The sequence below is a fragment of the Protopterus annectens genome, chromosome 6.part0 (genome assembly GCF_019279795.1).
Source record: "Protopterus annectens isolate FY-2018-M chromosome 6.part0, PAN1.0, whole genome shotgun sequence".
In the NCBI taxonomy this organism is placed as follows: domain Eukaryota; kingdom Metazoa; phylum Chordata; order Ceratodontiformes; family Protopteridae; genus Protopterus; species Protopterus annectens.
The window spans coordinates 722,101,045-722,173,133 of NC_056737.1; positions in this window are offsets into that span (position 1 = coordinate 722,101,045).

Here is a 72,089-nt window from a genome sequence, read left to right on the forward strand (position 1 = left end):
ATTTTCCCACAGAATCTGCATTGGAAGATGATTTATGTATAATATGAAAGCATCCATCTTCTTATCCTTCTGAATCAGACATAGAGGATGACCTATGTAAATCCCAAGTGATTGAAATAGTGTTCTGTCGAGGCATTCAAATGCAGATTTCTGTGGGAGATCTCTGTGATCCAGTATAGGTTTCAGAGACCAGAGTAGCTTTGCATTTTAATATCTGATAAGGAGTCTGAGACTGGTCAAGGTAGGCAAGATGTTTTTCGTCTGTCATTTTGGGACTGAGGCCCATTAAATATCTGTCACATTTTTCCTGTTCCCTCTTCCTTCTAAGTCTTGTTGTAGAGAAGCTATCAGATTAAATTTGTATCAAGCAGGCTGCAGAACACACTATTACCATAACGTTTATAGTGAGCTTTCATCGAGCCTGCCATAAATTTGACACTACTGGTGCTATGACTTGTGTTTCTTGTCTTAAGAGATCTGTAGTGACCAGTGCCCCTCATGTTTCAGTCAGATAACCATATCATGATATGTTAAATAGACAGGATGAAATGCACTCATACCTCATCTATAAAGAGATAATTCGGGTATGGGAATGGGTCATAATCTGAGGCTTCACTCTTACAGAAAGTCACATCACGGAGCATATGAATGCAATGATGGACTATTCATAGACTAACTTTCAACTAAAGTTGAAAAAAGGGAATCCTACCTGGTGAATATTTTCCAGAAATGGGGCACCCTGGATAACTATCATTTTGCTACTCAAGACGCCACTGTGCTGTCCATGTCGGGCTCAGTTCAGTAGGACAAGAATGAAATGTTGGAAGGCAATTTCTTTCACTCTCTCTTCCATGGGGGGTATTCTTGTACACCTTTCCACCATTCTCTCTGATTCTTGGCCCCAGCAGAATATTCAGAAGAGAAAGACCAAGGCTCATTCATTTTCCCATGGTGGAAGAGAATAATGTGGATTCAGGTCAGGCACCAGGCCACAGGTAGTACAGTAAACATTCCCATGGCAGAGAATAATGTGGATTTAGGTCAGGCACCAGGCCACATGTAGTACAGTAAACTATCCGAAATTAAGCCTTGGATATTTCTATCTGTTGAGGTGACAGCTACTGCATCTTAGGACTTGAAATCTCATTTAGACCACCATCTGTTGAGGTGACAGCTACTGCATCTTAGGACTTGAAATCTCATTTAGACCACCTGTTCTCACCAGACTCTTCTTTGAGAGTCTCGGAAAATTGATGCCCCTTTTGACGTTGTCCCTTCTCTGGGCCAGCAGTCAAGGAGACTCAGTCCTCACCGCTGACTCAGGTGAGGGGCAGTCACTAAGAGAAAAGATGGATTCATACAGTATTTTCAGATGCAGCACCCTGCACCAAGCACAGTTTCCATTAAGAGCACACAGGGAGCACGCTCCACATTTGGGGCTGGACTTTCTTACTCTCTCCAGGCCCACAAAAACTCCACACTAACCACCTTGGAGCTCTGTGTCTGTGTTCCCAGTAGCTGACACACACACTTGAATATTTGAGCTTTACACACACGCACACACACACACACACACACACACACACACACACACACACACACACACACACACACATATACACCTGACAAAAGCTAGCATAGATTTACTAGCTGTGCCTCTTTCTGCCTATACTCAGAGGTAATAAGGCTACCACCAGTCAGCTATTTTCAGGCTCTTACTAAGGGTACCCATTTATACTTTGTACAATTAATAATAATGGAGTGTGGCCAGAGCAGCAAGGCTTTCAGGAGTGGCCACAGTGTCACCAAAGTAAGTATTAAGTACTCTCAAGATCTAAAAATATTCTCTATAGGACCAGCCACAATAGAAGGTATTAAAATATTTAATAATAAAACAGAAAACAAGAAAATATTGACTACAATAAACAATAGAATTCAACTACAGAGATTTCAAAACTAATACAGTTGGATAGTTTCACACAGTTACAAAAAACAATACTAAACTATTTTCACTAGATGTCCCTGTCTAAGTAAAAGAATTACTGTTCCCTGACTACTCACTAAAGCAAGGCAGGCTGATATGTGGTGAGTGTCTTACCACAGCAAAAGCCAGATGATGTCTCTCTGTCAAACTCTCTCAGACTGACTGAATCTCACTCACTGACTGTGTGGATATGTGAGATATAAATCCTGTCAGAAATGTTTCCTGTCATATTCTAAAGTGCTGCTGTGAGGGTTCTGAAGAGTTTAGATGGTTAGAGGATGACATCACCTCTGGTCACTTTACTATGGTACAATACACACACAGAGCTTTACTAAGATTTATGGCAGCATCTGAAAGCTATAATACAATTTCAGACTTTCCACCCTTCTAGGGTTCTCTGATAAAACATTCACATTAGATCAGTTACAGCAATACAACCTAATATACATTTATACAGTTTTAACACAGGTAACTTTACAAAAATATTTTTTTAACACCAGCATCTGTACAAATCAAAGAGATAATCAAATGGCATAAACTGGGTTTTTTTCCACAAAACTCCAGCTGGCTGTGCTGGCATAGGTACACATGTACTACCCTACTCTCCCTGGCACAGATGGCACTGCCACATGTCATCACTCCCCTAAGAAGCAGTCTTCTTCCCATTTGGAAGACATTTTCATTATAGGCAGAAAGGCAGCCTGTGCCCCTTAGCTGGTCAGCTTTTCTTGATCCTGACATCTTCCCTTGCAGTTGTATGACTTTATTGATGTCAATTATTACATGATCAAATTGCATTTCTCTGGTATCACTGCATAGGATGACATTTTATATAGTAGAATTGTGGCCCAGCACTGGCTTATTAATCAGGTTCTTAAAAGTTTTTTTTTTTTCATTTTTATCCATCGTTAAAGAACCTTGTGAGACTTGAACTTCATGACACGTCAGGGTTTTCCATCCTCCATTCAAACCAGCTGATTTGGCAGTTTTAAAATTTGTCCCTTAGAAGATCATGTTGCTAATGACCATAATGTTTGCTTATAAGATCACTGAACTACAGGCCTTATATGCAGACAGCAATATTTGATGTTAAGTTGTCTATCTCGCCTTCATTCTTGCTGGTTGGGTTCGGAGCCAATCCTCGGCTCCGACTCAGCCATCTTCAATAGCTCAAGAGCTGTTTACTGGCTCGAGGCTACCCCTTATCCCATGATGCCTAGCGATAGCTACCCAGATCTCGTTTGCCGCTTCAGCTGCGAGGTGTCGTTTTTCTGGCTCAGGCTTGTATAGAATTTTTTGTGTAAATTCTCTCTAGAATTTAACTCTTCTAGTATATTATTATTAGCGATAGTGTTGTTAACTGTGGTAAAAAATTGTTTATTCTATAGTATCCCTTTTTTGTAGAACTCGTTTAAATTAGAGAGTTCTCCCCCACCGCTCCTCCCTTCCCTTGGTTAGCCATTTAAATTAGAGGCTTTCCTACTGTTTTTTCTTATAGGTTAGCAGTTTAAATTAGAGGTTATCCTATTACCTTCTTAAAAAAAAAAAAAACTTTATCTATATCCTTTCTAGACAGTGTTTTTGTTCTCGTAGAGCTGAATATTGTTCTTTTCCTTGTTGGTTAAATTGGTTGGTTTCCTTTTTCCAGTACAGTATGTCCAAGGAATCTAAGGTTTCTAGGTTTAAGAAGTGTGACTCATGCTGTCTTAAAATGTCTCCGACAGATGGGCACACTTCTTGCTTCTATTGTTTGGCGCTGTGCACCTGCAGGACTCTTGTTTTGTTTGTCATGCCTTTAGTCCAAGAGTCCTGCAGGAGCGTAAGAATAAGTTGATTCTTAGGGGTCTGTTAAAACCCCAGGATTCACCGGCCAAGAGTTCACAGCCAGTGAAATCCCCTATATCCACTAAGCCGTCGACTCCAATTTCGGAGTCGACTTCGGTACAGGATTTTCTTTCTGCGTCAGTTCCGGCTGGCACCAACAAGACAATCTCCCCGTCGGCTCCATCAGAGGCTTCAGAGCCATCGCGTAGCCAGAAGAGGCTGAAGTCACCTTCCTTCGAGTCGGTGCATTTGGCTCCTCGGTCTCCTTTACTTCAAAGCGAGCATAGTCACCGATCCTCTCACTCCTCTCAATCCTCTAGGCTGTCAGATTATGATGTGGAGAGAGTAGTCAGTAGGTTGCTAAAGTCACAGGCACTAGCTAAATTGTTGTCCAGCCCTCCTCAACAGGTATTGGCTCTGTCCACTTCTCTTCATGTTCCTTCTCCGACTCCAATGAGTTCGGAGCCGGAGTTCATTGGAGTTCGAGTAGTGGAACCGTCGGCTCCGATAACTCTGTTTCCTTCGGTTCCGACATCAGCTCCGATTCCCTCGGTGGTACCTTCCATCGAGGTATCTGGGTGCCGTGGCTCCCTCGTCGGCTCCGAGGGGGCGAGTGGCATCGGACCCTTGTCCGACCCCGTTCTCCCTCTCGGAGCTTTGGCGCAGGTGAGCTCGGCTCCAACATCGGCCTCGGAGCCATCCCCCTCGGTGCAGAGAAAGATTCCTATTTCTTCTGAACCAAAGCTTTCTCGGCATCATGACAGGGACGCCTTTGATGTAATGCGGAGTGTGCTGTCCTCTGAGTCAGCTCCACTTTCAGCCCCACCGGCTCCGTCCCCTGTAGTGCCTGTGCCAACCTCTGCTCCTCTTCCAGACCCTAAGCGTAGGAAACCGATGCTCCAGGACACCCCATTGGGTGTTTCCTTCTCTTCCGAGGCCTCTCCTGATTACTCAGAGGAGCCCCCTCAGAAGAAAAAGTGTAAAAGGAAGCACATTGACTCCCCCGAGTCTGTCACTTCTGATACAGACTTAGATGATTTGGAAGGGTCCCCAAGATCCCCCTCTGAAGATGTTTCCTTCTCGGACATCCTAGAAATGCTTAAGCAGAGGGGGAACTGGAATCCCCTAGCCCCCACCGAGGATGAGTCTGTATTTCTGGTTGCTTTCGGTTCCCGACCTTCCACCTCCTGGGTTTCTCCGCCTTTCAATCCACTTATGGCAGTGGTGGCTCGAAAGGCTTGGTCAGCTCCGGATACGGTAGAACCAATTCCGAGGAGACCTGGTAAATTCATTGCAGCATCCCAGGATAAGCAATTCCTTTCTAAAGGTGTTCCTGTTGATGCCATGGTGGTAGCAGCAGCCACCAAAAAAGAGTTAGCGGAGACCTCTTCATCTGTCCATCCCCCTAACAAGAAGTGTAGGACGATGGACAGATACGGGAAGCGAATGTTCGCTTCAGCAACCTTCTCTATGAGGTCACTGAACTACTTACGTCATTTTACCTGACTTCAAAGGGATCTCCTTAAAGAGCTCGGAGATACCCTTCAAGATCCAACAGCTGAGGGAGCACAAGCCAAAGCAGCTTCCCAGCTGGCGACGCTTAATTCTGTAGTTAACTCCTCCATGAGGCTCATTTCCTATGCAGCCAATGGGGCGAGTAGAGCCGCAGGTACAAGTGTGGCCCTTAGGAGGCATGCATGGATGCGGCTGTGTAACTTTGCGGAACCCTTTTGAGCGTTCTTCACCAACACCCCCTTTGATGGTTCCTTTCTTTTTGGACCACAGGTGAAAGACAATTTGACTAGGTGTGAGCAAGAAGGCAAGACTCTCTCTGCCGTGGGAGTCTGTTTTTCCACTCCCTCTAGACCTTACCCCAAAGGTCAGAAGAGTGGTAAGATGTGGTTCCGAAAATCTCAGGGAGCCTTGCCTGACACACGTAGCGATTTTTCCTCCAGAGGCAGAGAGGGAAACAATAACAATAGACGCCGCCCTCATGGCAGAGGGGGTCCGCAGAACAAGGGCAACAGAGAATCTTTCTCTGATAAGCCCTTTCAGCATCCCTGAAGGGTTGCCCGGCTGCTCACCTCTGGAGGCAGTCGGGCGAAGCCTGGCAAAATTTAATGCAAGACAGATGGGTACGGTCCATTATATCCAGAGGTTACAAAATTCTCTTCCATCAACCCCCCCTTTCGGTCAAAGAAAACCCTTCCAGATGTTCCACCCAATCTGAAGGAGCAAGCAGTAATAGAAGTTTCAAAACTGCTAGAAAAAAGAGCCATCCAGGAAGTCCCGGCAGACCAGCATGGATCCGGAACTTACTGAAGGTTCTTTTTAGTACCAAAAAAGACAGGGGACTGGAGACCGATTCTGGATCTCAGCAAACTAAACAGGTCTGTACAAAGAACAAAGTTTTGAATGGTCACGCTACAATCCATTCTACCCTTTCTGGGTCAGGACAATTGGATGTACTCAATAGATCTTCAGGAGGTGTACTACCATATCAAGATGGACAGGCACTCCAGGAGATATCTTCGCTTCCGGCTGGGGGCCAGTCATTATTAGTTCCTCTGCCCTTTGGTCTCACCACAGCCCCCAGGATGATCACCAAATGTATGGCAGTGGTCACAGCTCACCCGAGACGTCAAGGATTCCAGGTGTTTCCATATCTAGACGACTGGCTCCTCACTGCTACCACCAGGCATCAACTCCTACAAGCGCGGGACTACACAATCACAATCTGCTCCCAGCTAGGCATTACAATAAATTTCGAAAAATCTGCCTTGTTGCCCTGTCAATCTATCACTTACATAGGAGCAGACTTAGACACAAGGAATATGTTTGCAAGGCTGCCACTAGAAAGGGTGTCCGCAATTCATCAGCAAGTACAGATTCTGATGCCGAACAAAAAGATCCAAGTCAGGTACGTCCTTCAAACTCTGAGTTCCATTGCAGCAGCCATTCTTCTAATCCCACTAGCGCGCTTTCATATGAGAATTATTCAGTGGCTTCTGTTCACACAGTGGTCTTTCCAAGAACTACCCATGACTCACATGATCCTGATCATGGATGCATGCAAAAGACATCTTTCTTGGTGGATGGTCTCCCCACTAATTACTCAGGGCAGACCTTTCATACAACCCCCTCCAGTAACAACAGTGATGACAGACGCCTCCCTGATGGGGGGGGGGGGGGGCATTATCTGGGCAGGACAGTCAAAGGCACTTGGCAACCTCACGAGTACCATCTGCACATAAATGTACTGGAAATGAGAGCCGTGCTCCTGGCGTTGCGAGCCCTTCAAGACACTCTTCCTTCTGGGACAGTTGCTATTCAAACAGACAACAGGTCAGTGGTGTGGTACATCAACAAGCAGGGCGGAACCAGATCCTACCCCCTGTGTCGAGAAGCACTCAGACTTTGGCAGTGGGCGATTTCCTCCCAACGTTTTCTGATTGCGACACACATCCTTGGGAGATCCAAAGTCATAGCGGACAGGCTCAGCGGAGCTATCCTCATGCCTCACAAGTGGTCTCTGAATCAGGAAGTTGCAGATCTTATTTTCCACAAATGGGCACAGCCTTGTTGCGATCTTTTTGCCACCCCCTTCAACAGCAAATGCAGCAACTACTTCTCCCTTCTTCCGCTTCCAGGTCACATACCCAGAGACGCTCTAGTCCATGATTGGCCTCAGGGACTTCTTTATGCTTTTCCTCCATTTCCCCTGATACCGAAACTAATACAGAAAGCAAAATCGTTGGGTAGCAGAATGATCCTCATTACCCCCCTACTGGCCTCGGCAGATATGGTTCCCGTTCTTGCACCATTATCTTCTCGATCAACCCTGGACACTGGACCCAATTCCAGATCGCCTGATTCATCAATCAGGCGGGTTGCATCAATCCCTCCAAACTCTCCAGCTCACAGCTTGGTTGCTTCACTTCCAACCTTAGCCAGGCTTCCCAGCATTTCCCCAGCAGTACTTGAGATTATCGTCTCCTGTCACAAGTCTACAACCAGGAAAACTTATGCTAGCAAATGGAAACATTTTTCTTGTTGGGCAGAGGCTAGGAATGTGGATCCCTTTTTAGCCCCAGTCCACGAAATTCTGTAATTCCTAGGACAACTGGTTCACTCCGGGTCCGCTTCCGCTACGATCAGGGTACAATTAGCGGCCATTTCTAACTTTCATGTTGGTTTGTCAAATTCTAACATTATGTCTCATAAGCTCTGTAAAGCTTTTTTGAGTGGGACAACTCTTCTTAGGCCTCCAGTGAGAGATCGCCCTCCTCCTTAAGGCCTTAATTTAGTCCTAACTTCCTTAATTTTGCCCCCTTTTGAACCAGCAGCATCTTGCTCCATTAAGTTTCTGTCTTGGAAGACACTCTTTGTGGTAGCTATTACTTCAGCCAGACGCATCTCCAAACTATAGGCACTATGTGTTCGTCCTCCATACTGGGTTTTTCATAAGGATAGGGTTGCGCTGAGGACTAATTCTTCATTTCTTCCAAAAGTCTGCTCAGAAAATAATTTAAACCAATCTATAGATCTTCCTGTGTTTTTCCCTAATCACACCAACAAGGCAGAGTACAAACTACACCAATTGGACGTTCATAGACAATTGTGTTTTTACCTGCACAGAACTAAAGAAATAAGGAAGTCGGACCAATTATTCCTTTCTTATGCCTTAGGCAAACAAGGTCTACCAGTTTCCAAGGTAACCTTGTCTAGATGGTTGTCCCACACTGTTACTTTCATTTATCAGTTAAGGAACAAAGAGTTACCTATTAAACCGAAAGGTCATTCTACTAGGACCTTGGCCACCTCTATAGAAATCTCGACAAGTGGATGGATAAGAGAAAGTTCACCTCACGGATCACTCCATTTGCCCTACTGGGTAGAGGCTCTGTGAACTAACATCGGGTGGTACTGTGTCAGGGAATTTTTTTTTGGGCTAGGCTTGTAAAGGCTCCAGGGCCATTAGCCTAGTACACACCTATGAACCAGTCTAGGTTGCCCATGGATTCTATCTGTGCAGCTGCCACGTGGGCAAACCCTAATACCTTTATTTCTCATTACAAGCTGGATATGGTCTCCAGGAGCAGAGCTGACTTTGGTTCCACTGTTCTGAAGAGTCTATTCCACTGAGCCACCCAGGATATTAGGTGCTGGGGATGCTGTCCTAACCAGCAAGAACTAAGGCGAGATAGACAACATAAAGAAGTTGTGTACCTACCATAACATTCCATGTTAGTTGTCTTCATCTCGCCTTCTTTCTTGCGTCCCACCCTCCGTCCCCCTGTCCTAGTGGACTGAGAGGAGTTTCTGTTTCACTGGCTGGGTGTTCTCCTGTTTTTCCTCTATTGACTTAGAGAATATGGCAGGTATAGTCAACTTATTTTTTTTTTGGACTGGTTTATTCTCTTGCTATGTCTAGAGTTAGCTGTTTCAAACTAGATCTGGGTAGCTATCGCTAGGTATCATGGGATAAGGGGTAGCCTCGAGCCAGTAAACAGCTCTCGAGTTATTGAAGATGGCCGAGTCAGAGCTGAGGATCAGCTCCGAACCCAACCAGCAAGAAAGAAGGCGAGATGAATACAACTAACATGGAACGTTATGGTAGGTACATAACTTCTTTTTCTTTTACAAGTGTTGAGAATCCCTTAGGACTAATCCAAACTTGATCACTAAAGTAGCCATACTTAAACTGCTTCATTCTTCTTCTTTCTGGTTTCTTTATGAGACAACAATCCAGCAAGAAACAGCTTTTCATATTTTGGATGCAAACCTTCAATTCATGTTTTACCTAAAGAAGGTGCAAGAGTTCAGGAAGAATCTAGTTAGTTCTCTCGTTTGCTTCATGCAGAAATAGGGTTGCCAACTTTTCAAATGCCCACAAGTGGGACATTTTTTGTAAAAATGTGAAATTCACATATCCACGGCCAATGTAAAGGACAGAACTTCACTTTTTTGCCAAAATAAAAACTTATTTGTGTAGTATTTAAGTTGCTTACACTATTTCTTATAGCGTTTAGGTGTTTCAAATACAAAATAACTGATTTATGCAACTATTAAAGAAAACTTAGGAAATATTTTTTTGTCCTAAAATCTCAAGACATTTGCCATTTTTTAGTTTTTTTCAGCAGGACACAACTGCCCAAACAGGGACTGTCCCTCGCAAAGTGGGACAGGTGGTAACCCTATGCAGAAAGTTGCTTCTAGTTGTAAAGCAAAACTTTTCAAATTGAGTTATTAATTGCATTGTCTTTTACTATTAGGCTGGTAACTATCAGAAAATTTTTATTTCAAAGCTTCTCACAAGAAGCGTTTCTGCTTCTGATGCTTCAAAAAGATCTCAGTCTTGGATATTTTTGTCTCTTTTACTTGGTTGTCCATTCACGCCTTCACCAAACATCATTCGTTAGACTGTTTTTCCAGGAGTTAGGCCTCCTTTGGTTGTGTTGGTGTCTCGTGACTTAGTCTTCCAAGCCTTTGTCTTTTGACTGTCCTCCAGCTCCAACTTCAGTGGGAGGCCTACATTTTATTGCTTTGAATTTTCTTAACAATTACTGATTTTATAAGGTCAGATATAAGAGACATGAATAAGTGAGGATGCCTTCTACAGTGGATGCTTTATTTTGTGTTCTTGTCTTCATTTTCCTGTCATTTGGGTAGTGCTATCTCAGTGCATGGTGGTTGAACTGGAAAACACAAGTTGTAGTCTGGCATATGACATTATGGCAAGTACTGACGAAAGTTATGTGCACCCCTGAGTATGTGAGCTTGACAAAATTCTAAATTTTGCAAAGCTGAAGATAGAGGAAAGAGGAAAATTCAGAAGTTACCCAATACAGAAGACCTTGCCACTTTCAGCTGATAAATTGGGAGTATAATTTCTGCCAACTAAGCTGCTCAATAGCGACACTTTCTTCAGCATTATTGCATGTTCATTTTAGTACCAAAATGTACCCTCATAGCATGGCAAATGATTTTGTCATGTTTTGTTTGTTATATATATATATATATATATATATATATATATATAATGTAGTGGTGTAGTGGTGTGCAGTAACTACAGCACCAACAACTCCAACAACTTTCAGACATTCGGTTGCCTCCAAAGTATTTTGACAGAAAGTAGCACAGCCTTACATCTTTAAGTTTGCCTCATTGTGTGTGCTTAGTTAAAAGAAAACAATGAAAATCTGGCTGCCTACCTTGAGTACCCTGAGAATACTTCTCTTGGAAAAATGGTACAAATTATTTTACTGAAGTATAAACATTTCTTTAGGAACATATTGATTCCTTGCATCACAGAAAATTAACAGTTGGCAGGTTTGACATACCACATTCTGATACTACCTTTTAAGATAGTGAAAAGTACAGATTATAAATATGCTGCAGCATTTTTGGTGGTAGTGCATGTTATTTACCAAGAATTTTGATGTATGTTTCTCTGTGTTTTTAATGCAGACCTCTCAGGTGGTCTTTAACTGAACTTTATAGAAATATAAACATGGGAAAACCAGTGGTGAAATGTAAGAGGAACTTGGAAAGGTAGAAGTATTTAACTGGGAAAGAAAATGTATTATTATGAAACTCACATTCTGATAAAGTTATCCACATCAGATTTGTAATAATAACAAATGTATTTAGGCTGAATAGCAGTTTCAAAAAGGTGATGCAGAAGCAAATATTTCAACACAATTTCATTAAAAGGAAGAATCCTAAAAATTGCATTAAGATGTAATCTTTTTCCTTACTTAAGCATAGAAGCAGAGGCTATCTATTAATTTAGTCTATTATTTTAGTTACCTATTTACTTGCTATGGCTGGTAACCATGAGTATGTCTCAGATATTTACAGTCATGAATTTTTTTAAATATATTGCTTATTTTCAGTTGACACTGTTTAGAGTTTCATATTTACTTAGATTTATTTTGCTGTTTTGTGGTTTATTTATAAACTGCACAGTGGTTTCTGAAATTTAGAATCAGAGGCCATTTCTTTATGTTTTAAGTCCTGTATTGATTGCAGGTGAAAAGCTTGTTAAACATTTCCTAAATAAAATGATTGCTTTATTTATAAAATGTGCATGCATAAGGATGTGAAGTCAGATATTTGTTAATAAAACGGCAGTGCCTTTACTTGTTTAAAATTACTCTTCCACCTCAGTCTTTTTCATCAAAAACAAGATAACTAAAGTTTTGAACTACATATTTGGCCTTGTCAGGAAAGTTGTGCATGTCTGTGTGATCCGCATGATATTGCAGGCAGCCATTTTGAATACTTTTTCAGTTAAAAGTTTCTTTCAGTGCACAGTGCTGTCTAATGTATAAACAAAGTACTGGGTGCATTTATTCACAAAGTGTCTTAAACAGAAGCTGATTTGATTGAAGCAGTAGCAATTTTAAAACCTTGTAAAATTATCCCATTTTTTTTCAGTAGAATGGTTTAAAGACAAAGGTCATTTAGCAGTATCCATTGTTATAACTTTAGAATCTCTCATACAGTCATGCAGGCACACATACATAATGCTGAAAATATGCTTAATGCTGATACTGTGCTTCAGAACAAGCATGTCACATGCTATGCATAACAAGATCTGAAACACATGTGCCTGATTTCCTGGAAGGTCCATTGTAATTGTAAAGTCTCAGATCAGTTTCAAGATATGGCCATTTAACAGTTAAATATGGCTGCACATGCAAAACACTTGCTAAATTCACTGACTTTGTTTGCACAGAGCTAAAAAATATATTGTGCATGTAGTTTTTACGTTGCTTTACTGAGGAGTTTTTTCTTAACTTATCTATATATTAAAGTGAATGTTTATTCCTCTGGGAGGAATAGGAGAGAAATAAAAATGTTAATAAACAAAATAGAACTTTCTTTATATATGTATTTATGCATATGTAATCCATACATATTAATACATTTGAATATTTTCATGTAAAAATGAATTTAATTTTTCATGGTATGCCACAAAGAGTCGCTGCAGTTGTATAAATGCATGTGGTTTTCATTTAGTTCTGTTTTTCCATGTAGAGGATTGCACACAGAAAATGTTTTTACATAGTTAACATCACCACGCAGTGCGTATTTTTAAGATTTGTCATCCGTGAAAGTAGCATGTTACATGTAAAAACTTGTTAGAAAAAATTTTGAACATGCAGTTCTTTCAAATGCACAGTTTTCAAATGTTGTTATCAATGAACTGCTCTTGTAACTTAAACTTGGTAGACTGTATTTATTACTTTCTTTTCACTGTTGTAACTATGTGGTTATACTTCCTAAAATGTTACACTAAACGTGAATGGAGATTATTAATATACATTTTTTCCAATACTTTTGTCCTGCTTTTTTTTTTTGAAATGTCACAGCTGTTACCATGTTTCTATAAAACTGTTGCAAATAAGCATTTCATTTGGAATTTTATTTATTATTTTTCCAGTAGGAAAAAAAAGTGATACAGACATTGCTTCCAGCTGTTCCAGTTATACATGAATTATGAAGTAATATTTTTTCTAAGTTGCATGGATGTGTTTTGTCATATTTATGTTATGTCCTTAATTTGCATTGAACTTATCACCAGCATACCTTGAATAGAGGTCTTACACACCAGTCTGTATAACTAAACAACTTACATAAGCTAAAATGCTATTTTTATCAAGTAATACACCTACAAAAAGGAAGGCAGGTAATATGCAAACTTATTAAAGAGAATAAAGAGAGTTCTGTAGGGTCATAGCCAGTATTTTACAAATTATATAACAACTTTCAGAATGTAGCCCCAGTCCTTCACAAATATAGCCCCACTAAAAAGTGCTCCTGAAATGACAGACTTAAGCAAAAAAAAAAAAAACCTTATCCAGCCAGGCATTAAAAAAAGGGGGAGAGAACAAATAGAATAATATATAACAATATACAGTGATAATTATCTCTATGACATAAAAATAATTACATCATTGTATTTCTCTTTGATCAAAATGAATACATTGTTTAAAAATGTATTTGGTGATGCATGTGGAGCATGCGTTGTATACCTATGTAGTTCTAGCTGCTTTCTGGCATGTTGTATAATACAGAACCATATTTTTTAGTCGGTATGGCAGTACATGTAAGGACCCGCGGTGGTGGTGCTGTGGTAGCGTTGTCGCCTCACAGTAAGATGCTGTCCAGTTCGATTCTCAGCTAGAGCCTCTACTGCGTGGAAACATGCGTGAATGGGCGTACCTTCATTGAAGGTTGTGCGTCAGGCCTGGCAAGCCGGTACGTAAAAATCAACTGCCAATCATTAGCGGACCGGAGTTCCGCTGTGGCGACCCCTAACAGGGAAAACCGAAAGACACAAACAAACAAACATGGCAGTACATGTAAGAAATACTTAATTTGTAAGTGTTTAACGTATCAATTATCTTATGTAGTCCATTGCTGATAATATAGGTATGCAGCTTACTGCTGACTATGTAACTGGTTTACAAAAACTCATAAAAATGAAAACAATCTCCTCCCCCAGATAACATGTGCAAGTTCTTAAACAATAATAACACAACCAAGTGAATGTTTGCCATGATTTTGGCTAGTTATGATTCTGGATTTCTAGATTCAGAATTTTGCAAGCTGGGTTCCATACTTCTGGGATTCTTCAGTACTATAGCTTATAATGCAGAGTGGTATGTTGTATAGATATATATATATATATATATTATATATATATATATATATATATATATATATATATATATATATATATATATATATATGTATCTTCTTCTTTCAGCTGCTCCCGTTAGGGGTCGCCACAGCAGATCAACTGTTTCCATTTCTTCCTGTCCTCTGCATCTTGCTGTGTCACACCAACCACCTGCATGTCCTCTCTCACCACATCCATAAACGTTATCTTAGGCCTTCCTCTTTTCCTGTTACCTGGCAGCTTCATCCTTAGCATCTTTTTCCCAATATACTCTGCATCCCTCCTCAGCACATGTCCAAACCAATGTAATCTTGCCTCTCTGGCTTTGTCTCCAAACCTTTCAACCTGGGCTGACCCTGTAATATACTTATTCCTAATCCTGTCCGTCCTCGTCACACCCAGTGCAAATCTTAACATCTTCAACTCTGCCATGTCAAGCTGTGACTCCTGCCTTTTTGTCAATGCCACTGTCTCCAACCCATATAACATAGTTGGTCTCACTACCCTCTTGTAGACCTTCCCTTTCACTCTTACTGGTACTCGTCTGTCACAAATCACTCCTGACACTCTTCTCCACCCAGTCCATCCTGCCTGTACTCTCTTCTTCACCTCTCTTCCACACTCACCATTACTCTGAGCTGTTGATCCCAAGTACTTAAACTCATTCACCTTCACCACCTCTACTCCCTGCATCCTCACCATTCCTCTTATCCTCCCTCCCATTTACACACATATATTCTGTCTTAGTCCTGCTGACCTTCATTCCTCTTCTCTCTAGAGCATATCTCCACCTCTCCAGGATCTTCTCCACCTGTTCCCTACTCTCACTACAGATCACAATGTCATCTGCAAACGTCATAGTCCACGGGGACTCCTGTCTGATCTCATCTGTCAACCTGTCCATCACCATTGCAAATAAGAAAGGGCTCAGAGCTGATCCTTGATGTAATCCCACCTCCACCTTAAACGCATCTATCACTCCCACCGCATACCTCACCGCTGTCACACTACCCTTGTACATATCCTGTACCACTCTTACATACTTCTCTGACACTCCCGACTTCCTCATACAATACCACAACTCCTCTCTAGGCACCCTGTCATATGCTTTATCTAAATCCACAAAGACACAGTGCAACTCCTTCTGACCTTCTCTGTACTTCTCCATCAACACTCTCAGAGCAAACTTCGCATCTGTAGTGCTCTTTCCTGGCATGAAACCATACTGCTGATCACTAATCATCACCTCCCTTCTTAACCTAGCTTCCACTACTCTTTCCCATAACTTCATGCTGTGACTGATCAGTTTAATCCCTCTGTAGTTACTACAGCTCTGCACATCACCCTTATTCTTAAAAATTGGTACCAAAACACTTTTTCTCCATTCCTCAGGCATCCTCTCACTTTCCAAGATTTCATTAAACACTCTAGTTAAAAACTCCACTGCCATTTCCCCTAAACACTGCCATGCTTCCACAAGTATGTCATCGGGACCAACAGCCTTTCCATTCTTCATCCTCTTCATAGCTATCCTTACTTCCTCCTTGCTAATCCACTGCACTTCATGATTCACTATCCGCACATCATCCAACCTTCTCTCCCTCTCATTCTCTTCATTCATCAACCCCTCAAAGTACTCTTTCCATCTGCTCAACACACTCTCCTTGCTTGTGAGTACGTTTCCCTCATTATCCTTTATCACCCTTACCTGCTGCACGTCTTTACTAGCTCGGTCCCTCTGTCTAGCCAATTGGTACAGGTCCTTTTTTCCCTCTTTAGTGTCCAACCTTTTCTACAACTCTTCATACGCCTTATCCTTAGCCTTCACCACCTCTCTCTTTGCCATGCACCTCATCTCCTTATACTCTTGTCTACTTTCTTCATCTCTTTGACAATCCCACTTCTTCTTCGCCAACCTCTTTCTCTGTATACTCTCCTGTACTTCTTCATTCCACCACCAGGTCTCCTTGTCCTTCTTCCTCTTTCCAGATGTCACACCAAGCACCTTTCTAGCCATCTCTTTTACTAGCTCTGCTGTAGTTACCTAGCTATTTGGTAGCTCTTCACTGCCACCCAGTGCCTCTCTTAACTCTTTCCTGAACATCACCTCACAATTACCCTTTTTCAATTTCCACCATTTGATCCTTGGTGCTGCCCTCACACTCATCCTCCTCTTCTTGATCACCAGTGTCATCCTACAAACCACCATCCTATGCTGCCTAACTACACTTTCCCCTGCCACCACTTTACAGTCTCCAATCTCCTTCAGATTGGCCCTTCTACATAAGATATAATCCACCTGTGTGCATCTTCCTCCACTCTTGTATGTCACCCTATGCTCCTCCCTCTTGTTAAAATACGTATTCATCATAGCCATGTCTATCCTTTTCACAAAATCCACTACCATCTGACCTTCTGCATTCCTTTGCTTAACACCATACCTACCCATCACTTCCTCATCCCCTCTGTTCCCTTCACCAACATGCCCATTGAAATCTGCTCCAATCACCAGTCTCTCACCCTTGAGTACAGTCGTCACTACTTCATCTAACTCTCTCCAAAAATTTTCTTTCTCATCCATCGCACACCCAACTTGTGGAGCATATGCACTAACAGCATTCATCATTACACCATCATTTTCCATCTTCATAAACATCACTCTATCCAACACTCTTAGCATACTGTTCCTTCAGGATAATACCTACACCATTTCTCCTCCCATCCACACCATGATAAAACAATTTGAAAACGCCTCCGATACACCTAGCCTTGCTCCCCTTCCATCTGGTCTCTTGCACACACAATATACCAACCGTCCTTCAGTCCGTCATATCAGCTAGCACTCTCCGTATACCAGTCATACTGCCAACATTCAAAGTTCCGACCCTCACTATCACAGTCCTAGCCTTTACCTGCCTTCGGGCATGCCTTCCGCCTCTTCTCCTCCTTCGGCCAACAGTAGCCCAATTTCCACCAGCACCCTGTTGGCCAACAGTACTGGTGGCAGTCGTTCACCCGGGCCTCGACCGATCCGGTATGAATTTCTGTACTGTTTTCTGCATGTATGGTTTGGCAAAATTTCACGCCGGATGCCCTTCCTGACGGAACCCTCCCCATTTATCTGGGCTTGGGACTGGCACAAAGAAATGCACTGGCTTGTGCATCCCCAGTGGCTGGGTTTTATATATATATATATATATATATATATATATATATATATATATATATATATATATATATATATATACAGACACACACACACATGCATATCTATATAAGTATACAGAGAAAGAGGTTGGTGAAGAAGAAGTGGGATTGTCAGAGAGATGAACAAAGTAGACAAGAGTATAAGGAGATGAGGTGCATGGCAAAGAGAGAGGTGGTGAAGGCTAAGGATAAGGCATATGAAGAGTTGTATGAAAGGTTGGACACTAAGGAGGGAGTAAAGGACCTGTACTGATTGGCTAGACAGAGGGACTGAGCTAGTAAAGATGTGCAGCAGGTAAGGGTGATAAAGGATAATGAGGGAAACGTATTCCCAAGCAAGGACAGTGTGTTGAGCAGATGGAAAGAGTACTTTGAGGGACTGATGAATGAAGAGAATGAGAGGGAGAGAAGGTTGGATGATGTGCGGATAGTGAATCATGAAGTGCAGTGGATTAGCAAGGAGGAAGTAAGGATAGCTATGAAGAGGATGAAGAATGGAAAAGCTGTTGGTCCAGATGACATACCTGTGGAAGCATGGAGATGTTTAGGTGAAATGGCAGTGGAGTTTTTAACTAGATTGTTTAATGAAATCTTGAATAGTGAGAGGATGCCTGAGGAAAGGAGAAAAAGTGTTTTGGTACTGATTTTTAAGAATAAGGGTGATGTGCAGAGCTGTAGTAACTACAAGAGGGATTAAATTGATCAGTCACAGCATGAAGTTATGGGAAAGAGTAGTGGAAGCTAGGCTAAGAAGGGAGGTGATGATTAGTGATCAGCAGTATGGCTTCATGTCAGAAAAGAGCACTACAGATGCGATGTTTGCTCTGAGAGTGTTGATGGAGAAGTACAGAGGTCAGAAGGAGTTGCATTGTGTCTTTGTGGACTTAGAGAAAACATATGACAGGGTGCCTAGAGAGGAGTTGTGGTATTGTATGAGGAAGTCAGGAGTGTCAGAGGAGTATGTAAGAGTGGTACAGGATATGTATGAGGGTAGTGTGACAGTGGTGAGGTCTTTGGTGAGAGTGACAGATGCATTTAAGGTGGATGTGGATTACATCAAGGATCAGCTCTGAGCCCTTTGTTATTTGCGATGGTGATGGACAAGTTGGCAGACGAGATCAGACAGGAGTCCCCGTGGACTATGATGTTTGCAGATGACATTGTGATCTGTACTGAGAGTAGGGAACAGGTGGAGGAGACCCTGGAGAGGTGGAGATATGCTCTAGAGAGAAGAGGAATGAAGGTCAGCAGGACTAAGACAGAATATATGTGTGTGAATGAGAGGGAGGATAGAGGAATGGTGAGGATGCAGGGAGTAGAGGTGGCGAAGGTGGATGAGTTTAAATACTTGGGATCAACAGTTCAGAGTAATGGTGAGTGTGGAAGAGAGGTGAAGAAGAGAGTACAGGCAGGATGGAGTGGGTGGAGAAAGAGTGTCAGGAGTGATTTGTGCCAGACGAGTACCAGTAAGAGTGAAAGAGAAGGTGTACAAGAGGGTAGAGAGACCAGCTATGTTATATGGGTTGGAGACAGTGTCAATGACAAAAAGGCAGGAGTCAGAGCTGGACGTGGCAGAGTTAAAGATGTTAGGATTTGCACTGGGTGTGACGAGGGTGGACAGGATTAAGTAAAAGTATATTAGAGGGTAAGCCCAGTTTGGAAGGTTTGGAGACAAAGCCAGAGAGGCAAGATTACGTTAGTTTGGACATGTGCTGAGGAGGGATGCAGAGTATATTGGGAAAAAGATGCTAAGGATGAAGCTGCCAGGTAACAAGAAAAGAGGAAGGCCTAAGATAATTATGGCTGTGGTGAGAGAGGACATGCAGGTGGTTGGTGTGACAGAGCAAGATGCAGAGGACAGGAAGAAATGGAAACAGATGATCCGCTGTGCCGAAAGAAGAATATATATATATATATATATATATATATATATATATATATATATATATATCTATATCTATATCTATATCTATATACGCACACACACACACTCACATGTATATACACACACATACACACATATATATATATATATATATATATATATATATATATGTATTTGTGTGTGTGTGTGTGTGTGTACAGTTTTTAATGACTGGGCTGCAAGAAGCTTCATATTTGTCTTTTTCTTTCAGAAAATTCACTCTAGACAAAGACTCCCTTGAGGTTAGACCACATTCTTCTTGTTTCTGTGTTTCACATTCACAGTCCTGACAAACCAACAAGCAATGTACAAGGTAAGGGGCGATATTCTTACTCCCACAGATCTGGCTATTCTGTGATAGACTATGGATTTAACTGAATATAATTTATAGACCCCTTTTTAATTATATCCACACTGAGCAAGCACATGTATCCCCAAGAAAACAGCATTGGCGAGTATTATGGAAATGAAAAGTACATGGTACAGTTAAGTCTGAAAATGCCTATGTAGGATCATAACAAGAATACAGATCAGATAGTTCATAGATAGGTTCATAGGTAGGTACTAGGCTATTGGCCTTAGTGCCTATATAAGCCTAGCCAAAAAGGTACCCTGGCTTTTGCCACCCAAGAAAATTATTTTTCTGTGCTTCTGTCGAGCAGAGCCACAGAGGTGATCCCAAGGGTGAATTTCCTATTTCCCATCCAATCATCAAGACTTTTCTTGAAGAGTGCTAATGTGGAGCTTTGTTTGATTTAGATAGTTTGTTCCATAGTATGGGAAGTCTCTGACAGAAATCTATCCCTCCAGCACGCTCTGTTTATTGTAGTGACAAGGTTTAGGTCCCTAGAGTGTGTAACTCAGAGGGATTGGGATTTCTTTAAGTGGAGCATGTCCAACAGCTCTGGGTTTGACATAGCTTTGTATGTTAGGCTGAGATCGCCTCTGCGTAGGCGATATAAGATGGAGTAAAGCTGGAGTTTTTTGAGATGGTCTGCATGGGTCATCTGTTTGAGGCCGGTAATCCTCTTTGTGAGGTATTTCTGCAGCCTTTCCAGTTGTTGTAGATGTCTTGTGAGGTACATACTAAAAGGGGCATTGTGCTCTATAATGGGTCTAATGAGTGATGAGTAGAGGGGAACACTGACCTCTTTTTTCCTAGATGAGAAACCTTTTGTGATGAGGTGTGCCTTGGAGAAGGATTTCCTGACTACTGTGGTGAAGTGATTATTAAAGGAGAGACTACTGTCGACCTGTGTCCTAAGGTCTCTTATCACACGGTGTTAAGTTGACTACCACATATGTAGCTCATGGGTACAGAGTTTTTTCCAAAGGGGATGACAATGCAGTTTTTTGGCATTGAGCTTGAGGCCATGGCTTTGATACCAGGCATCTGTCTCTGTGAGGCCCTTTTGTAGGATGTCCACATTGTTAGGAGTTTTAATTATGGCTCCTAGTTTGCAGTCATCTGCGAACTTTGTTAGCCAAAGACCTTCTGTGTTAGCCTGTGCTTCAGAAAAGTAGATACCAAACAGAAGAGTACCCAGGACTGAACCCTGTGGTACTCCACTTGTCACTGGTCTGAAGTCGGATTTGGATTCTCCTACTTTCACAGTATGTTCTGTCAGTGAGCCAGTTGGCAACCCATCTTTGTGACATAGGGATTTATACCTAATTTAGTGAGTTTATCTATAATTCCAGAGTGGGGGATGGTGTCAAAAGCCTTGGTGGGATCTAGATAGATTGTGTGAGCCACCTTACCCTCGTCTACGGCTTTGGTAGCTGCTTCAGAAAAGTCAATCAGGTTTAGGAGACATGATCTGCCTTTTACAAACCTGAACTGGGTGGGGTCCAGAGTTTGGAGATTACCAATGTCTTTGTGTATAAGATCCATGATGATATGTTTCATGACCTTGCAGACCAGGCTCGTTAGGCTAATGGGGTGGTAGTTCCTGGGGTCAATGGTGGCTCCCCCTTTGTGGAGTGGAATAACCATTGCTGTGTGACATTCAGTGGGCACAAAGCCCGAGGTGAGGCTATGATTGAATATGGTGCTTAGGTGGGGTGGCAGTTCATTCTGCTGTTCATATAGAACGCAGCCTGGGATGTTGCCAGGTCCCATGGATGCTGTGTTCTTGGTTTTGGAGAGTGTGATTTTTACCTGTGCAGCCGTGATTACAGGAACTTTGCATTTGTCCGGTATAAAGATGGGCCCTTTAGGGGGTGAGAGGGGGGTAAAGTTAACACTGAACCTATCTGCCAGGATTTTGGCAATATCAGTTGGTTCTGTATATTTAGTGCCATTGTGCTGTAACTCAGAGCAGATCTGAGTGTTGCCATTGAGATTCTTGACATAGCTATAGGATGCTTTGTGGTTGTCTTTAGAATCAGTGGCGATTTTGTTTTCGTAATTAGCTTTGGAGGATTTTATGAGGGATCTCAGCTTCTTTCTGAGGCTGACCAGGGAGTTCCTCCAATCATGGGATTTTACTCTTTTTTTGCAACAGTTTCTTTCTTCTGCTGTAGAGTTTGTTTATGGCAGGGGTCACCAGATTGGCTTCCTTTTTTGGAGGATAGCATATTGGTTCTGTTAGGGATAGCACGATCCATACACTCTTGTAAGTGCTGATAAAGTGCATTTGTGTAGGATTCAGCAGTTGTACCTCTATTGTCTGTCTGCATGGGTGTCATGATGGCTTTGGAGAAATGTTTTACGATGATTTCCCTAATGGGGGGTGGGGGTGAGATGTGGATGTCTAGGATGATTAGCTTGTGGCCAGATATGACCAACAAGGAATTGACCTCTGGTGTGGAACACCAGTCGCCCATGTTGGTAATGACCAGGTCTAGGATATTGCTACCCCTGGCAGGTGTGTGGATAAGTTGATCCAAGGCATTGGAATTTATGAATTCCAGAAAATGTTAAGCAAAAGAGATGGTACATGAGTAGTTTTCCCAGTTAATGGTGGGGTAGTTAAAATCGCCCATATTAGGGTGTTGGGTTGTACCCTAATATTTTCCAGTGTATCAAGAAATGAAGAGGGGGAATCCTGGGTCATGGTGGGAGATCTGTAGCAAGTTACAATTTGGATTGCGGTGTTGCCCAGAGTTAGTTGCACTTGGATAATCAAGGCTGCATTATGCTGAGCAACTAGCCTGGAGGTGTGAATATCCTTAATGAATATGGACACACCTCTGCCTTTAGTGTTTTGGTCCAGGTTAGGCGGCCGAAAGGTATGGTATGAATTATATCCTGGTAACGCAGGGGTGCTCTCTGGAGCCTTGAACTAGGTCTTTGTCACTGCACATACCTAGAAACGCTCTAGTCCATGATTGGCCTCAGAGACTTCTTTATGCTTTTCCTCCATTTCCCCTGATACCGAAACTAATACAGAAAGCAAAATCGTTGGGTTGCAAAATGATCCTCATTGCCCCCTACTGGCCTCGACAGATATGGCTCCCGTTCTTGCACCATTACCTTCTTGATCAAACCTGGAGTCTGGACCCAATTCCAGATCGCCTGATTCATCAATCAGGCGGGTTGCATCAATCCCTCCAAACTCTCCAGCTCACAGCTTGGTTGCTCCACTTCCAACCTTAGCCAGGCTTTCCAGCATTTCCCCAGCAGTACGTGAGACTATCGTCTCCTCTCACAAGTCTACAACCAGGAAAACTTATGCTAGCAAATGGAACCGTTTTTCTTGTTGGGCAGAGGCTAGGAATGTGGATCCCTTTTCAGCCCCAGTCCACGAAATTCTGGAATTCCTAGGACAACTGTTTCACTCCGGGTCCGCTTCCGCTACGATCAGGGTACAAATAGCGGCCATTTCTAACTTTCATGTTGGTTTGTCAAATTCTAACATTATGTCTCATAAGCTCTGTAAAGCTTTTTTGAGAGGGACAACTCTTCTTAGGCCTCCAGTGAGAGGTTGCCCTCCTCCTTAAGACCTTAATTTAGTCCTAAGTTCCTTAATTTTGCCCCCTTTTGAACTAGCAGCGTCCTGCTCCATTAAGTTTCTGTCTTGGAAGACACACTTTGTGGTAGCTATTCATTCAGCCAGATGCATCTCAGAACTTCAGGCACTATGTGTTCGTTCTCCATACTTAGTTTTTCATAAGGATAGGGTTGCTCTGAGGGCTAATCCTTTTTTTCTTCATAAAGTCTGCTCAGAAAATAATTTAAACCAATCTATAGATCTTCCTGTGTTTTTCCCTAATCACACCAACAAGGCAGAGTACAAACTACACCAATTGGACGTTCATAGACAATTGCGTTTTTACATGCACAGAACTAAAGAAATAAGGAAGTCGGACCAATTATTCCTTTCTTATGCCTTAGGCAAACAAGGTCTACCAGTTTCCAAGGTACCCTTGTCTAGATGGTTGTCCCACACTGTTACTTTCATTTATGAGTTAAGGAACAAAGAGTTACCTATTAAACTGAAAGGTCATTCTACTAGGGCCTTGGCCACCTCTGTAGCCTTCCAGTCTAGGTTGCCCATGGATTCTATCTGTGCAGCTGCCACGTGGGCAAACCCTCATACCTTTATTTCTCATTACAAGCTGGATATGGTCTCCAGGAGCAGAGCTGACTTTGGTTCCACTGTTCTGAAGAGTCTATTCCACTGAGCCACCCAGAATATTAGGTGCTGGGGATGCTGTCCTAACCAGCAAGAACGAAGGCGAGATAGACAACTTAACATAAAGAAGTTATGTACCAACCATAACGTTCCATGTTAGTCGTCTTCATCTCGCCTTCTTTCTTGTGTTCCACCCTCCGTCCCCCTGTCCTAGTGGACCGAGAGGAGTTCCTGTTTCACCGGCTGGCTGTTCTCCTGTTTTTCCTCTATTGACTTAGAGAATATGGCAGGTATAGTCAACTTATTTTTTTTTTTGGACTGGTTTATTCTCTTGCTATGTCTAGAGTTAGCTATTTCAAACGAGATCGGGGTAGCTACCGCTAGGCATCATGGGATAAGGGGTAGCCTCGAGCCAGTAAACAGCTCTCGAGCTATTGAAGATGGCCGAGTCGGAGCCGATGATTGGCTCCGAACCCAACCAGCAAGAAAGAAGGCGAGATGAAGACAACTAACATGGAACGTTATGGTAGGTACATAACTTCTTTTTCTTTTACAAGTGTTGAGAATCCCTTAGGACTAATCCAAACTTGATCACTAAAGTAGCCATACTTAAACTGCTTCATTATTCTTCTTTCTGGTTTCTTTATGGGACAACAATCCAGCGAGAAACAGCTTTTCATATTTTGGATGCAAACCTTCAATTCACGTTTTACCTGAAGAGGGTGCAAGAGTTCAGGAAGAATCTAGTTAGTTTTCTCGTTTGCTTCATGCAGAAATAGGGTTGCCAACTTTTCAAATGCCCAAAGTGAACCATTTTTTGTAAAAATGTGAAATTTACATATCCACGGCCAATGTAAAGGACAGAACTTAACTTTTTTGCCAAAATAAAAACTTATTTGTGTAGTATTTAAGTTGCTTACACTATTTCTTATAGCGTTTAGGTGTTTCAAATACAAAATAACTGATTTATGCAACTATTAAAGAAAACTTAGGAAATATTTTTTTTCCTAAAATCTCAGGACATTTGCCATTTTTTAGTTTTTTCAGCAGGACACAACTGCCCAAACAGGGACTGTCCCTCACAAAGAGGGACAGGTGGTAACCCTATGCAGAAAGTTGCTTCTAGTTGTAAAGCAAAACTTTTCAAATTGAGTTATTAATTGTATTGTCTTTTACTATTAGGCTGGTAACTATCAGAAAATTCCAATTTCAAAGCCTCGCACAAGAAGTGTTTCTGCTTCTGATGCTTCAAAAAGATCTCAGTCTTGGATATTTTTGTATCTTTTACTTGGTTGTCCATTCACGCCTTCACCAAACATCATTCGTTAGACTGTTTTTCCAGGAGTTAGTCCTCCTTTGGTTGTCTTGGTGTCTCGAGACTTAGTCTTCCAAGCCTTTGTCTTTTGACTGTCCTCCAGTTCCAACTTCAGTGGGAGGCCTACATTTTATTGCTTTGGATTTTCTTAACAATTACTGATTTTATAAGGTTAGATATAAGAGACATGAATAAGTGAGGATGCCTTCTACAGTGGATGCTTTATTTTGTGTTCTTGTCTTCATTTACCTGTCATTTGGGTATTGCTATCTCAATGCATGGTGGTTGAACTGGAAAACACAAGTTGTAGTCTGGCATATGACATTATGGCAAGTACTGACGAAAGTTATGTGCACCCCTGAGTATGTGAGCTTGACAAAATTCTGAATTTTGCAAAGCTGAAGATAGAGGAAAGAGGAAAATTCAGAAGTTACCCAATACAGAAGACCTTGCCACTTTCAGCTGATAAATTGGGAGTATAATTTCTGCCAACTAAGCTGCTCAATAGCGGCACTTTCTTCAGCATTATTGCATGTTCATTTTAGTACCAAAATGTACCCTCATAGCATGGCAAATGATTTTGTCATGTTTTGCATTATATTGAATATGTCTAGTGTTAACAAAATACTGTCATTCAAGATACAGACCGATCCATTGCAGTTATCTCAGACAAGCTAATGTAGTTCTTTCTTATTAATAAAGGATCTTTGTCACCAGTAAAGATGACTTATTAACATCACAGATAGCAACAATACTTTATAGTATCCACAGCAATTTAGCAGCACCTAATCTATGAAGAGAAGTTACAGATTGAATTTTGAAATGTCTTAAAATAATGAATAAAACCGAATAAGCTAATGACATTTATCCTTATATTTTGGTTGAACGGGCAGTTAATGTATCTGTATGTGCTCAGCTTACTCTTTGCTAAGCCACTTAATGACTTTCATCAGTCATAATACTGAGACTAAATTACATGTCAGTAGTAACTTGTATGTAAAACCTTTTTCCTTTCTATAGTTCTATCAGAACATGCATTACATTTTTCTGACTTATTCCTGTAAAAGTACGTCTTCCTAGACTAACAGTGTGTTTTGCAGATGCCTTGTAAGCAAAATAATAGTGATATATTAAAATGTATGTTATATTTTGTCAAAACTTACTGTACTGAAAAAAATAATATCTTAGGGAGTCAAGCTAGACTCTGGAGTTTTTGCCAGACTGGAGTTTGATATATATATATATATATATATATATATATATATATATATATGTATATGTATATATATATATATATATATATATATATATATATATAAATATATATATATATATATATATATATATGTATATGTATATATATATATATATATATATATATATATATATATATATATAATGTAGTAGTATGCAGTAACTACAGCACCAACAACTTTCAGACATTCTGTTGCCCCCAAAGTATTTTGACAGAAAATAGCACAGCCTTACATCTTTAAGTTTACCTCATTGCTAAAAGAAAACAATGAAAATCTGGCTGCCTACCTTGAGTACCCTGAGAATACTTCTCTTGGCAAAATGGTACAAATTATTTTACTGAAGTATAAACATTTCTTTAGGAGCATATTGATTCCGTGCATCACATAAAATTAACAGTTGGCAGGTTTGACATAACACATTCTGATACTACCTTTTAAGATAGTGAAAAGTACAGATTATAAATATGCTGCAACATTTTTGGTGTAGTGCATGTTATTTACCAAGAATTTTGATGTATGTTTCTCTGTATTTTTAATGCAGACCTCTCAGGTGGTCTTTAACTGAACTTGATAGAAATATAAACATGGGAAAACCAGTGGTGAAATGTAAGAGGAACTTGGAGAGGTGGAAGTATTTAACCGGGAAAGAAAATGTATTATTATAAAACTCACATTCTGATAAAGTTATCCACATCAGATTTGTAATAATAACAAATGTATTTAAGCTGAATAGCAGTTTCATAAAGGTGATGCAGAAGCAAATATTTCAACACAATTTCATTAAAAGGAAGAATCCTAAAAATTGCATTAAGATGTAATCTTTTTCCTTACTTAAGCATAGAAGCAGAGGCCATCTATTAATTTAGTCTATTATTTTAGTTACGTATTTATAACCATGAGTATGTCTCAGATATTTACAGTCATGAATTTTTTTAAATATATTGCTTATTTTCAGTTGACACTGTTTAGAGTTTCATATTTACTTAGATTTATTTTGCTGTTTTGTGGTTTATTTATAAACTGCACAATGGTTTATGAAATTTAGAATCAGAGGCCATTTCTTTATGTTTTAAGTCCTGTATTGATTGCAGATAAAAAGCTTGTTAAACATTTCCTAAATAAAATGATTGCTTTATTTATAAAATGTGCATGCATAAGGATGTGAAGTCAGATATTTGTTAATAAAACGGCAGTGCCTTTACTTGTTTAAAATTACTCTTCCACCTCAGTCTTTTTCATCAAAAACAAGATAACTAAAGGTTTGAACTACATATTTGGCCTTGTCAGGAAAGTTGTGCATGTCTGTGTGATCCGCATGATATTGCAGGCAGCCATTTTGAATACTTTTTCAGTTAAAAGTTTCTTTCAGTGCACTGTGCTGTCTAATGTATAAACAAAGTACTGGGTGCATTTATTCACAAAGTGTCTTCAACAGAAGCTGATTTGATTGAAGCAGTAACAATTTTAAAACCTTGTAAAATTATCCCATTTTTTCAGTAGAATGGTTTAAAGGCAAAGGTCATTTAGCAGTATCCATTGTTATAACTTTAGAATCTCTCATACAGTCATGCAGGCACACAAACATAATGCTGAAATATGCTTAATGCTGATACTGTGATTCAGAACAAGCATGTCACATGCTATGCATAACAAGATCTGAAACACATGTGCCTGATTTCCTGGAAGGTCCATTGTCATTGTAAAGTCTCAGATCAGTTTCAAGATATGGCCATTTAACAGTTAAATATGGCTGCACATGCAAAACACTTGCTAAATTCACTGACTTTGTTTGCACAGAGCTAAAAAATATATTGTGCATGTAGTTTTTACTTTGCTTCACTGAGGAGTTTTTTTCTTAACTTATCTATATATTAAAGTGAATGTTTATTCCTCTGGGAGGAATAAGAGAGAAATAAAAATGTTAATAAACAAAACATAACTTTCTTTATATATGTATTTATGCATATGTAATCCATACATATTAATACATTTGAATATTTTCATGTAAAAATGAGTTTGATTTTTCATAGTATGCCACAAAGAGTCGCTACAGTTGTATAAATGCATGTGGTTTTCATTTAGTTCTGTTTTTCCATGTAGAGGATTGCACACAGAAAATGTTTTTACATAGTTAACATCACCACGCAGTGCGTATTTTTAAAATTTGTCATCCGTGAAAGTAGCATGTTACATGTAAAAACTTGTTAGAAAAAATTTTGAACATGCAGTTCTTTCAAATGCACAGTTTTCAAATGTTGTTATCAATGAACTGCTCTTGTAACTTAAACTTGGTAGACTGTATTTATTACTTTCTTTTCACTGTTGTAACTATGTGGTTATACTTCCTAAAATGTTACACTAAATGTGAATGGAGATTATTAATATACATTTTTTCCAATACTTTTGTCCTGCTTTTTTTTTTGAAATGTCATGGCTGTTACCATGTTTCTATAAAACTATTGCAAATAAGCATTTAATTTGGAATTGTATTTATTATTTTTTCCAGTGGGAAAAAAGTGATACAGACATTGCTTCCAGCTGTTCCAGTTATACATGAATTATGAAGTAATATTTTTTCTAAGTTGCATGGATGTGTTTTGTCATATTTATGTTGTGTCCAGAATTTGCATTGAACTTATCACCAGCATACCTTGAATAGAGGTCTTACGCACCAGTCTGTTTAACTAAACTCCTTACATAAGTTAAAATGCTATTTTTATCAAGTAATACACCTACAAAAAGGAAGTCAGGTAATATGCAAACTTATTAAAGAGAATAAAGAGAGTTCTGTAGGGTCATAGCCAGTATTTTACAAATTATATAACAACTTTCAGAATGTAGCCCCAGTCCTTCACAAATATAGCCCCACTAAAAAGTGCTCCTGAAATGAAAGGCTTAAGCAAAAAAAAAAAAAAAAAAAACCTTATCCAGCCAGGCATTAAAAAAAGGGTGAGAGAACAAATAGAATAATATATAACCATATACAGTGATAATTATCTCTATGACATAAAAATAATTACATCATGGTATTTCTCTTTGATCAAAATGAATACATTGTTTAAAAATATATTTGGTGATGCATGTGGAGCATGCGTTGTATACCTATGTAGTTCTAGCTGCTTTCTGGCATGTTGTATAATACCGAACCATATTTTTAGTCGGTATGGCAGTACATGTAAGAAATACTTAATTTGTAAGTGTTTAACGTATCAGTTATCCTACGTAGTCCATTGCTGATAATATAGGTATGCAGCTTACTGTTGACTATGTAACTGGTTTACAAAAACTCATAAAAATGAAAACAATCTCCTCCCCCAGATAACATGTGCAAATTCTTAAACAATAATAGCACAGCCAAGTGAATGTTTGCCATGATTTTTGGCTAGTTATGATTCTGGATTTCTAGATTCAGAATTTTGCAAGCTGGGTTCCATACTGCTGGGATTCTTCAGTAGTATAGCTTATAATGCAGAGTGGTATGTTATACATATATATATATATATATATATATATATATATCTTCTTCTTTCAGCTGCTCCCGTTAGGGGTCGCCACAGCAGATCAACTGTTTCCATTTCTTCCTGTCCTCTGCATCTTACTCTGTCACACCAACCACCTGCATGTCCTCTCTCACCACATCCATAAACCTTATCTTAGGCCTTCCTCTTTTCCTGTTACCTGGCAGCTTCATCCTTAGCATCTTTTTCCCAATATACTCTGCATTCCTCCTCAGCACATGTCCAAACCAACGTAATATTGCCTCTCTGGCTTTGTCTCTAAACCTTCCAACCTGGGCTGACCCTCTAATATACTTATTCCTAATCCTGTCCATCCCCGTCACACCCAGTGCAAATCTTAACATCTTCAACTCTGCCATGTCAAGCTGTGACTCCTGCCTTTTTGTCATTGCCACTGTCTCCAACCCATATAACATAGTTGGTCTCACTACCCTCTTGTAGACCTTCCCTTTCACTCTTACTGGTACTCGTCTGTCACAAATCACTCCTGACGCTCTTCTCCACCCACTCCATTCTGCCTGTACTCTGTTCTTCACCTCTCTTCCACACTCACCATTACTCTGAACTGTTGATCCCAAGTACTTAAACTCATTCACCTTCACCACCTCTACTCCCTGCATCCTCGCCATTCCTCTATCCTCCCTCTCATTCACACACATATATTCTGTCTTAGTCCTGCTGACCTTCATTCCTCTTCTCTCTAGAGCATATCTCCACATCTCCAGGGTCTCCTCCACCTGTTCCCTACTCTCACTACAGATCACAATGTCATCTGCAAACATCATAGTCCACGGGGACTCCTGTCTGATCTCATCTGTCAACCTGTCCATCACCATTGCAAATAAGAAAGGGCTCAGAGCTGATCCTTGATGTAATCCCACATCCACCTTAAATGCATCTGTCACTCTCACCACAGACCTCACCACTGTCACACTACCCTCGTACATATCCTGTACCACTCTTACATACTCCTCTGACACTCCTGACATCCTCATACAATACCACAACTCCTCTCTAGGCACTCTGTCATATGTTTTCTCTTAAGTCCACAAAGACACAATTCAACTCCTTCTGACTTCTGTACTTCTCCATCAACACTCTCAGAGCAAACATCGCATCTGTAGTGCTCTTTTCTGGCATGAAACCATACTGCTGATCACTAATCATCACCTCCCTTCTTAACCTAGCTTCCACTACTCTTTCCCATAACTTCATGCTGTGACTGATCAGTTTAATCCCTCTGTAGTTACTACAGCTCTGCACATCACCCTTATTCTTAAAAAATTGGAACCAAAACACTTTTTCTCCATTCCTCAGGCATCCTCTCACTTTCCAAGATTTCATTACACAATCTAGTTAAAAACTCCACTGCCATTTCATCTAAACATTGCCATGCTTCCACAAGTATGTCATCGGGACCAACAGCCTTTCCATTCTTCATCCTCTTCATAGCTATACTTACTTCCTCCTTGCTAATCCACTGCACTTCATGATTCACTATCCGCACATCATCCAACCTTCTCTCCCTCTCATTCTCTTCATTCATCAACCCCTCAAAGTACTCTTTCCATCTGCTCAACACACTCTCCTTGCTTGTGAGTACATTTCCCTCATTATCCTTTATCACCCTTACCTGCTGCACGTCTTTACTAGCTCGGCCCCACTGTCTAGCCAATTGGTATAGGTCCTTTTCTCCCTCTTTAGTGTCCAACCTTTTATACAACCCTTCATACGCCTTATCCTTAGCCTTCGCCACCTCTCTCTTTGCCATGCACCTCATCTCCTTATACACTTGTCTACTTTCTTCATCTCTTTGACAATCCCACTTCTTCTTCTGTGTGTGTGTGTGTGTGTGTGTGTATGTGTGTGTGTGTGTGTGTGTGTGTGTGTGTGTGTGTGTGTGTGTGTTTGTGTACAGTTTTTAATGACTGGGCTGCAAGAAGCTGCATATTTGTCTTTTTCTTTCAGAAAATTCACTCTAGACAAAGACTTCCTTGAGGTTCGACCATATTCTTCTTGTTTCTGTGTTTCACGTTCACAGTCCTGACAAACCAACAAGCAGTGTACAAGGTAAGGGGCGATATTCTTACTCCCACAGATCTGGCTATTCTGTGATAGACTATGGATTTAACTGAATATAATTTATAGACCCATTTTTAATTATATCCACACTGAGCAAACACATGTATCCCCAAGAAAACAGCATTGGCGAGTATTATGGAAATGAAAAGTACATGGTACGGTTAAGTCTGAAAATGCCTGTGTAGGATCATAACAAGAATACAGATCAGATAGTTCATACATAGGTTCATAGGTAGGTACTAGGCTATTGGCCTTAGGGCCTATATAAGCCTAGCCAAAAAGGTACTCTAGCTTTTGCCACCCAAGAAAATTATTTTTCTGTGCTTCTGTCGAGCAGAGCCACAGAGGTGATTCCCAAGGGTGAATTTCCTATTTCCCATCCAATCATCAAGATTTTTCTTGAAGAGTGCTAATGTGGAGCTTTGTTTGATTTAGATAGTTTGTTCCATAGTATGGGAAGTCTCTGACAGAAATCTATCCCTCCAACATGTTCTGTTTATTTTAGTGACAAGGTTTAGGTCCCTAGAGTGTGTAACTCAGAGGGATTGGGATTTCTTTAAGTGGAGCATGTCTAACAGCTCTGGGTTTGACATAGCTTTGTATGTTAGGCTGAGATCGCCTCTGAGTAGGCGATATAAGACGGAGTAAAGCTTGAGTTTTTTTAGATGGTCTGCATAGGGCATCTGTTTGAGGCCGGTAATCCTCTTTGTGAGGTATTTCTGCAGCCTTTCCAGTTGTTGTTGATGTCTTGTGAGGTACATACTAAAAGGGGCATTGTGCTCTATAATGGGTCTAATGAGTGACGAATAGAGGGGAACACTGACCTCTTTTTTCCTAGATGAGAAACCTTTTGTGATGAGGTGTGCCTTGGAGAAGGATTTCCAGACTACTGTGGTGATGTGATTATCAAAGGAGAGACTACTGTCGACCTGTGTCCCAAGGTCTCTTATCACATATGTGGTAGCCCATGGGTACAGAGTTTTTTCCAAAGGGGATGACAATGCAGTTTTTTGGCATTGAGCTTGAGGCCATGGCTTTGATACCAGGCATCTGTCTCTGTGAGACCCTTTTGTAGGATGTCCACATTGTTCGGAGTTTTAATTATGTCTCCTAGTTTGCAGTCATCTGCGAACTTCATTAGCCAAAGACCTTCTGTGTTAGCCTGTACTTCAGAAAAGTAGATACCAAACAAGAGAGTACCCAGGACTGAACCCTGTGGTACTCCACTTGTCACTGGTCTGAAGTTGGATTTGGAGTCTCCTACTTTCACAGTATGGGTTCTGTCAGTGAGCCAGTTGGCAACCCATCTTGTGACACAGGGATTTATACCTAATTTAGTGAGTTTATCTATAATTCCAGAGTGGGGGATGGTGTCAAAAGCCTTGGTGGGATCTAGATAGATTGTGTGAACCACCTTACCCTCGTCTACGGCTTTGGTGACTGCTTCAAAAAAGTCTATCAGGTTTAGGAGACATGATCTGCCTTTTACAAACCCGAACTGGGTGGGGTCCAGAGTTTGGAGATTACCAATGTCTTTGTGTATAAGATCCATGATGATACATTTCATGACCTTGCAGACCAGGCTCGTTAGGCTAATGGGGCGGTAGTTCCTGGGGTCCATGGTGGCTCCCCCTTTGTGGAGTGGAATAACCATTGCTGTGTGACATTCAGTGGGCACAAAGCCTGAGGTGAGGCTATGATTGAAAATGGTGCTTAGGTGGGGTGGCAGTTCATTCTGCTGTTCATATAGAACGCAGCCTGGGATGTTGCCAGGTTCCATGGATGCTGTGTTCTTGGTTTTGGAGAGTGTGATCTTTACCTGTGCAGCCGTGATTACAGGAACTTTGCATTCTTCCGGTATAGAGATGGGCCCTTTAGGGGGTGAGAGGGGGGTAAAGTTAACACTGAACCTATCTACCAGGATGTTGGCAATATCAGTTGGTTCTGTATATTTAGTGCCATTGTGGTGCAACTCAGAGCAGATCTGAGTGTTGCCATTGAGATTCTTGGCATAGCTATAGGATGCTTTGTGGTTGCCTTTAGAATCAGTGGCGATTTTGTTTTCGTAACTAGCTTTGGAGGATTTTATGAGGGATCTCAGCTTCTTTCCGAGGCTGACCAGGGAGTTCCACCAATCATGGGATTTCACTCTTTTTTTGCAACAGTTTCTTTCTTCTGCTGTAGAGTTTGTTTATGGCAGGGAACCACCAGGTTGGCCTCCTTTTTTGGAGGATAGCATCTTGGTTCTGTTAGGGATAGCATGATCCTTGCACTCGTGTAAGTACTAATAAAGTGCATTTGTATAGGATTCAGCAGTTGTATCTCTATTGTCCATCTGCATGGGTGTCGTGATGGCTTTGGAGAAATGTTTTACGGTGATTTCCCTAATGGGGGGTGGGGTGGGATGTGGATGTCTAGGATGATTAGCTTGTGGTCGGATCTGACCAACAAGGAATTGACCTCTGGTGTGAAACACCAGTCGCCCATGTTGGTAATGACCAGGTCTAGGATATTGTTACCCCTGGTGGGGGTGTGGATAAGTTGATCCAAGGAATTGGAATTTATGAATTCCAGAAAATGTTAAGCAAAAGAGATGGTACATGAGTAGTTTTCCCAGTTAATGGTGGGGTAGTTGAAATCGCCCATATTAGGATGTTGGGTTGTACCCTAATATTTTCCAGTGTATCAAGAAATGAGGAGTGGGAATCCTGGGTCATGGTGGGGGATCTGTAGCAAGTTACATTTTGGATTGCGGTCTTGCCCAGAGTTAGTTGCACTTGGATAATCAAGGATGCATTATGCTGAGCAACTAGCCTGGAGGTGTGAATATCCTTAATGACTATGGACACACCTCTGCCTTTAGTGTTTTGGTCCAGGTTACGTGGCCGAAAGGCATGGTATGAATTATATCCTGGTAACGCAGGGGTGCTCTCTGGAGCCTTGAACCAGGTCTTTGTCACTGCAGAGATGTCGATGTTCTCCATTTTAAGGAGTGCCTTGAGGGAATGCATTTTGAGGTTTAGACTTCTAGCACTGAGTAGCATTACCCTGAGATTTTGCTTGATTGTACCTTTTAAGGTGGTGAATTTGTCATTTGAACCTTGCCTAAAAAATACACTATAAGGGTGGCAATAGCCTTAGCTAGTATCTGGAATCCCAAGGGCGACAGGCGCAGGCCATCTCTGGCAAAGCATCGTGGTCTGTTGATCATGTCATCCCAGGCAGAGAGATACTGGATCCTCTTAGAATGTCACCAGAAGCTTAGCCAATTGTTGAAGTCAGTCATTTTGTCCTTGTACTGTGGTATCATTCTGTGTGATGGCAGGATGCTACTCTGGGCTAGGGTCATACCTGTCTGGGCTACAAGATCGGAGAGCTCCTCCATGTCTCTTTTCCTGTAGTCCAGGGAGGTACGTCTCAGGTCATTCACACCAACATAGACAATGACAGAGTAATATTTGTACTTATTGTGGAGTGACGTGAGTGCATGCGTTATGTGGCGGATCCTGGCACCTGACAGGCAGCTGACAGTAACTTTCTCCTTGTTTAGCCTTGTGAGTGGAGCATCATTGTGCCTGACTATAGAGTCACCTATGACTAGAGTGTTGGGTGTGTTGTTATGCCTTATGGGCTGTGGTTGATTGGCACACTGAGTTTGTGGGGTATGTGTCATTTGGGTTGTGTTGGGGGAAGCAGGTTGCTTGCATTTCTGCTTTGGAGGTCTCTGTTGCTTGAGCACATTTTTATTGAGAGCCTCCACGAATGTAGGCGTGTGTTTTGTGTTTCTATGTGTGTGTTTTGGTGGGTAGATTTTGAGGGACTATGTGTTGAGTGTGGTGTGGTGCAAGTGTTTACCTTCTCCTCTTGACTGTCTAGTCCAGTCTTGGGTGAAGAGAGATTTGCTTCCAGTTTGGCTATATAAGTGCATCTCTCACAGGTTGTAGTGTTGAGTAGTAGGAGGAGAGGGTTGTCTATGTACATGAGGCAATTGCTGCATTACCCCAAAATGCCCAGATTCATCAGGTAGACAGGAGAAAACACTGGGAGTTGACCCTTAGACATGCTTGGATAGGTGGTTATTTATTAAGTACTAAAAACTATTTTCTTCTTGACAAGTGCGGAAAGTTGAGTGCTGTAGTAATTTGTAGCTTATTTAGTGCTTACAACAAGTTCTGAACAAGTGCTGAGCTCAAAGAAACAGATTTTAGTGCTAAAACTAAAAAACTGGCTCATTCTAAGTAAAATTTAAATAGCAGACTTTATGGCACCGGGATTAGTTTAACCCTAGCTAAGCGGCAATGCATAAAGTGTGTGTGTGTGTATATATATATATATATATAGATAGATATATTTTTTTTTAATATAACAGTAGCAAATGAGCAAACTGATTTAAACAAATTAACCAATAAAAAGCTAAAAATTGAGCCCCATTCCAGCAGTCCTCGATCAGACAAGTTCTAACTGCACACTCCTGCCACTAGGTGCAGGGGAACCTTCTCCAAAAAAGATGGTCTGGATTAGTGCTCAAGTTTTACAAACAAAGCTAGATTCAGCAGGTCTGAATTTAGTCTGTGCTACAGCAAACAAGGCATACCAATTTCAGAAAGAAACATTTCAAATAAGCAGGCACAATAAGCCTTTAACCACAAACTCCCAGCTCAGAAAGGCAGAATCTACCCTCTCCTCCCACAAGAGTGCAGACCACACCTTCTTAATATAAAAAAACTGTCCCAAAGCCCAAGTGCTTAAACCAGAACTAATACACTTTTAGAATAACAGACACTAAGCCTTCAATCAGCAACTCCCAACTTAGATGGATGTAAGCTACCTGTCCTGCCACAACAGTGCAGACCACAAACCTTCTTAATGTAAAACAACTGGTCTAAAGCCCAAGTGCTTCAACCAAAGGCTTAGAATAACAGTTACAGTTTAATCAGGCTACTAACAAGCAGTAATAAATGCAGCAGAATAAATGCAATTAAGTACTTTTAAGAACAAGCAGCAAAAGCAAAATAAAGTAGTAAAGTAGGAAGAAACACAAATGCAGTAAAAGCAGATGAATAAAGTGCACTTTTTTATAACAATAGAAAACGAGCAAACTGATTTAAACAAATTACCCAATTAAACAGTAAAAAAGCTCAAAACTGACCCCTGTTCCAGCCGTCTTCAATCAGACGAGTTCTAACTGCACACTCCTGCCACTAGGGTGCAGGGGAACCTTCTCCAAAAGAAATGGTCTGGATTAGTGCTCAAGTTATACAAACAAAACTAGATTCAGGATGCCTGAATCTAGTCTATGCTACAGCAACCAAGGTGCATCAATTTCAGAAAGAAACAGTTCAAATAAGCAGGCACAATAAGCCTTTAACCAGAAATTCCCAGCTCAGAAGGGCAGAATATATCCTCTCGTCCCACAAGAGTGCCGACCACAAACCTTCTTAATGAAAAATAACTGGCCTGAAGCCCAAGTGCTTTAACCAGAACTAATACACTTTTAGAATTACAGTCACTGAGCCTTCAATCAGCAATTCCCAACTTAGAAGGATGTAAACTACCTGTCCTGCCACAACAGTGCAGACCACAAACCTTAATGTAAAACAACTGGTCTGGAGCCCAAGTGCTTAAACCAAAAGGCTTAGAGTAATAGTTACAATTTAATCAGACTTCTACCAAGCAGTAATAAATTGAGCAAAATAAATACAATTGAGTACTTTTAAGAAGTGGCAAAAGCAAAATAAAGTGCAAATTATTTTTTAGTAAAGTCCAAGGAGAGAGGAAGAAGGAGCAGAAGAAAAATTCAAGGTTAAGAACCTAAGTGGCATGATAATAGCATGGTAATCCTCATAATCTGATTATTAGTCAAACCTTTACGTATCAAGTATAACCTCAGGAAATCCACTTCTACATCATTCTAGAGCTAGTGCTTACATATAATGTATTTACCTTTAATAATGACTACTACCTACAGACAACAGGGTTAGTGATGGGCACATCTTGTGCCAACTCATATGCTAATTTGGTGTTAGCATATTGGGAATCCACTTACATATTAGAACATATGATATATTCTAAGTTTATTAAATATTATAGGAGGTTTGTGGATGACGTTTTTTTGATTTGGGGAGGTGATTTAGAGAGCTTGGAAGATTTCGTTACATATATAAATGGTACCACGACCTTCTTGACATTGACTAGTATGAGATCTCAGAATAGAATTGAGTTTTTAGATGTTATGTTGCAGAAGGAAAAAGAGACAATAACAACAGAGGTTTATAGGAAACCTTGCAGGAAGAATGCCATCTTATATAGAGATAGCATGCACCCCCCCACAAATACATAAGAATATAATTAAGAATCAAGCTACATGCCATTCTCGACTAATAAGCAATGATTCAGTGTTTTTTAATGCAATTATAGATATGGAACAGGAGTTTGCGGAGAGAGGCTACCATAGAAAGGATCTCAAAGCATTACATGAAGTTGAACGTGAACAGGCAGGTTTACCCTATATCAAGAGAAGGAGTCCTACATGGACACAACATACCAGTAATGGACAAGTGAAGAGAAGGATAGTTATTCCCTATACTAGTAATAATGGTTCTGTAGTTGACATTATTAGAAGACACTGGGGAATTTTACAATTAGATGATAGCATTAAGAACCTGGTAGATACTAATCCTGGTTTTAGTTATAGAAATACCAAGTCATTAAAAAGGATGCTTTGTTATGAAAAGAATAGGAGAAACAGTGTTACATCTCATAGAAAGGGAACATATGCATGTCGTAATTTCAATCAGTGTGGTTTTATTGTGAACACTAACACTTTTGAACATCGAGATACTAGTATTAGATATGAAATTAGCCATTATGCAGATTGCAAATCCAGAAATGCGGTTTATCTTGCTCTTTGTAACAAATGCCATTGCTTCTATGTTGGCAAGACCAATCAGACGCTAAGAGAATGGATAAGGGAACACATCTATGCCATTATTAGAGAGAATGAGTGTAATGCTCTAGCTAGTCATGTCTTGCAACATGACTAGACACATACTTTTAAGTTTATGGTTTTGGGATATATGTGTGTTACAGAAAGGCTAGGAAATATTAATAATAGATGGATCCTTAGGTTAGCGGCTGATAAGGGACATTGACCTTTATCTGGTTTGCTTTGATAAATTTTCACTGAGGCCATTTCTAGCAGATAGACCACTCAGACATTAGTTTTAGTTATTTGTACACAGTTATATATGTGTATATGCATGGTGACTACTAACATGGTTTATTCAGAATGTCTATATGCAGTTATAATAAGGTAACATGAAATTCATTTTATTTAACTTCAAAAATATGAAGTTTTTTATATATGTCAGATTTTAATGTTATGCTCTTTATACATTGTATTTGTTTTTTGATATATGGTGTACATTTATGTATTTTTATTTTTTATTTAGTCCTATACCAATGGAGCAAGTTTCCTTTGTCATGTGTTTGTTATTAAGTGTTTCATTGGTGTTTTAGTGATATTTAAGTAGGTTTGAATACAGGATTTTGTTTTAGGTCTGATGAAGCGTCCAGAGTGACATGAAAGCGCTCACTTGTTCGAATAAAGGAATGATTTTTTAACATCAATCTTGGGACTTATCGTTTTGTGCATTGACCTTTATCTGGTTTGCTTTGATTGCCGTGGTGTATTCACCTTTCTTTTTTGGCCTATCACTAGGGAAATACCAAATATAACTCCCTCTACTATCACTAGGGAACGGGTCCTTAATACTCTCTCTAAGACCAAGGACACTGCATCAATGGGCCCAGACAATATCCCAGCATACCTTCTAAATAGCATGAAACATGACCTATCAGGGCCTCTGGAATTACTATTTAACTGTAGCCTGCAAACAGGCTTCATGAATGGAGAAAGGCAGCAGTCATCCCTCTGCAGAAAGATGGGCCATCTACAGACCCTGGAAACTACAGACCCATAAGTGTCACTGGTCTTATATGTAAAGCCATGGAAAGAATTATCGTGGAGATGATCAATAGAGATATAGTAAACCTGCAGACACTGGGCCCAACCCAGTTTGGTTTTGTCAAGCGCAGATCATGCCTATTCAACCTGGTGGGCTTCTTTGAGAAAGTCACCAAAGCAATAGATGAGGGCAAAATCGTTCACACTGCCTACCTTGACCTGGCCAAGGCATTTGACATAATACCCCACTTAGGCATTGTTGACAAACTCAGGAGGTTAGGTACAAACCCGTATGTCACCTGGTGGATAGCCAACTGGCTCACAGACAAGACCCAGGAAGTTAGAATTGGGAGTCCATCTCTACAAAGAGGCCAGTCACAAGTGGAGTCCCTCATGGATCAGTTCTTTGACCACTCCTTTTTGGCATTTACTTCTCACAAGTCAAGGCCAATGACAGTGGTCTCTAGCTGACTAAATTTGCAGATGATTGCAAATTAGGAGCTGTCATTGAATCTCACACTGACACAAATGTTCTCCAGGAGGGGCTGACACAGACAAACAATTGGTGTCAGAGCCATGGACTAAAACTAAATTAATTTTATTTATTTAAAATTTGTTTACCGGGAAAGTCCAACTTGGAATGAAGCAAGCCAGTTTTCAGCAGAGGCCCGGGGAGAAACACTCCAGACACATGTATTTGTAACATGGGAGGAAACCGGAGTACACGGAGAAAACCCACATGAACACAGGGAGGACAAGAAGACTCCACACACAAGGCACCCAAGCCGAGAATCAAACCAGAGAACCTCTTGCTGTGAGGCAGCAATGCTACCGCTGTACCACTACATTGTCCAAATATGATGACAAGAAATGTCAAAGACAAATACCAAGAAATGCATAATAGTATCCTTTGGGAAGTCATCCATCCCTGGCAACTATCATATTGGTAACACATCCCTTAGAATTGACCCAGTCAGGGACTTAGGGGCCCACATAGTAATCTAGCCTTTGATCATCACATGTCTACAGTGGTGAGGAAATCATTCTATGTTGTACAACTTATAAACAAAAATATGACATCTAAGTCCAAGGAAGTCATTGTTCCACTGTATTTGGCATTCATCAGACCTATCATTGAGTACAGTGCCCCCCTTTGGTATGTACTTAACTAGGCATATCCAACAATTGGAACGTCCACAGAGGTTCCTCACTAAAAGAATACAGGGTGTAAGTAATATGGCCTATGCAGACCGCCTCAAGGCCCTATCCCTTTATTCTTTCTCCTACAGACTTTTGAGGGGAGATCTATGCCTGGCATACAGGGCATTGTCAGACCCCACTCTGATGGACCTCCTGCATACACACAAAACAAACAGCACCATAATTACCTGTTCTAAAGACTTAAGCCTTGCCTGTGATATTAATCGGACCTGCTAGAGAGATAGGTATGTATCCCAGAGAATACCCCGTCTATTGAACAGGCTCCCCATCCATGTGAAGCATAGTTCCTCCCTAACCCAATTCAAGTGCAACTTAGACAATTGGATTGAGTAAAGTGATTTAAAGAAAAGTCTACCAATGGTAATCAGATAAAGAAGTCACAAGAAAGCCAAATGCATGTTATTTTCAGTAGTAGATGCAGTGATTTTTTTTCTAGCAGATATAGTAAAAAGAGAATGTTTTACATTGTATACATTTAATATTTCATTGGAAATGTATAGATTTCATAGATTTCTGTTTCGTATTTTATCAGCACCTAAGGTATTCCAATGAGCTACTGCTCAAAATTGAAGGCTTGGAAGGTTTTGAAAACATAATGCATGATTTATTAATATAGAGCCAGATACAGCAAACACTGGACAAGAGACTGACACAATTGATAAATATTTTATGATACCTTAATTTCATGTTAAGAACAAATATAAAGATGAATATCACTCTTAAATACATGGTCTATATTCTAATTCCTGAATGACTCAAGCCCAATACAAAAGAGTAATTGGCAATGCCGAAGCTTGAAAACAAGCAGGCATTATAGATATTTCCAGCAATGATGCAGTATATTTTAAAGTTTGTACTTAATACGTTTGAGGTAACTGTACATGTTCATCATTCCCACTGCCTCCTTGGCATTTTGGGTTATCTGCCAAGGTAACGCAGAACTGGCTAGCTTTCAAAAGCTCAGGCTCCTCTCCCTCTCTCTTCCAGTTACAGCTGATTGACTGAGAATATCCTGAATAGTAAGCCATTAGATGTCACAGGAAATGATTGTTCAGTCTTTTTCCTGCCACACAAAACAGAAAGGCCTCTGTCTATTCACAGGATCCAGTGCTGTCTTTTCCAGCTTTATTGCTCAGATAATTCCCATTTGGGAAACCCATTTAACTCATCTTATTATTAGAGTTATTATTCTCTTTCTGTTTTTGTTTATTTAAAAATTATTATTTTAATATTGTATTTATTTTAGTGTTTATACAGTAATTCATGTAGCAGTGTTTGTTTGGCTTCTGTCTTTGACAAATGTTTGATCTGATGTTGTCATTTTCATTCGTTCCTCAAAAAATGGATGCAGATCTGACCATCGCATCCGACTTGGCCACTTACTACAGATTCTAGGATCTGAATCTCAAGCTGCTGTCTTACCCATGATGCCTCTGACCATCACAATACCTCAGATTTAATTTACCACTTTTCAAGACAGTCAGGATTGCAACTTCTCAAGCTCTTTTGGGGTTGTGTGTTTTTTACTACTTGAATCTAAAATATTTCTCTATTTCCTATTTATCTATTTTTGTAGTTATCTCTCTCTCTCTGTCTCTCTGTCTATATATAGATGTAGATATAATATGTATATATTATAGGTTTACTATCATTTCCATGAAGGGCCTTCTATCGAATGCTCATATTGCAGAACCAGTATGCTGAAAATAAAAACGTCACTCCACCCCCTTGTTGAACCATGTTAATAGCTATGGTTCGACATTTGGCATTATGGAAATGTGGCAGTTGTATATGGTCTATTCAGTGTTCGATGATGTGGTTTGCTGACTTTCCATTCGAGGTTTAGCCACTTGAAAAACTGCCTTTCAATGTTGCCATCTATGACAGAAGGCACTTTGTGGAAAAGATAGTAAATCTATATTGTATGTGTATATATATATATATATATATATATATATATATATATATATATATATATATATATATATATATATATATTCCCACCTTACCCTTATATCACTACCTTTTGTGATAATTCTTTAATATATCATCATTGGTAAATTGTTCATCCTTATACGTGCAGGTATATTTCTTAACTACCATTGTTGATAGTCTTTTTCTCCTCTTCTCTTTATTTATTAAAAAAAAGTCTTTCTTGTCTTGTACTTTAAGTAGGTCCCTTTTTCCAGGATGGCTGATAAACCTACTGGATTTAAGAAATGCACTTTCTGTGGGCATAAGATTCCTAATTCTGATGCCTATATGAAGTACATTTATTGTTTAGGCCCAGCACATTTGGATACTTCCTGCGCTATTTGTGTGGCCTTCAATGCAAGAGCTATCAGCAGATGGAGGAACATTATTTTAAAAAGTCTCTTCCCTGCTTGCGCTTCCTCCTCAAGTACTTCTTCAGGGGCTCCAAACCCCCTGTCAGAAATCCAAGGTGCCCAGGGAGCACCACAAGCTATCTCCTGCCCAGACTTCTCCACAGACATTTTCCTCAGAACCTCAAAAAAAGATTCCAAACTTATCGCATCCAAAGCATTCCGATCCAAAACAGTCTGTGGCTCCATCTCCATGGCTCTGTGTTCCCAGGTTCTCCCCAGAACTAGGATGATGAAAAAAATCCTCAAACCACAGATCCAGATGGGGGTTTTCCCAGCTCTGTCACTCACCAGTTCTGTGAGTTGTCAATCTGCTTTTCTACCCATTACTACTTCTTCTCCAATCCAACCACCCATTTTGGAGCCTGTGAATTTGGAGGCTCTTGAAGTCAATACATCGGATTCAAGAGTTCTTCCTACTTTGACTCTATTTCCGTAAACTTGTCAGCTCCGACCATGTTGGAGCATGACAGTTCTTGGAACCGAAGCATAGGTATTGGATCTGAGGGGTTGACTTCAACTCCAAAATTTTCGGAGCCTCATCTCTTGATAGCTCTGCTCTGACTCCTCCCTTGGAGCAGGCAATTGGGGAGATGCAGGGATTGTCTGCTCTAAGAGTCTCGGCTCCTGAGAGATTGTCTTTGGTCTCTCTGGGTCCCTATGTCTTCAAGGTGGTGGAGAGGGTCTTGTCTCAGCCAAGAATAGTGACTTGTCTCAGCCAAGAGTAGTGTCAACTCTCTTGTCTTTGGATCCATACCCTGTACCTTCTCTGGATTCTGTGTCTGAGCCTTCACATCCTACAGCCCAGAGACAGCCAGCCCAGAAGAGCTACCAAACAATTTTACCTATGGAGTTCCCCATCTCTTCCAATACCTTCCTGGAATGTCCCACTGAGGTGGTCCCTCTTAAGATAATGTGCAAGAGGAGGCACCTGGATTCATCACAGGAATCTTTCAGAGAAGACACCGACTTTGATGAGGGAGAAGGTTCCCCTAAATGTCCACCTGAAGATGTCTCATTTGGAGACATCCTAGAGATCCTTCACCAGAAAGGTGGTCAATCTGCCCAAACCCCTTCCCTGGAGGAATCAGTGTTTTTGGAAGCCATTGGATCTGGCCTGTCTGCATCTTGGATTACCCCCCCAGATAAGCTTATAGATCTTGTCTCCCACTGGGCAAGTAAGGAACCGGACTCCATGGAACATATCTCGAAATGCCCTGATAAAATAGTAAGTGCCCTGGCAGATGAACAGCACTGGATGAAAGGGATTCCTGTAGATGCCATGGTTGTTCTGGCAGCCATGAAGAAGGAGTTTACAGAACAGAGCTCTGCTGTCCATCCCCCCTAACATGGCATCTATGGCTTTGGACAGATTTGGAAAGCGGTTTTATGCATCATTGACTATGTCATTGTGATCGCTGAACTACCTGGCACATTTCACCAGATTACAGAGGGACTTAATAAAGGAACTTTCTAATTCTGTCCCAGGGTCCATGTATGTCTGCAGTGGAACAGAAATCCTTTTCCTCACAAGTGGCCATTTCAAATGGGTCTATGAGGTTAATGTTGCATGCCACAGAAGGTATCTCAAGGACAGCCAGTTCAGGTATAGCCATAAAAAGACTTGCCTGGATATGGTTATGTGAGTTCTTGGAACCCTTCAGGGCATCAAGCATGAGTGCTCCCTTTGATGGATTATTCTTGTTTGGCCCAGCAGTGAAGAGACTCTCTCCCATAGCAAACAAGATGGAAAGACCTTGTCTGCCATTGGAATTCGCTTTTCTACCCCACAGAGACCCTTTTCTGGGAACCAGTATGGTGACAAGAAAATGTGATTCAAGAAGTCTCAAGGTCCTTTCCAAGAGGCAGAGGGGGAAATAGTTATAATGGTAGATGTTGCCTGCATTGAAGAGGGGGTCTGCAGAATCAAGGATTTTCAGATTCTTTCTCTGACAGGTCCTTCCAGTGTTCCTGAAAGGTTGCCTGACTATCCCTCTCTGGAGGCAGTCAGGGCACTTATCCTTGCACCAAGATGCTTGGCTAGCCATCACAAATGACTTGAGTGGATAGGATCATATCCAGTTCCAGTAAAACCAAAGAAAATTCTCCCCAGTGTTCCACCCAATCTGAGGGAGCTAGCAGATCAAGAAATTACAACGTTGCTTGACAAAAGAGTCATCCAGGAGGTCTCACTAGATGAACCAGTTCATAAAGAACTCCAAATTCCAGATTTCCAGATGTTCATAGTCCAGTCCATTGTGCCCCTTCTTCAGAAGGATGACTGGATGTGCTCAGTTGATCTTCAAGATGCGTACTTTCACATCAAAATGAATAGGCGCTGTTGAAGGTATCTGCACTTCTGGCTGGGAGCCAGTCATTACCAGTTCAGAGCCCTGCTGTTTGGTCTCAGCACAGCCCCCAGGGTGTTCAACAAATGCATGCTAGTGGTAGTAGCTCACCTGAGACTGATTGATTTCAGAGTGTTTCCATATTTAGACGACTGACTGTGTACCATACCAACCAGGCATCTTCTAATTAAAGCCAGGGATTATTTACTATACCTGGTAGTCTCACTGGGAATCACCAACAACATGCACAAATCTCATCTTCAGCCAGTTCAAGTAATAGACTTCATAGGGGCTCACTTGGACATAGTCAGTTGTCTAGCTTTTCTGCCTCAGAACAGAATTCTTACATTGAGGACACATGTCAGGCAAGTGCTTTCTATTCCTGTGCCCCTGGCAAGATTAATCCTCAAAGCATTAGGTTTGATTTCTTCCATTATAACGCTGATTCCCATGGCTCCCTATTATGCTGTCACAGACGCAGGTTGTTAAATGCATCTTTGTCGAACTGTAAAGCATGAAAAGGCAGAATAGCAAAGCGGCTTTTCAGTGAATTCTTTACCTGGGAAAGAATTTGTTTGGCCGCTTTTGCTACTTTGCCTTTTTGGCACTGTAATGCAATCTCATAGTTAGTATATTTAAGTGGAGGAGGGGTGTGGGGGGCACAGCCCCCCCCCCCCACATTAAGTAATGTTTTACAGTTTTTTTTGTTTCGGAACAGCGATTGTTTTCCATTGAAAAATAATCGCTGTTTTGAAGTTTCGATGTTTTCAGCTTTTGTTTACATGGGGTTGATTATCTGTCGTTCGCTCGTCTGTGCGTGCGATATGATAATATAGACCTGATTCCCACTGCCTGCTTACATGTGAGAATTCTCCAAAGGACTCTAGTGATGCAGTGGTCATTTCCTCGCTGTCCCTTGAGACACCCCATAAAATTGCCTTGAGTGTGCAGAAATTCTCTTCTTTGGTAGGCCTACTCCAAGGAGATTGAGCTAGGTCGTCTGTTTATCCTTCCTCCCTCCAGAGCCACTTTGACCACAGACACCTCCCAGTTGGGGTTGGAGTCATTACTCAGGGTGGACTGTTCAAGGCACATGGTCAATACAAGAAACCAATCTGCATATAACTGTACCAGAGATGAGAGCGGTGCTTGTAGCGTTGCAGGCCTTTCAGAGCTTTCTCCCTTTAGGGACTCTTGCAGTACAAATGGACAACATATCAGTAGATTGGTACATTAACAATTGGGAGGAACCAGATCCAAGCCCCTTTGTTGAGAAGCAATGAGGGTGTGGCAATGGGTGATCTCTTCCAACCACTTCCTAGTAGTATCACATGTACTGGAGAGGGGCCAACAATCTAGCAGACAGTTTCAGCAGGATCATCCTCATGCCTGATGAGTGGTCTCTCAAACAGTAAGTGGCAAATATGATCTTCCACAAGTGGGGTCAACCTTTCTGTGACCTATTTGCATCCCCCCCCTTCAAAAACAAATGCAGCAGGTTATGTGCCCTTATCCATCCTCAGGGACAGTCACTGAGAGATGCCGTAGTCAATGTTTGGCTCTCTGGTCTCCTTTACACTTATCTTCCCCTGCCTCTCATCCCCAAATTTCTTCAGAAAACACTTCTGTTGAAGAGCAGAGTGATCCTCATTGTTCCCTTCTGGCCTCGACAAGTATGGTTTCCCTTCCTCTGGTCTCACTTAATAAATCCCCCTTGGATGCTGGATCCCTGTCCAGACCTCATATCTCAGCCATCAGGACATATTCACCCAGATGTTGTAGGCCTCAAGCTGACCACATAGTTTCTCCAGTTTCAACGATAGTTAGACTTTCCAGGCTTTACTCACCAGTTCAAAAAATGTTGGTCTCTTCCCATAAAGCTTCTACTACAAAAGTTTACAAGAGTAAATGGAGAAGATTTGCTATCTGGGCTCATCAGAAACAATTAGATCCCTTCACTGCTCCAGTTCCAGCATTTCTAAACTTCCTTGCTTCGATTTTCCAGGCTAGAGCAAATTGTCCATTATTAAAGTTCAAATGGCAGCCATCTTGAACTATCATATAGAGGATAATGCTTCCTATTTAGCATAATCTAAATTGGGTAAAGAATATCTTAGGGGTACTTTCTTACCTAGACCTCCAATAAAGGACTCCACTCCACCTTGGCACATCACCGTGGTTTTACAAGCCTTACACTCCCCTTTTGAAGATCAGGTAAGGTGGATCTCAAGTTTCTTTCATGGAAAACTGTGTATCTGGTGCTGTCCTTTTCATTCTTCCTCACAATTGGTTCTAGGATCCGATCCTTGGATCTGACTCGGCCGCATATACAAGATTTCGGATCCAATTTTTGAGCTCTTCCCCTCTACTCATAATACTCTGTCTCCAACTCCTCATATCTCATTTGCCGCCATTGCAGCAAGACAGATGACCGAATTGTGAGGAGTAAGAGTGTATTTTTTTATATAATTTCTCTTAATATTTCTAGCGCTATTTTTCTTCTAATTACTTTTAAAGTTATTACCAACTTTCCGTCTTCCCTCAGCTGTACGCAGGCATTAGAGTTTTTCTGTTCCTTGCCGTTTTTTTCATTCTTTTGTACCACTTGTGGTACTTTGCTGTTTCTTCTACTTTTACAGGGTTTTTATCCCTATATTCCTATATTTTTATATGTCTATTCCCCTTTATATATATATATATATATATATATATATATATATATATGAAAAAAGGGTTTGTTTCTTTCTGTCTATTTAACCTTCTTCTTTTCAGGTTAAATATATTGCAGTTTACTCTTTTTTTCCTCTTAAGGGTTTACTGTTAACTGCTGCCTACCATATAAGAGAAGCCTACAGGTTTTAAGAAGTGCACTTCTTGTGGGCACAAGATTCCTAACTCTGATGCCCACAAGAAGTGCGTGTACTGTCTAGGAGCTGCCCGTCTGGACTCTCCATGTTCTGTTTGTGCCACTTTTAATCCTATGGCTCTCTCTGACCATCAGAATAAACTGATCCTGAAAGGATTACTTCCTGCTGGGGCTCAACCCCCCCCCTCAAAACCAATGCAAGTTGTCTCTGAGCCAAGGAAAAGGCACCTTCCCAAATCTGTGAGAGCTTCCTCGGAACCGTCCGCAAAATTACAAAAGGTCTCAGATCTGACTTCTTCAGATCCAAGGTCTGTCGGCCCACCCTCAGATCCACAACAATCCTTGGATCTGACTGGCTCAACCCCTACTGCCAGCTTTCCCCTTCCATCCACCTCTTTCTTGGATCCTAAACTGTTGGATCTGACAAACAGAGGCCATGCACGAAATTTGTTTTAAAGCCTGTGTCTCCGGCTCTGCCTTCTTAGTTATTTGTAATGCTGAGGAAGCAGTCTAGGCCTGCATTGACAACATCATCCAGATCTTCAAGGAGTTTGAGGCAGACATGGACAGGATGATGCAGAGATTTCTCAGGGCTCGAATCTAGATGAGGTCCTACCAATTCTATCCCCCACTGGATCCATGATTACACTTGCTCAGCTGATACTGTCTCCTTCTCCAATCTGTCCTGCAGTTTCGGAGTCCCATGATCTAAGATCCCTAAGAGGTTCGGTGTAGGATCCAAGAAAGCTGCCTTGCTCAACAATGACAGTGTCCCTGAACAGTCCTTCTCTGATACCTTTGGACCAGATCAGGTCTCGTATCTGAGAGGTTGGTGCCAGGTCTGAGGGGTTGGTTTCAGCTTCTACTTTGTTGGATCCATCCATTCCTCTCAGTGCCTCAGCCCTGGCAGCTTTGGTCTGATTCTCTGTCCAGAGGGCTCAGATTCAGGGTTGGCAAGACCACCCATTTTCAGTTGCTTCAGCTTTGAGAAGGGGGGAGAGGTTTCCCCATGTCCTTCAGCCTTCCAGGTAGTAAAAAGGGCTTTCTCTTCACATAGAGAGCCATCCTCTATAATCTTGGATCCTAACCCTCGCCCTTCATCAGGTTCAAGATCTGTGCCCATCATTTCTGCTCCTCAGTGTCAGCCAGCTCCGGGAAGCCTCCACACATTTCCCAAAGGGATTGCCCCCCTCTTCTGACACCTCTCCAGAGCAACCCATGAAAGAGGTACCTCAGAAAAGAACGTGTAAGAGGAGGCACATAAGCTCCCCTATAGAATCTGTCACAGAAGACAATTTTGAAATGAGGGAAAAGGATCCCCCTGATCGCCACCTGATAATATCTCCTTTGGGGACATCCTGGAAATCCTTAAACAGAAGGGTGGCTGTTCTTACTAATCTCCTTCTCCTGAGGAATTGGTGTTCCTGGAGGCTTTTGGAGCTCGCCCATCTACATCAGTTTGAACCAGTATGTAAAGAAGTTGAAGTTCTGAATGGTTACAGTTCGGTCCATCCTGCCTCTTCTGCACAAGGACGATTGGATGTGCTCTTTAGATCTCCAGGATGTATACTACCACATCAAAATAGACAGGTGCTCCAGGAGACATCTGTGCTTTCAGGGACTATTGCAATCTACACAGACAACATGTCATTAGTTTGGTACATCAGCAAACAAGGAAGAACCCATTCCTACCCATTGTGCAGAGAGGCCATGAGGATCTGGGAATGGGTGATCTCTTCAGACTGCTTTCTCATTGCAACGCATATACCAGGGAAAACCAGTGTGCTGTCAGACAGGCTCAACAGGTGCATTCTGTTTCCTTATGAGTGGTCCTTCAGTCAACCAGTAGCGAATATGATCATCAGCCATTGGGGTGGCCTTGCTGCAGCCTATTTGCCTTGCCCCTCAACAAGTGCAGCAAGTACTTCGCTCTGATCCCCCCTTCAGGGGAGTCACCAAGAGATATTTTGGTTCACGATTGGCACCCGGGTCTCCTCAGTGCCTACCTTCCTCTTCCTCTTCCTCTGATCCTGATGTTTGTACAGAAAGCAAGCAGGCTGAAGAGCTCAGTTATCCTCATTTACAACTTCTGGGCTCAACAGGTATGGATTCCCCTTCCTCTGTTCTCACTTGAAATATTTTCCATGAATACTGGAACTCTCTCAGGATCTCCAGTCTCATCCATCAGGAATTCAACATGCCAGTCTCCACGCCCTTATGTTGACTGCATGGTTTCTCCACTTCCAGTAACAGTCAAATGGTCCAGGTTTGCTTCCCCAGTAAGTGATATTATATTGGCCACCCAGAAGTCTTCCACCAAGAAAGTCTACAGAAACAAGTGGAAAAGATTTTCTGTTTGGGCTTCCAGTCAAAATAGTGACCATTTTTCAGCACCTACTTTGGCCATTCTTTTTCTCACTAGTCTTTTTAAAGAAGGAGCTAGTTTTTCCTTCCGTTAAACTTCAGTTGGCAGCCATTTCCAGTTTCCATGTTGGAAACAAATCATTTTCTTTGGCAGTTTTGATGAGGGAGAAGGATCCCCCTGATCGCCACCTGATGATGTCTCTTTTGGGGACATCCTGGAAATCCTTAAAGAGAAGGGTGGCTGGTCTTACCAATCTCCTTCACATGACGAATTGGTGTTCATGGAGGCTTTTGAGGCTGACCCATCTACGTCTTGCATGCTCCCCCAGTGGATGAACTTGTTGATCTGGTTTCTTTCTGGGCTTGGAAGGAACTGGACACTGTTGAGCCCATCCGCAAGCACCCAGACAAGTTCTTAGTTCCCCTTTCAGAGAGACCACACTGGAGCAAATGAATCACAATTGATGCCATAGTGGTGGCAGTGGCCACTAAGGAGGTAGCTGAACAAAGCTCCTCTGTCGATCCACCAAACGGAATCCAGAGCAATGGACAGATTTGGAAAGTTTGTGTATGCCTCAGCTACATTTGCACTGAGGTCAGTGAAGTATCTGGCACACTTCACATGTTTGTGGATAGATTTGACTAAGGAGCATTCAAACTCTGTCTCAGAGTCCTTGTCTGTGGAGGATCACAAGAAGATCTTTTCTCAACTGGCCACTCTTTTATCCATCTCCAATGCATTGATGAGACTGATCTCCCACGCAGCAGAGGATGCCTCATGAGTAGCTGATTCTGGCATAACCATCAAGAGATATGCTTGGAGGAGGCTGTGCGACTTTGCGGAACCCTTTAAGGCATCATTTGTTAATGCCGCCTTTGATGGTGCTTCTTTGTTCAGGCCATCAGTTAAAGATACACTCACCCACAGAGAAGGGGAGGGAAAGACTATGTCTACAATTGGGACCAAGTTTTTTACCCCCATCATACATTCTCTAGGAAACAGCGAGGTGGTAAGAAAATGTGGTTCTGGAAATTTCAGCAATCTTTTCAGTACTTGCAAGAGACACTTCCTCCAGAGGCAGAGGAGGAGGAGGTTTCAATGGAAGACGTCTCCCGAGAGGCAGAGGAGTACGCAAAATAAGGGCTTCAGAGACTCCTTCTCTGATAGGCCCTATCAGCACTCCTGAAGTGCTGTCCTACTGTCCGACTCTGGAGGCAGTCAGGTGTTGTTTTTCTCCTGCACCTAGACACCTGGACAAACATTACAACAAATTCCTGGGTGCTTAGAATTATATCCCTTCCTCCTTCTGTCCAAAGAAAAAACCTCCCTGACTTTCCACCCAGTCAGAGGGAATACGCAGTCCAAGAAGTACAAAAGCTGCTACAAAAAAAGAGTCATCCAAGAGATGCCACCTGAACAGATCGGATTTGGAACTTACTTCTTCTTCTTTTTGGTGTCAAAGAAAACGGGGCCTAAGACCAAACTTTGATCTAAGCAATTTGAACTAGTATGTAAAGAAGTCGAAGTTCTGAATGGTTACGGTTCAGTCCTTCCTGTCTCTTCTGCACAAGGACAATTGGATGTGCTGTTTAGATCTTCAGGATGCATACTACCACATCAAAATAGATAGGTGCTCCAGGAGACATCTGTGCTTTCAAAGACTATTGCAGTCTACACAGACAACATCAGTAGTTTGGTACATCAGCAAACAAGGAGGAATCCATTCCTACACATTGTGCAGAGAGGCCATGAGGATCTGGGAATGGGTGATCTCTTCAGACCGCTTTCATATTGCAACGCATATACCAGGGAAAACCAGTTCACTGGCAGACAGGATTAACAGGTCGATTCTGTTTCATTATGAGTGGTCCCTCAGTCAATCAGTAGCAAATATCATCAGGCATTGGGGCAGCCTTGCTGCAACCTATTTGCCTCACCCCTCAGCAACAAGTGCAGCAAGTACTTTGCTCTGATACCCCCTTCATGGGAGCCACCAAGAGATGTTCTAGTTCAGAAGTGGCCCCCAGGTCTCCTCAGTGCCTACCCTCCTCTTCCTCTGATCCTGACATTTGTACAGAAAGCAAGCAGGCTAAAGAGCTCAGACATCCTCATTGCCCCCCTTCTGGCTTTGATAGGTGTGGTTCCCCTTACTCTGGTCTCACTTGAAATATTTTCCATGATTACTAGAACTCTTTCAGAATCTCCTATCTCATCCATTAGGAATTCAGCATGCCAATCTCCACACCCACAAGCTGACTACATGGTTTCTCCACTTCCAGTAATAGTCAGACGGTGCAGGTTTGCTTCCCCAGTTAATGATATTATCTTGGCCTCCCAGAAGGCCTCCACCAAGAAAGTCTACAGAAAAAAATGGAAAAGATTTTCTGTTTGGTCTTCCAGTCAGAATATTGACCATTTTTCAGCACTACTTTGGCCATTCTTCTTTTTCTCACTAGTCTTTTTAAGGAAGGAGCTAGTTTTTGTACTATTAAACTTCAGTTGGCAGCCATTTCCAGTTTCCATGCTGGAAACAAATCATTTTCTCTGGCATCTTCCAAGTTTTCCTCCTTAGATCTTCCATAAAAGGTCCTTCTCCTCCTTGGGATCTAACTGTGGTCTTTCAGGGGTTAACTCAGAAACCCTTTGAACTGGCAGACAAATGTGACCTTGAGTTTCTTTCTTGGAAAATGGTCTTTTTGGTAACTATCAATTCAGTAAAAAGAATTTCTGAGCTCCAGGCCCTATCAGCTATGCCTCCTTAAATTATGTTCCATAAGGATAGGGTGTGTTTATGGACCAACTCTTCCTTTCTGCCTAAAGTGGCTACAGAGAGTGACATTAACCCGTCCATGCAACTTTCACTTTTCTTTCCAAACTTTACAAATAAGGGCAAATACATGCTTCACCTTCTTGATGTTCACAGACAATTACATTTTTATCTTCATAGAACAAAAAGTACAGGAAGTCTGATCAGCTGTTTGTATCCTTTTCCCCTAACCGCTTGGGTCAGGCAGTTTCCAAAATTGCTTTAGCCAAATTGATTAGATTGTATTTCACTGATTTATTCTCAAAAAAGTTTAGAATTAACTTGACCTCCTAAAGCTCATTCTACTAGATCTATGACTACTTCATCCACTTTTTCAGCAACAAGCTTCCATTGATGATATCTGCGCAGCAGCCACTTGGTCAAAGACTCATACCTTTGTTGCACATTACAAAGTAGACAGTGTTTCCAGAAACAGAGCTTCATTTGGCTCAACAGTGCTCCAGCATGTCCTTCTTTAAGGATCTCCCAAGAATTACGTAGCTAGGGACTCTGACCCATTTGTGAGGAAGAATGAAAAGGACAACATCAGATTTAGAAGTTAAGTACTTAACCATAACTTGGCATCTGTGTTGTCCATTTTCATTCTTCCTCACCTTCCCTCTCGGTCATCCCCCAGCCCTGTCTCTCCTAGAGGCATCTGTCAAATGACATTGGAACCTTTAAGTTCATAGCTTGAGCTTCACCCCTTTTTATCATGTCTGTTCTATCTGTATAGTAGGTGAGCAATTAGGCAGCAAACTCAATCTGAGGAGTTGGAGACAGAGTAGAGTATTATGGGTAGAGGGAGGAGCTAGAGAATTGTATCTGAAATCTTGTATATGTGGCCGAGTCAGATTTGAAGATCAGATCCTAGATCCATTTGCGAGAAAGAACAAAAATGGACAACACAGATACCAAGTTATGATAAGTATATAACTTCTAATTTCGATAACTGTGACTTCTGCAAGACGGGTATCAGAACTCCAAGCACTTCCAAACCACCTTATTTGATTTTTCACAAAGATAGAGTTACTTTATGCACAAATCCTTTTTTACCAAAAGGTGCCTCTGAAAACAATATCAGTCAGATCATCAATTTGCCATTTTTTTCCCTAAATTTGAAAATAAAGGAGAGTACACCCTTCATCTTCTTGATTTACAAAGACAATTGCATTTTTACCTGGACAGAACCAAAGCATTCAGAAACTCTGAACAACTATTTGTTTCCTTTTCTAACATGAGAATGGGAAGACTAGTTTCTAAAACTACCCTGGCTAAATGGTTCACAGATTGCATTTCCTATATCTGTTCCTTGAAATGTATTGAATTACCTAAACAATTGAAGGCACATTCAACCAGGTCAATGTCTACTTTTTTTGGGCAAGAGCCTCTGCTGACAATATTTGTGCAGCTGCCTCTTGGTCAAATACTCATACCTTTATTGCACATTACAAATTGGACATCAGTTGCAGGAATTGAGTTGCCTTTGGTTCTGTGGTGTTCCGGAACAAACTTCCATGAGGGCCACTCATGATTACTGTAGCTGAGCACTCTGTCCCATTCATTGAGGAATGAATGAAAATGACAACATCAGATAAAGAAGTTATGTACTTACCATGAAGTTCCATCTGTTTTGTCCATTTTCTTTCTTTCTCAAGAGTGGTTAGGAACCATAGTTCCTGTTTGAGCTCCTGATCTTTCATCTATCACTTTTCCATCTTAGTATCGTTATTTTAGTATATTAATATAATGTATATAATAAGGGAGGCTGCGGTGGTGCAGTGGTTAGAGTTGCCACCTCACAGCAAGAGGTTCTCCGGTTTGATTCTCAGCTGGGGTGCCTTTTGTGCAGTCTGCATGTCCTCCCTGTGGTCGTGTGGGCTTCCTCCTGGTGCTCTGGTTTCCTCCCACATCCCAAAGACATGCTGTAGGTGGATTGGACACTCTAAATTGGCCCTAGGTGTGAGTGCATGTGTGTGTGTGTGTGTGTGTGTGTGTGTGTGTGCCTTCTGTGGAAGGTTGGGCACCGGGCTGGCAACTTGACACTGTAAAACTCCACTGCCAGTCGTGAGCAGACAGGTGATCTGCTGTGGTGACCCCTAACCAGGAAAAGCCAAAAGAAGTATAATGTATATAATAGTAGCAAACTTTTTGTATTGTGATGGTTGGAGACATTATGGGTAAGGGAAGAGCTTGAGATTTGGATCTTAGAATCTGTACAAAGTGGCCGAGTTGCTTCCAATGGTTGTATCCAAACCCATTTGCTGAGGAAGAATGAAAATGGACAGCACAGATGGAACATTATGGTGAGTACATAACTTCTTTTTTTTACTTTCGGCTGTATGATGAAGCGTATTTCTCTCAGAAGTGCAGTGTGTATGTGTGCTGTTGAGACACTAGAGATCTGTCTTTACTGTTGTTACTCTGCTTTATTTTCACTTTTTGGCAGGGAAATATTACAGTGCTTGGATTGTTCAGCATTTATACATTATTTACTATGTGTATCATTCTGTTCTGTATGTTTTTAACATCAGATCGTTATTTTACCACAAATTAAGTTATTTGAATATACTGTGGAGATTTTACTCACTATCTGACAAGTAAATATAGATGTTATGTTGTCCTATCTCACCTTCATTCTTACAGTGATGGGTTCGGAGCCAATCCTCGGCTCTGACTCGGCCAAATACTTAGCTGAAGATCTCAAACTTGGCTCGTGGCAGGAAGGTATCCCACAATGCAATGGTGTAATTCCCCAGATCTCATTTACCGCTTTACGAGGTTGGACACGCTCATCTTGGCCGTGGCTAAGGTGTAAATTTTTTTCTATTTACCTTGTCAAAACTTCCTGTTTTTGCATATATTTAGCTCTATCATTAATAGATTTAATTTGTTGCTGTCTCTTAGTTGTTTTTAGTTGAATAGAGATAGTGCCCCCCCCCCTTTAGCACGGCTTTTGCCATCGCTTTTAGGCCTTTTGGTATCCCAGTACTGGTTGTTAGTTGTGTGTGTGTGTCTTCATAGCTTGTTTAAGTTAGAGAGCTATACACCCATTTTAAGCTAGAGGGCTTGTACTGTTTGATTTTTTTTGTGTGGAAATCAGAACCGTTTGAGTTAGAGGTTCTAATTTTCTTTCCCTGGTCGTTCCTTTTTGCATTGTCCTTTAGTAGCCTGTAGCATATTAGTCATAGATAAATATTTGTTTGTGTTTTTGATATAGCCTCCAGGCTCCCCTTTTTTGTGAAAATGTCTAAAGAACAAAAAGAAAGAGAACATAAGCCTTTGGGCTTCAAAAAATGTCAGACGTGCTCGCAAAAGATGTCCATCACTGATGGACATGTTGTTTGTGTCTATTGTCTTAGTGCTGTTCATCTCCAAGAGGACTGCATCTTCTGCCATTTATTTAGTGCCAGAGTTCTTCAGGAAAGAAGAAACAATTTGATTCTAAAAGGGCTTTTAAAGCCTTCCTTTGAAGAAGCCATTCATAGCTCTTCCTCGTCTTCTTCATCTCCTTTATCAAAAAAGGAAAAATCTCACAAGAGACAATCTCCAGCTACACTGGCTCATTCGGAGCCGCCAGTCAAACTCCCAAAAATGTCTAAGGCCACTACTTCCTCGGCTCCACAGTCCTCGGAGCTGTCGGAAGTTCATTTGGTTGACAGGCCTAGTTCTTCGGCTCCAAAGCCTTCGGAGCCACAAGATACTTCCACTCGGAGCTGGTCCATTGAAATTTCACCGCTTTCCCCAACCTCAAGATTGCCAATCCTCCATAGGTCTCGAACTCCTTCCTTATCTTCCAGGTCTACAAGAGGTTTATCAGATGAAGACATGGAACGGGTGGTGCGTAGACTCCTCAGGTTGGCGGCGCTGACTAAATTATTCTCGGCTCCCACCCATTTGGTTTCGGTGCCTACTGTGCTCACTGTTGTTCCTCCTCCAAGCCAAGCTGGTCCTTCGGAGCTGGAGTGCTTGGTACCACTTACTGTGGAACTGTCGGTTCTGGGACCCCCTTCGGTCTCCATTGAGCCAACATACGCTCTGACTCTCTCGGTGCCATCCAGTGAGTCTGGGAGTCTTGGTTCCCTGGTCGGCCCCGAGGGGGATTCTCAGCCCCGATCATCTTCGGTGCCGACCTTACCCCTCGGAGTGTTGGCTCGGGTTAGCTTGGCTCCTACATTGGCCTTGGGTCCGATCTCTTTGGCTCTGTTGCCTTTCTCTGTCTCTTCAGAGCTAGGGGATTCTTTGGAGCCGGCGAGATCCGCCTTTGAGCTGATAAGGATTGTGTTGTCTTCCCATTCAGCACCACAGAAGGATACCAGTACTCATCCACTCAAGGCATCAGCTACTGTCTCAGCACCACCCATTCCTCAAGACAGAGACCCAGAGCCTCAGGATCCCCCAATGGGCAAACCCCTCTCATCTGAGGCCTCCTCAGAATATCCTTCTGAGGAGCCACCTCGGAAGAGAACCTGCAAGAGCAAGCATGTTGACTCCCCAGATGAGTCCATCACTTCAGACATTGACCTCGATGAGTTGGAAGGGTCCCCACAGTCATCTTCTGACGATATCTCATTTGCAGATATTCTAGAGATCCTCAGGCAAAGAGGCGGCTGGCAGAACACTAGCCTTTCTGATGAGGAGTCAGTGTACCTGAAGGCTTTTGGGTCTCAACCTTCCGCCTTCTGGGTGTTCCCGCCTTTCGATGAACTAATGGACCTGGTTAGTCGAAAGGTATGTGAGTCACCCAACACTATAGAATCGGTCACTCGGAGACTAAATACATTTTTGTCAGCTCCTTTGGGCAAAGAATTTTTAACAAAGGGAGTACCTGTAGATGCTATGGTGGTGGCAGCAGCCACCAAGAAGGAACTTGCAGAGACTTCCTCATCTGTACATTCTCCGAATAAAGATTCTAGAACAATGGACAGATATGGGAAGCTTATCTTTTCTTCAGTGACTTTTTCTCTGTGATCGCTGAACTACTTATCCCATTTTGCGAGGCTACAAAGAGATCTCATAAAAGAGTTAGGAGATACTCTACAAGGCTCATTAGCTGCAGGAGTGAATGAGAAGGTCTCTTCCCAGCTGTCCACCTTAAATTTCATTGACAGTTCCTCCATGAGTCTCATATCATACACAGCAGATGGAGAGAGCAGGGCAGACGGTTCTGGAGTTTCCCTTAGGAGACACTCCTGGATGTGCTTGTGTGATTTTGCAGAGCCCTTTAAGTCTACCTATACTAATGCTTCTTTTGATGGTTCCTCACTTTTTGGACCCAAAGTAAAAGACACTCTAACCCGATGCAAACAGGAAGGAAAAACACTCTCTGCCATTCGAGTAAGTTTTTCCGTACCTTCAAGACCTTACCCCAAAGGTCAGAAAAGCAAAAAAATATGGTTCAAAAGATCCCAGAGATTTTTCCAAGATGCACGGGGTGATACCTTCCCCAAGGGCAGAGGGGGAGGTAATAATCGTAGATGCCACCCTAGAGGCAGAGAGGGTCTGCAAAACCAGGGTGACCATGATTCCTTTCGCGACCGTCCTTATCAGCACTGTTGAAAGGAGGCCTGACTGCTCTACTCTGGAGGCAGTTGGGGGACGTTTATCGATGTACCCAGAAGCCTGGTGAAATATCACAAAAGGCAAATGGGTACTAAGCACAATATCCAGATGATACACCATCCCTTTTTCCAAACCTGTGCCAAAGACCAAAACACTCCCGGATGTTTGACCCAATCTAAGGGAACAAGCAACTATAGAGGTTCAAAAGTTGCTCCAAAAAAGAGTCATCCAAGAAGTCCCCGCAGACCAAATAGGATTCGGAACTTACTCAAGATTCTTTTTAGTACCAAAAAGAACAGGGGACTGGAGGCCCATATTGGACCTAAGCAAGTTAAATGAATCTGTCAAGAAGTCAAAGTTCTGAATGGTGACACTGCAGTCTATACTCTCCATTTTAGGGAAAGACAATTGGATGTGCTTGATAGACCTTCAAGATGCTTACTTCCACATAAAAATGGACAGGACATCAAGAAGGTACTTACGCTTCCGGCTGGGAGCCAGCCATTACCAGTTCAGAGCTCTGCCCTTTGGTCTTACTACAGCCCCCAAAGTGTTCACCAAATGTATGGCAGTAGTCACGGCTCACTGAGGCATCTAGGATTCTGTGTGTTTCCCTATCTAGATGACTGGCTCCTATCTGCCACCACCAAGCATCTGTTCCTACAAGCCAGGGATCTAACCTTGGATATCTGCAATCAGGTGGGCAGTACAGTAAATTTTCAAAAATCTGCCTTGTTGCCCTGTCAACATATTACATTCATAGGCGCAGATCTAGACACTTCATCCATGGTAGCACGTCTTCCAACAGAAAGAGTCATAGCACTCAGACAGCAAATACTTCACATCCTTCCCATGGACAAAGTGAAAGCAAAAGTAATTCTACGCTTATTAGGAACAATGGCCTCCACGATTACACTAGTTTTTCTTGCCAGAATGCACATGAGGATTCTTCAATGGCTATTATTCTCCCAATGGTCACTTCAGGAGCTTCCAATGTCTCATCTGATTAGAATAACGGAATCTTGCAAGAGCAACTTGAAATGGTGGATACACTCCACTCATGTGACAATAGGCAGACCCTTTGTTCCACTTCAAAAAATAGCTACAGTGACCATGGACACTTCCCAGACAGGGTGGGGGTAGCATTAACTAAGAAGAACAGTCCAAGGTACATGGCAAGATCATGAGACTCACTTGCATATGTTCTAGAGATGAGAGCAGTGCTTCTTGCGTTGCACGCACTTCAAGACTCTCTCTCTCTCTCTCTAGGGACTATTGTGATCCAGTCAGACAACATGTCTGTGGTTTGGAAAATAAACAACCAGGGGGGAACTATATTCTACCCCCTGTGTCGAGAAGCCCTAAGAGTTTGGCAATGGGCAGTTTCTTCCCAGCACTTTCTGATCACAATGCACATTCCGGGGAAGTCCAATGTGATAGCGGACAAGCTGAGCAGAGCAATCCTAATGCCTCACGAGTGGTTTCTCAATTACAATGTAGCGGCAATGATTTTACAGACATGGGGACAGCCTTGCTGTGATCTCTTTGCCACTCCCATGAATGCCAAATGCAGCAACTACTTTACCCTAGTTCCCCCTCTGGGGGAGACACCGAGAGATGCTCTTGCTCATGATTGGCCCTCGGGACTTCTATATGCCTTTCCACTGTTTCCTCTCATAGCCAGAGTAATTCAGAAAGCTCAAAGCTTGGACAGCAGGATAATTCTCATTGCCCCTTACAGGCCTCACCAAGTTTGGTTCCCCTTTCTGTAGCCACACCTTCAGGAGAAGCCTTGGATTCTAGACCCAGTGCCATATCTGCTGACATATGTCGGGGGAGCTTCATCTGTCTCTCCACACTCTAAAACTGACAGCTTGGCTGCTCCACGTCCCAATTTAGTCAGGCTTCACAATTTCACTCTCACTGTTAGACATATCTTAATGTCCTCCCATAAAGCTTCCGCTAAAAAGCTTTATTCTAGTAAATGGAAGAGGTTTTTCCTGTGGGCTCAAGATAAGAACATTGATCTTTTCCCTGCACCTATTCACTCTATTTTGGGATTCTTGGTGGAACTCTTTCAAGAAGGCTCAGCTGCAGCAACCTTTAAAGTTCAACTTGCTGCAGTTTCAGATTTTCATATTGGTGATACTTCTTCAAACTTAATGTCACACAGGTTGTGTAGAGCCTTCTTAAAAGGTGCTTCCTTATTAAGACCTCCCTTCAAGGAACCCCTTTCTCCCTGGGATCTAAATTTTATTTTGTCTCATCTCACTTTACCTCCCTTCAAGCCTTCTTCGTCTTCAGACCTCAAGTTCCTTTCATGGAATGCCTTGTTTCTAGTGGCTGTAACTTCTACCAGAAGGGAGTCAGAACTGCAAACTCTTTCTATTAAACCACCATATTTGATTTTTCATAAGGATAGGGTATCCTTACATACTAACCCTTCCTTTTTACCAAAAGTTGCATTTCCAAACAACATAAACCGATCCATAGAACTTCCAGTTTTCTTTCCTCAACACAGCAACAAGGCAGAGTACAAATTACACCAACTGAACATGCACAGACAACTTAGATTCTATTCGTATAGAACCAAAGACTTCAGAAAATCTGACCAATTATTTGTATCCTTTTCCGATGCAAAAAAAGTATCCTCATTTCAAAAACTACTCTTTCTAATTGGCTTTCAGATTGTATTACATTTATTTACAAATCAAATCATGAGGAATTACCTTTCAAAGTAAAGGCTCATTCCACTAGAGCATTGGTTACGTCATCTGTCTTTCAAGCCAGAATTCCCATAGATAATATTTGTGCAGCAGCTACTTGGTCCACTCCACATACTTTTATTACTCATTACAAAGTGGATTTAGCCTCCAGGGATAGGGTATTCTTTGGTTCCACGGGTAGAGTATTCTTTGGTTCCATGGTGCTTAAAGGTATACTGCTGTGAGCCACCCAGAAAAAAGGTGCTAGCGACACTGTCCCATCATTGTAAGAATGAAGGCGAGATAGGACAACATAACATAAAGAAGTTATGTACTCACCATAACGTTCCATGTTTGTTGTCCATCTCACCGTTCATTCTTACAAAGCCTCCCTCCTTCCCCCCTGCCAAAAACTTCTTGTGGACCTGGTAGATTTCCACTACCTCAGGGGCTCTTTGTCTCAGCTTGTTTCTCCTTCCAATACATTTGGTGTTGACTTAGACACTTGGATACAACGAAAAAAGGCCAATGTTCACAAAGGTGAAACGAATTAAAAAAAAGAAAACTTCAGATGCCAAATTCTTCTTGTTTATATGTATTTGTTTGTACATATGTATACAGTGTATATATTGTTCAGTATTAGCAGCAAACAAGATCTGGAGAATTACACCACTACATTGTGGGATACCTTCTTGCCATGAGCCAAGTTTGAGATCTTCAGCTAAGTATTCGGCCGAGTTGGAGACGAGGATCGCCTCCGAACCCATCATTGTAAGAATGAAATGCGAGATGGACAACAAACATGGAACGTTATGGTAAGTACATAACTTCTTTTTTCAATTGCTATTAAACATTATTTTATGCCAGTTTAACTTGGTTAAAGTGTGTGGAGCTATTTTTTTAACACTAATTTGGCACATTGGTTGCTTTGATGTTTGGACTTTGTGTCTTGGAAATTCTTTAACCTTTTGTCAGTTGTAAAAGAATTTTAAACATGTTTCAAACTGATTTGTGATACTAGCATAGTTTGGTAGTTTAGTTATTTGGGGATATAATTATTAATCAAACTTTTAAGTGTGTATTTTGATACATTATCCATTACTGTCAGTTTATTATTCTGGTTGGTGTTCTCTCCTCACTTACTTTATGGATTCTAACTCTGGTTCCATCCCCTATCAAATCTAGTTGTACCTAAAAATAAAAAAATAAAACAAAAATATGCCCTGGCCTATGGTTTGTGATTCTGTAGAGCCACTGCTCAGCCCACCGACCACTTACCTTTTGCCATGTGTCGCTCTAGTGCAGCTTTGCCAGACATTATAGAATGGGGGTTAGACACCTCCTCCAGGGCTATTCCAGTACATGGAGCAGGTATGGGAGAACCAAACCCTTTAGGTGCAGGAGTAGTCAGGGATAAGAGACCCCATGCCAGACATAATACTCTGCCCGCAAATATTTTATATAGTAGTGAAGTTTAAAAGAAAAGAAAGCAGATGGTTCATCATTCAGCTGATAATCATATTATAGCTGTTTATAAGGCAGATGTAGTTTCCTTGGTAAAAGTGCCCTGCAGACAACTAATGCTGATGGTTGTGTTCCCATATATGGCTCTAGTGCTAGTTTGGCTAGAAACCTTTCTGTTGTTTCAGAGAATGATGAGGAATCTGTTGAGGATAATTGTGATTTCCTAAATGACACTGAGTCCAGTTGCCCTGATTCTTTGGAAAGTGAATCTGAGCTTAAGTTCAAACAAGTGTTCATGTTTTACCCAGATGATTGCTAGAATTAGTGATGTTTTTGCTTGGGAGCAGTAGGGAACTACTCCAGAGGTATGCTAGGTATATGACCTTGTAGAAGACAAAATGCCTAATTCTGTGGCTATCCCTCCTCTGTTACAGGCCTTGGAAGAACTTTATAAAGCTGCCTGCAGGACACCAGTATCTATTCCAGCAGTCCTTAAAAAAGGTTCAGAGAAAATATAGGGTCTCATCAGATATGATGTCCTTTTTCTCATTTGACTGCTGACCAAGCCATGGTCTCCACAGCTGCCTACTCAAATAAAAAGTCCTTGGCTTCATTTAATCTAACACCCCCTGATAAAGAGTGAAAATAGATCATCAGGGTAAAGAAGGTGTCTCGTTCTAGTAGTCTAGCCTGTAGAATGTTAAACTGTTAAGGTTATGTATGAAATTTATTTTACAGTGTGTTTACAGTTTGGATGATTTTGCTGCATCCTTACCTCCGGAGTAAAAGTCTTATATGAATGAAATTGTTTTTAATTTGACTCAGGTTTCAAAACATGCTTTGAAAAGTGTGCTTGAATATGCAAACACAGTCTTGAAAAATGCTGATTTTATTTATTTATTTATTTATCCTTTGTTGAGGTCCCTATTATTTCATCGAAAGATTGGATCATCTAATGCCATTTCAAACAGCATTTTATTGAACATGACATAATTTGGAGAGGATACAAGTGGCAGAGCACACCCTCCAGCCCAGACAGAGCTGTTTCTTCCAGTTCTCCATCATATGGTAGAAGCAGGGATCACACAACCATTGCCTGTGATACAGAAAGGCAATAGATTTTACTCTAGAATCTTTTTGGTACAAAAAATGGAGCACTCCTGGAGACATGCCATAGACTGACCTTTCTAAACATCTCTGTAAAATTTTTGAAATTCAGAATACTCACTTGACATTCCTAACACTGTTTCCACTGTTTTATGTTGACTGTAGATCTCATAGACACATTATTATATTCCTGTTGCTCCCAACTTCTGGAAATGTTTGGGATTTGCTGTTTGTAGCTTTTACATTACCAGTTTTCTGCATTATTCTTTGGGCTATCTACTGCACTTTGAGCACTTACAAAGATTCTGGCCACAGTGGTTGCCAATCGCAGAACCCTATGGTTCCACATTTTCCATTATTTAGATAACTCACTACGGTGGTGGTGCTGCGGTAGCATTGTTGCCTCATAGCAAGACGTTGTCCCGTTCAATTCTCAGCTAGAGCGTCTTCTGTGTGGAGGCATACATGCCTTTGTTGAAGGGTGTGCATCAGGGCTGGTAACCCGGTATGTAAAAATCCACTACCAATCATTAGCGGACCGGAATTCCACTGTGGCGACCCCTAACTGGGAAAAGCCGAAAGACACAAACAAACAAACTGATTTGTGCAGATTCTGTATCCAGGTGCTTGGAGTTCTTAGACAAGGTTGTATCCCTCCTTTCCCAGCTGGACTTCAAACTGAACCTTCAAAATTTCTTCCTCACACCATTTCAATTAATTTTTTTCCTGGGGTGCTGGACAGACGCAGTCAAAAGGATGTCCCTCCTGCCAGAAGACAAAGTTCTGAGTTATCGGATTATTTTCTTGGATTTCTATCCTCTAGATGTGGCCTCAGCGAGAGAGTTCCCCAAAATTCTAGGCCTCATGGCATCAATGATCCTCATAATACTACTAGCCAGACAACACATGAGAAAAATGCAATGGTACTTAAAGAATTGTTGGACTAAACACCGTCATCCTTTGGATTTTCAGGTGCCACTACTGGGATTTGTGAAACAGGAACTACAGTGACTGAGGGATCAACTCTCTGAATCCAGGACTCCCCATTTCTCTTCAGACCCCAGTCCAGTATAAAAGAGATGTTAGCAGGGATTCATACCTTAAAAGTTCTTCACCACATATGAACTCAGGGTCCTCTTTTAAGTAGTCACAGACAACACTACTGTGATGTGGTACCTAAATGAACAAGGGGGTACAAGGTCAAATCTTCTTTGCAAGTTGGCAGTGATGGCCTGAGAGCTGGTGTAACAACACTGTCTGACTCTTCAGGTCTTGTACATTCCATCAGAGCAAAAAACAGTGGCAAACAGATTGAGAAGATCCTGGACAAACCCTCAAGGTTGAAAGCTCCATGTAGAGGTCTTCCAGGACTTCATCCAGATGAGGAGAACATCTCAAGCAGATCTGCTGTCCTCCTTTCAAAACAGACAACTGAAAAAACTTCTGAGCAAGACATCATTGCAGCCATGCATGAACAACAGATGCTCTGTCATTCCCATGGTTGGGAATGTTCTTGTATGCATTTCCACCTTTTCCAATGATTCCCAAGGTACTTCTAAAGATTCAGAAAGAATTAGCAAAGATTATTGTGGTAACCTCCTTGTGGCCAGGCAAAGTTGCTTCTCCCTTTCAATGGAATTCACCAAGGGCAACTAGCACAAGCATCCTCATCATACAGCATCAGGAGCAAATGGTACACCCCAAAATTGCAACTGACAGCCTGGATGAGTCTTTTTCTTTTTTTAGATAAACTTTGCAGATTGTGCAACTTTTTTAACACCTTTATTGAATTATCACTTAAGACATAAGCTAATAAACTATTTTAACATGTTCCCAGTTACACACATTATACATCACATACATTATTTTGTACAACTATCTTCAATCCAAAAATACATACATGGCTCACTTCCTATCTTTCCTTAAGCCTAATTCCTCCTTCAAAACATTATTCTGCATGCATTGTTCGTACAACTTGCATTTTTGTATGTAATTTGATCCTACCCTTTTCTAAAGATCCCACTTCCAGTTCTTTTATCTGTGTTACAATGTTGAATACTTCAAATGCAGTTCGTGTAGACTTGGATTCCCACTTTCTAGTTACTGCTTTTTTGCCACACACCAGAATTAAACTTAACAAGGCTAGGCAGTTCAGAACCTGTATCCCAATTCAAAAAATAAATAATTTCCTTATTTACACCCATTTGCTTAACCAATATTTCTGACAGAGTACTCTGCAGAGAATTTTTACAGTCTCCTAAAATATATGTAACCAGTGACCTCTTTCTTCCCTACCACATTGCCAGCATTGCCATTTATCTGAGGTAAAATTCTTTGGAGTCTGCTTAGGGTATAAAAATAAATACGCAAACACTTCCAAACAAAAGTGCTAAATCTTCTAGACTTTGTTGCATGTTTGAGAGCCATACATATATCCTTCCATTGTTTCCCTTGTGAATTACTTATCCAATCTCCTTCCAAATCTTTTCTAATTTCCTCTGATTGATTCCTATAGTTATTGTATAGTATTTTATATGCCGTACTAATTACCCATTTTTTAACAGTAGCCTCTGCTCTACATTCAACTAAACACTCTACCAGAGCAAGTCTTTCATTTAGGACACCCCTATCCCCCCTTTTTTTTTGCATTTACTTTAACAGCAATCCCTTGTAGGGAAAGCAGTCTATAGCCTGCAGTCCAGATGTCTTCTTGGCCTTTTCCCATTTTGTTACATTTCCCTCTGTAGTCATTTGCACCCAAAACCCTGGGTCCTTTGCCAGATTTCTCCAGTAAATTCCAGCCCCCTCTTGCATTTTCTGTGTACCCTTAATTGCAGTCATCAATATTGGCAAACTCTCTTCTCCATTTTCATGTTGGCTTTGTTCTTAGAAAACTTTTTGCTACTTTATGAAAATAATGTTCTGTATGGCTATTTTCCTTAAGGGTATGTATCCAAAATCTGACTCTCCCTATTTCTTGAATGTCCCCCTTGCTTCATCATCATCCTTTTCTTCTTTGAATTATATTCTCTGCTTATAATATATATGTGACCCTTAACTGTGTAGCACTAAAATATCCATTCAAATCAGGTAATCCTAAATGATGTTCTGTTGGAAGGATCATCTTATCCCACTTGACCCTTGTCCTCTTCTCCCCACAGATAATTTTCTTCAATTGTTTATTAATTATTGTTCACAACTTCTCCTCTGGTTGATAAAAATATGCCTGACCTATATATACAACTAATGGGACAAAAAACATGTTCACTGCTTGTACCTATATATCCATAAGCAAGATGTTCTAGTTTCCCAGTTTTTGTTTTATTTATTTAGTCTCTTCCTCTATATCCTTAGCTGCTGTAACAAAATCCATTTTAATCCACATTCTAAAATACATAATTTTATCATGTCTCCATAAATGTGAGTATTGCTGAACAAATTAATGTGTGAGTACATAGTTTACAGCTATAGACTTTATCTTCCTTAATTTTATATCCAGAAAATACTTGAAAATGTTTCCAAAAGTCCCATAACACTGAGATGTCCTTTTCTGGTTTTATCAAGTATAGAATAATATTGTCTGTAGATAAAGCCAACCAACTTTTCTTGATTACCATACCAGTTATATCCATGAATTTCTCAGTCCCTTATTTTAATTGGCAATGACTCTAAATGTAAAGCAAATAACAAAGGGAAAAGAGGACATCTTTGCCTGGCTCCTCTGTTCAGACTCAATTTATCAGAGAAGAACCCTCCCACTTAATTTTTGCCTCTAGTCCCTTATATATACTCCTAATTAACCTTACTGTTGTATCAGAGAAAACAAATGCTTCCATTGCCCTACTCATAAAATCCCAGCTTACTCTTTTGAAAATACTTTGTCTGCATCTGTTTCCCCTCTAGATCATCATTGTTCTATTAATGTTATCAAAGTTTGTTTTCCATCTACAAAACCACATGGATTCATATCTATCAATTTTGGCAACACCTTTGCCACTCTTTTAGCTATTATAGACATAAAGACTTTATAATCATGGTTTAAATTTGAAATGGGCCTATGTGAAGCAATGTCCAATGAGTCTTTGCAATCTTTAGGTATTACAGCCATCACAGCTTTCTTCCAGGATGTTGGTGCTTCCCCTTCTTTTAAAATAACTTTTAAACAAAACCTTCTAGATCTTTGTGCATTTACCATGTGCACTTCCAGTTCTTTTATCTATGTTAATATTTCAACTACAGTTGGTTTAGAATTTGATTTCCATTGTCTAATAATTATTTTTTTTGGCAGTCACCAGAATTAAATTTAACAAGGCCTTAGTATGTCTAGGCAATTTAGATCTTGTGCCCTAGCTCAAAAGAATAATTTCCTTTGTTATATGCATTTGCTCAACCAGTATTTCTGACTAAAAGAGTACACTGTAGGAAATTTTTTAAAGTCTATCAATTCTTTAATTTTCCAACACATATGTCCCCAGTTACCTCTTTCTTCCCATCACACCTCCAACATTTGACATCTACCTACGGAAAAAAATCTTAAGTGGCTACCTAGGGTAAAAAAAAATACCTATGCAAACACTTCCAAGCAAAAATCCAAAATCTTCTATATTTTGTTGCATACACATGTCCTCCCATTGTTCCAGTGTAAATTGCGTAGCCAGTCTTTCTTCCCAATCTTCTCTAACCATCCCTAACTGATTCTTATAGTTATCTTGCAGTATTTTATATGACTTATTAATTATTCCTTTTTAACAGCAGCTTCTATTCTAGATTCAGCTAAAAGCTACTAGAGCAGGTCTTTTTCTTCTCATATCCCTTTCCCTATATTCTGATAGCAATCCCTGGTAGGAAATGCAGTCTCTAACCTGCAGTCCAAATGTCTTCTTGGCCTCTCCCCATTCTACTACCTTTACCTCTCTATTTATTTGCTCCAAATACTTTGGTTCATGTGCCTGTTTTCTCCAGTAAATTCCAGCCTCCTCTTGCCTATTCTCTCTACCTTTAATTGCAGTCATCCTTATCAGTAAAATCGCCTTTCTCCATTGTCATGTTGGCTTAGTTCTTAGAATACTTTCTTCTACTTTATGAATATAATATTCTGTATGGTTGTTATTCTCCTTAAGATCTGCATCCAAAATCCCACTCTCTCCTTATTTCTTGAACTTTACCACTTCTTTGTCATCATCATCATCATCCCTTTCCACTTTGAATTACAGCTTTCTGCTTGTGTTGTATATATGGGCCTTAAATGTGTGGCTCTAAAATGTCACTTTAGATCAGGTAATCCAAATCCACCTTGTTCTATTGGAAAGATCAACTTATTTCACTTGATCCTTGCCCTCTTCCCCTCCCAGACAAAATCCTTCATCTCTTTTATTAATTATTGTCCACATCTACTCCTCCGGTTGATAAAAATATACCTGATCTATATATAAAACTAAAGGGACTAAAAACATTTTCACTGCCTGTGTCTTGCTATCCATATCGCAAAACAAGAGTTTCCAGTTTCTCAATTGTGTTATCTTTTGTTTAGTCTCTTCCCACATACCCTTAGCTGCTATAACCAAAGCCATTTTAATCCATACTGGTAAATGCTTTATTTTATTTTACTGTTTGTCTATAAATATAGGTATTACTGAGCCAGTGCAGTTTTATCTTCATTAATTGTATATCCTGAAAGATCTTGAAACTGACTCAAAATGTTCCACAAGACTGATATGTCCTTTTTCGGTTTTATCAGGTATGAAATAATGTCATCTGCAAATAAAACCACCTTTTCTTGATTACCATACCAATTATATCCTTGAGTTTCTGAGTCCCTTGTTTTCTTTGCCAATGACTCTAAATATAAAGCAATAAAGAAGAAAGAGGATATCCCTGCCTGGTTCCAATGTTCAGACACAACCCATCAGAGAAGAACCCTCACACTTTAATTCTTGCCTGCGATCCCTCATATACCCTACTAATTAACCTTATTATTTTATCAGGGAATGCAAATTCTTCCATTGCCCTTCTCATACAATCCTAGCTCATTTTGTTGAATGCTTTCTGTGCATCAAGACCCACCAACAACAGCAGTATTCTCTTACATTCTGCTTCCCACTGGATCATCATTGTTCTATTAATGTTGTCAAATGTTTGCCTGCCCTCCACAAAACCACACTGATCCATATCTGTCAATTTTGTCAACACCTTTGCCATTCATTTAGTTATTATAGCCATAAACACTTTAAAATCATGATTTCAAATTGAAATGGGTCTATATGAAAAGGGTGTCTAATGAATGTTTACCAACTTTGGGCATTACAGTCACCACAGCTTTCTTCCAGGATGTTGGTGCTTCCTCTCCTTTAAAATGCTGTTAAAAGCTTCCAGATCTTTATCTTTTTCTTCCCTAATTTCCAAACTTCCACAGGAATATCATCTCTTCCTGGAGACTTTCCCGCAGATTGATTGTATGTCACTGTTTTTATTGCATGCCGTCCTATTTTAACTGTTAATTTTGAGCCTTATCTACCTCTAACCTTGGCATACTTAAGTCTGTCATAAGTTTTTCCATTTGTGGTCATTCTTTATTTTCATTTCGCTAATTTATACAAATGTTCATAAAATTCCAAAATATCTAATACTTCTATAGGATCTCTGGTTATTTTTCTTGTTATATGCTCCATAAGTTTGTTAACAACCCTTTCGACTTTCTGTTGCTTAAGTCATTGTGCTAAAACTTTTGTGCTCTGGAGGTATTATCCAAAAAAAAAAACAGTTTCTTAATAGCAATCGTTCTAAACTCATGCATGTTATCCAGATACTCCCTTATTTTCTCTTTAGCACTCTGCATTTGAGCCTCTTCTTTTTTCTTTGAGATTCCCCTTATTCTGCAATACTTTAACCTTTGTCAGCCTCTAAAAGTAATTT